Source organism: Loxodonta africana, chromosome 11, assembly GCF_030014295.1.
Source record: "Loxodonta africana isolate mLoxAfr1 chromosome 11, mLoxAfr1.hap2, whole genome shotgun sequence".
NCBI classification, from domain to species: domain Eukaryota; kingdom Metazoa; phylum Chordata; class Mammalia; order Proboscidea; family Elephantidae; genus Loxodonta; species Loxodonta africana.
This window is the reverse complement of record NC_087352.1, coordinates 8938580-9010668: the sequence shown is the minus strand read 5'-3', so window position 1 is coordinate 9010668 and position 72089 is coordinate 8938580. Positions and strand designations below refer to the sequence as shown.

At 40.5% G+C, this 72089-nt stretch overlaps 2 protein-coding genes and 1 pseudogene across 2 annotated transcripts; all 3 read left to right on the top strand.

Moving 5' to 3' along the window:
• The first annotated feature begins 7298 nt into the window (after positions 1-7298).
• LOC100676863 (vomeronasal type-1 receptor 4-like) lies at positions 7299-8334 on the top strand. Its single transcript, XM_003406410.2, has one exon. The coding sequence runs from the start codon at positions 7393-7395 to the stop codon at positions 8332-8334; it is 942 nt and encodes a 313-aa protein (XP_003406458.1). The 5' UTR covers positions 7299-7392.
• Positions 8335-19650: 11316 nt separating this feature from the next.
• LOC100676583 (vomeronasal type-1 receptor 4-like) lies at positions 19651-20433 on the top strand. Its single transcript, XM_010586411.3, has one exon. It carries the CDS (start codon positions 19651-19653, stop codon positions 20431-20433), a length of 783 nt encoding a protein of 260 aa, XP_010584713.2.
• Positions 20434-48584: 28151 nt separating this feature from the next.
• Positions 48585-65521, top strand: LOC100676300 (vomeronasal type-1 receptor 4-like; annotated as a pseudogene).
• Positions 65522-72089: the final 6568 nt, after the last annotated feature.

The following is a 72089-nucleotide window of genomic DNA, read 5'->3' as shown; positions in this document are numbered from 1 at the left end:
CAGAAGGTCTGGGGACGATGACCTCCGGGGTCCCTCTAGCCTCAGTCAGACCATTAAGTCTGGTCATTTTACGAGAATTTGAGGGTTTTTTTTTTGTTTTTAATTAATAGTTTATTTTGATATATTTTTGCTGAAGGTCTACTATCAGCAAAGATGTGTTCCTTGTTCATATTTTGGAGAAGTAGAATTCAAGCAGGTGTCACAAATGGTCTGATCTTGACTGCTAGCCTCAAGGTTTATGATTGGAACCCACCAAGTGGCGCCATGAAAGAACGGCCTGTCAAAATGCCTCCATAAGGATTACTACAAAGAAAGGGTGGAAGAAAAGGGGGTATCATGGCGAGGAAACCAAATATATTGATCTTTACCCAAAGGCAACAAGATTTTAGCAGAAGTACTTTCAGGATGCGGGTAGGGTTGAGGCTTGATATCTGTTGCCGTTGAGACAATTCCAACTCACAGCTACCCTATAGTACAGTGTAGAATTGCCCAATAGGTTTTTCTAGGCTGTAATCCTCATGGAAGCTGACTACCACATATTTAGCCCTTAGAGCGACTGGTGGGTTCAACCGCCAACCTTTTGGTTAACAGCCAAATGCCTACCCACTGAGCTACCAGGGATTCTTAAACATTCCCTAGGTACCTTTTATATGTTGCAGCATGGAAGAACGGTCCAGAAATCTGCTTTTATAAATATTATAGACAAGAAAACTCTATGGAACCCACTCTATAAAACATGAGTTTGCCATACATCTGAATTGACTTGACAGAAACAGATTTGGTTTTGGTTTGGTGCTAAGCACTGGGTTGATAGAGATAAAACATTCAAGAGATAAGACAAATCCTTAGCTATGGGACCAGAAGAACTGGATGGTGCTAGGCTATCATTACTGATCAAGGAATTGATAGAAAAAACTTGATCAAAAGGGGAAAAAGTATGAAATAGAACTTCAAATTCATACTGAATCCAGACTTATTGGACCTATTAAAACTGGAGGTACCCCTAAATGTATAGCTCTGAGAAAATCTTCAAACCATGAGCCAAAAGTATTCTCTGAAATCTTCTTTAAACTAAAAAACACTTTAGCTAAGTTAGTAAAGAATGTTCTCCATGAGCATTGTGCTCTTTTAAAGAATTACCTATATGAGATCAAATTGTTAACAGTAACTCTAAAGCATAGATGAGAAGTTTAAAGAGTAGTGAGTCTAAGTCAATAGTGGTGAAACAATATGATGGAGATAGCAAGAATGGCGATATAAGGTGAAGAATGTAACCAATATCAATAAACTGTACATGTAGAAACTGATGAATGAGTATATGTTCTGCTATGTATATTGTCATGAAAGTAAAAATTAAAAAAAAATAGAGAGGTAAGATACCTAAGAGTACCTGTCTGGTGAGGTCGCTTTAATGGCGGAGGAACAATTTGCAAAAAGAGGGTGAGAATGGTTGTACAACTCAAAGAACATAACCAGTGTCACTGAATTGTGCATATAGAAATTGTTGAATTGGACTATGAACTTCCGTGTATATTCTCGACAACAAAAACTATAATAAAATGAATTCTATTAAATTAAAAGAGTTGCTGCCCTAGTGAATCAGCCTTTTGCAGATACAGCAAGTCCATATCCACCCTGCAATCAATGACTTTCTTCAATCTCCTATTCAGTCCACCCAATCCACTCAAACCTCTCCTGTAATAGATAGCTTTGAAGAGGTCACCAGCGACGACACAAAGATGATGGCAATGTTGGGGATCAACAGAGGATGAGAGGCATTAGACCCCCTGATCACCACCCATAGCCACCCCATCACACTGCCCATTACCCAGCACAAAACAACCAGGGTCAGTCACAGTCATATTGCCAGGGCTGGCACGCCAGCATTTGTGATGTAGTTCATTCATGTTGGTACAACCACTGTAGGACCCTCTGATACAGGAACAGAGACACACAAGGAGAACTTCCCTCTAATATCAAAGGAGAGAAAACATTTAATTTAGTTGCTAATAGAAGTAAATATGCATCAAAGGCTAGATTCTCAGTGAGTAGCTGGTTGTCCAATATAATCTCTTATTTGACAGTCCACTTTCTCTCTATAAAAGCCCTACCAAGGTGCCATCTAGGCTCTGCTTAAACTTCTCCAAAGACAACGCACTCACTACCTACTAGGAAAGCCCTTTCCTCCTTAGAATCACACAGAACGTTAGAATGATCTTCCTCACTACCGTCATGTGCCTCAAATCGTCATGAGCCTAGCTCCTAAAAAAAAAGGTTGTCATCAGGTGGGCTCTGACTCATGGTGACCCAGTGTGTGTCAGAGTAGAATTGTGCTCTATACCAGGGTTTTCAGTGGCTGTTATCTTAATGGAGAAGGAGCTCTGGTGATGGCAGTGATTAAAACACTCAGCTGCTAACAGAATATTTAGACTTTGAAATCCACCAGTTGCTCCTTAGGAGAAAGATATGGTAGTTGGCTTCTGCAAAGATTACAGCCTTGGAAAACCTATGGGACAGTTCTACTCTGTCTCATAGGTTGCTATGAGTTGGATAGACTCATTGACAAGGGGTCTTTATGGAAGTAGATCAAAAGGCCTTTCTCCTGTAATTGTGCTGTGTTGCCTGGAACCACCAAACTTTCCATTATTAGTGTAGTCCAAACTGTTTGTGCCACCCAGGACCTTCACCATCAACAGACTCCCCTTATTAGGTTCCCTTTTTCTTCCCTCCATTTCCCTGTTGGTTTTCTGTCATCAAATCATTCAACAATTATCCTCTGATTCATTCTTAACTCTTGGTCATGACTTGTGCCCTTCCCCTACTACCTCCACATCTACCTCCGTGCTGCTCTTGGACACATATTCTGTAAAAGGAGGAGATAGTTCTACCTGACAAATAGCGATATGACTACTGTCTATCCACGTCATAATTTTGGATCAGGGAACACCACAGGCACTAGAACCTATGCGCTCTGCTGATGCACATTTTCTGTGTCCACCCCTCGAATATATAGGGCAAGATGCACTTGGGTCCACAGAACAGCTCACTCAGAACTGAGGGGAGAGAAAAAAGACACCAATTGTTGCTTTTCTTTTGATGCATTCAGTCATTTGTTCATTCATTTATGCACTAATCGATTGTGAGTTCCTTCATTTGTTTATTCCTTCATTCATTTCTTCCATCACTAGTTGCATGGACAACCACTGCTACCTGTTCTGTTGTTGCTGTCTGCTGTCAAGTGGATTCCAACTCATAGTATTCCCATCTGTTAAAGTGTATAACAGATCTTCTCTGACACAGATGGGGTCACCATGAGTTGGAGTTGGCTCAGTGGAGTTGACTCAATGGTAAAAATGCTTTTTGTTTGAGTGTCTGTTACAGGTAAGATCTCCCACCTCATGGGACTCAAAATTTATGTTTTCTTCCACAATATGTGTTAGAAAATAGATTATCCTAAGAATAGATACTGAGTGTTATGGATTGTATTGAGTCCCCCAAGAATATACCTTAACATTCTAACCCTTGTACCTGTGAGTATGACTTTGCTTGGAAGTAGGTTCTTTCTTTGAAGATATTATCAGCTAAGTTAGAGAGATCTTACTGGAGTAGGTTGAGTCCTAATCCAATCTGAGTGCTGTCCTTATAAAGAGGAGAACAGACATATGCAGAGACACAAGAGGAGGACTGTCATGTGAAGAGGTATCTACACACCAAGGAAGGCCAATAAACACCTAGGGCTACCAGACGCTGGGAGAGACAAGGAGATCTTCCCCTAGAGTGGACAAAGAGAGCATGGCCCTTTTGAAACCTTGAATTCAGACTTTTTGCATCCAGCACTATGAAGAAAATGAATTTGTGTTCTTTAAAGCCCCACTTTGTGTTATTTTGCTATGACATTCCTAGAAAACTAAAACAATGTGCGAGGAGCTCTGGTGGCACAATGGTTAAGCTTTTCTATGCTTATTGAAAGGTTGGAGGTTCAAACCCACCCCACAGATCCATGAATGAAAGATCTGGTGATCTGATCCAATAAAGATTACTGCCTAGAAAATTCTATGGGGCAGTTCTACTCTGTCACATGGGGTTGCCCAGTGTCATAAATTGACTTAATGAGTCACAATAACAGCAAGACAATAAGCATGAGTCAGGATATATTTAACTCATTGATGTGGGAACCAGAAGAAAGATGGTTCATTGAGTCCTTCAGGAAAATACACACTTACTCTCACACATTCTCCTTGTTGAGCTCCTCTTCACTGCCCCTGGTAAGCACTGATCATGGCACACTTGGCCCCTGGGGGGTCTCCAGGGTCTTATCTCTGCTGCCACATCTTGAGTGGGGCAGGGCAAGTGGGAAAGGGGAGGAGGAGAGACAAGGAGGCTGGACCATGGAGAGAGAGAAAAGGGGGAAAGAAGGGGGACCATATGGAGGCAGCATTTGCAGGGTCAGAGAGAGGCAGGAATAAGGAAGGGAGGAAATAGGAGAATGGAATAGGAAGAACAGAAGACAGAGCACAAAGAGGTTTAGGCACAGAAGGAGAAGGTGTGAGAGAGGAGAGAAAGGGGAGAGGAAAAGGGACTGTGGTAACCATTTGATGCTCTTGAGTTAAGTAAGTTACATTGAAGTACCTGATATTGTGTTGTTATTGTTGGATGCTGTACAGTACTTTCTGACTCCTAAGGACCACATGGAAACCCTGCTGGTGTAGTGGTTAAGTGCTATGGCTGCTGACCAAAAGGTCAGCAGTTCGAATCCTCCAGGCACTCCTTGGAAACTCTATGGGGCAGTTCTACTCTGTCCCATAGGGTTGCTAAGAGTCGGGATCGACTCAACAGCACTGGGTTTGGTTTTGGTTTTCGGTAAGGACCACATGTGACAGAGTAGAACTGCCCCATTGTATTTTTTTTTAGCTGTAATCTTTACAGAAGCAGATAGCCAGTTCTTTCTCCTGTGTAGACACTGAGTGGGTTCAAACAACTGATTTTTGGTTAGCAGTTGAGTGCCTAACAGTTGTGTCACAAGGAGTCCTTACCTGATAGTTAAAGTAATTATAGAATCTGCCTGTTTAGTCATCCAGTCCTGGAGCTTTTATTTGTGATGGGCTCATAAACTCTCTTTTAATGAATATTGTTCTCTTCAGGCCTCCTATCACTGCTGGAGGAGTCAATGATGATAAACTGTGTTTTCCTACAAAATGTCCATTTTCATTGGCACTGAGTTGTGTGAGTCCAGGGCCTTCTCATGTACACTACTGGCATCATGTTGTTACTCTACTTGTATCTCTCCTTAAGAATCCTTAGGTATTTTGTCTGATTCCATTTTTCAGTTCATAACTTCAGTCTCCAGGATTCTGGACAAGAAAGAGCCTCTCACAAACATTTCTATGGACACTTTGGAGATAATGACTAGAAACTTGTAATTGGTTTTGGTAATTAGCAACTGGGGAAACATTTTGCAGAGATATTTTCAGCTCCCCAAGCCTGCACTGTCAATGTCACTGGAGGTGAAATGATAATTTCAGTTCTAGGGGGAGGAGAGGACACAGACTAAAATACCAGGATCTCAGGTCCTGGCTGACTCCTGCAGGCTCTTGCCCTGGATGTCATGGCCGTTGCACTGAGTCCAATGTCCTGGCAGCGGGAAAGAGTCAGGTGAATATTCTCTATTTCAGTCTGAGGGGTAGAGTCTGAAAGAGAAGGAGGTGTACCAGGGTCTCGGTAAATGATCATACAAGAATGAGGAAATCTTCTGGGTTAGAAACTAAACCAGTCTTATACAAAAAAGCAGGACTAAATCCTGACCTTGAGCTGAATGAGAACAGAGATATGGGGCACGGAATCAACCCCCACACATGATGGTTTCTAGTTTCATCCTCAAGAATGGGGATTTTGGGGGTTTAATCCTGGTCATCATGAAACTTTATTTTGGAGGTATAACTTTTTATTAAAGGCGGTAGTTCTGAATCAATCTGATGTTCGGGCTACGTTACAAGAATCCTAAGCATTGTTAGTATCACTAGGGGGCTGCATGGAACACTTCCGTAATTCTAATACAGAGCCCGGTGAATCAGGGTGAATCAGTGTGAATCACTGAGTCCTGTGCAGAAATAATGTATCTGAATGATTGTTGCTAGAATAGAAATGCATTCTCTAATCCTGGTGTATGATGCATTAATGGAGATGGAATTGTGTCTCCCCTGCAAACATCCATGGTCTGTTTATTACAGGAAAACTATTTTCCTTCTACAAATTTGGGAAGTAGCATTTAGGAAAAGATAACTTGAGAAAAGTGGCTGTCAAGCTCAATTGTATCTTGTGCTTTTTTCTTTTGTTGATAAGTATTCTAATCTCAAACAAAATATCAAATATTTCAATTTGTAAAATGTGCAAGATGTCATGTGTTACAGTTTTCATTTTCCACATCTGTGTTATATGTCAATATCTTTCACAAATATCACCTCACTGCTAATATTTTTCTTAACTTCTGTATTCATTAACTGATGAGTATTTGATGTTAAGGTAGAAATGGTTTAGTTTGTGCTCTCCACCATTTTATCACTTATTTGTGTTTCAGTTTTCATAGTTTAGGGCATGATACCAGATTGTTCAATAGTTCCTGTGGTAGGTGCCATTGTTTTTTGTTCCTGGCATAAAAGGAATATTTTGTTGCCGTCCTAATCTTGAGCCAATTCTGGATTGATTAAATTCAACCTGCTCATGAGGCAGGTTCCTCTAGTATTCTACTTCAATCAGTGAATCTGTATTTTATTAACACGTCTAAAGCTTTATTCGTAATTGACATTGACCTATGCAATACATTTTTACACACCAGTGTGTAAAATTCTCTTCTTTACCAACCAAAATTTGTAAAATTAAATACTACCAATGTAATATAAAATGACAACTTGTCAACGCAAAACTAAATACAGAACTAGATTATTGGAAGAACATACCTGACTAGCTTGGCTAGTGGAGCATGGTGGTTAAATGTCTTTGCCACCAGCTCAGCCAGGTTCAAGTCCCCACTCTGATCTTAACCAGCATCTGAATTTAGACAAATAATTTAACTTCTGTGTGTCTAAGTTCTTTTTAACTCTATAATGAAAGTAATAGTAGTGCATGCCTCTTCGATTGGTGAGGAATAAAGAAATGACCACATGTACCATCTTCATAGCACCGCCTCCTACATAACAGGTGCTCTTTAATGGTTATCTATTCTACTCTTGGAAACCTCTTAATAGAAGAAAATTTGTATGTGGTTCTAAGTAAGAACTGAGGGTAGGTGGAGAATAGTGAGATTCAGTTGACATGATACATGTGGACCATGTCTGATCTTCCCATGCAGGACCCTCTTGCTCTGATGACAAATACTAGTTACTGGGAAATGATGGGATGGCCACCAGGGATTTAACAATAGGAATAATCTACGTTTCACAGACTATAGTTGGTATCCTGGGGAATTTCTCTCTTCTTTACCGTTATATCTTCCTGTACTTCACTGAGCGCAAGTTAAGGTCCACAGACTTGATTCTCAAGCACCTAACTGTCGTCAACTCCTTGGTCATTCTCTCTAAAGGAATTCCCCAGACAATAGCAGCTTTTGGGTTCAAAGATTTCCTCAACGATTTTGGATGCAAACTTGTTTTCTATGTTTACAGAGTGACCAGGGGTGTGTCCATTGGTAGCACCTGTCACTTGAGTATCTTCCAGACCATCACCATTTGCCCCAGGAACTCCAGGTGGGCAGAGCTTAAGGTGAAAGCTCCCAAGTACATTGTATTCACCATTTTTCTGTGCTGGATCCTGCACATGCTGTTAAATATCACTTTTCCTATGTTTCTGACTAGCAATTGGAGCAAAAACAACATCACAAACAAAAAAGACTATGGATACTGTTCTTCTGTGTATCATGACAAAACTGCAAACTCATTGTACACATTATTGTTAGCATTCCCTGATGTTGTGTGTGTGGGACTCATGTTCTGGGCCAGTAGCTCCATGGTTTTCATCCTTCACAGACACAAGCAACGGGTCCAAAACATTCATAGGAACAATGTCTCCCCGAAATCCTCCCCTGAGACCAGAGCCACCCAAACCATCCTTGTCCTTGTGAGCACATTTGTGTCTATTTACACCATCTCCTCCATCTTGAACATTTGTCAGTCTGTTTTTACTCATCCCAGTTGGTTGCTGGTGAACATGGCTGTGCTAACTGCTGCATGTTTTCCAACTGTCAGCCCCTTTGTCCTCATGAGCCGTGACTCCCGTGTCTCCAGACTGTGCTTTGCCTGGATGAGAAAGAAAAAATCCCCTGATCTTATCAGAAATACCTAATTGTGTGTTTTTGCACAAGGTTTAGTCGTTTGTTTATTCATCACACATAAACAAGTACACGTGAAGCAATCATATTACCAAAGAGCAGTGGTGCATACACACATGTGCGTATGTTTGTGTATGTACAAATGTGTGTGCATCTAGCAATAATAGTGGAAAATTACACAGCAAGAAATATAAAAATGATACTAATTACAACAATAATAATCTGCTTTAACCCTAAAGTTGATTTAATCTGATGTTTCCATTGCCATGCTAGTTGACGAGTTGGTTAAAATGACACAGGATGCAGTTTTTCTTTTCCTATTTTAAATCTTTCTGTTTTAGCTGTATTTCATTTCTTGAAAAATATACCCAATTGAATATACTCAAGCAATATTTGGTATTGAGAGGACTAGTTAGTATATTTATGCTGAATGTCATAATGTGTATATTTCTTTATTGGGTTTATCAACTTATTTTTGTGCTCTTTATGAGACCTGCTCTATTTATTATTATTTTTTCTATCTTCTTCTGAGTTATTTTTTAAATATCTCTACATGTTGCCCTTTTATGTGTAGGTGGAATATTAATTTTCTCTTAGATTTTATTACAGCATACTTTTAAAAACTGATGACAGTGTCAAGGTATTTAATGTATTTAACTTCCACCTTGACAATGTAAGGACAATATTATAACACTAACTTATTCAACTTCTCTTAATCTAAAAAAAAAAAAAAAAAAAACTCACATGTATTTAAAATATGTAAAACACACATTACATATTAATTAGAACCCATTACAAAACCATAATTGTACATAATTAAATATTAAAGATATATTAAATTTACCTACTTGTGCTCAATTATAGTCACTACTCTCAAGGGTAACCCCTATTATAATATCTAACAGCATAGATCATTTTCAATCCTTATGTATTTTATGCAAATGACATTATATGGTATGAATTCTTTATTCTTTATAGTTTTTTAAATTCTATACATTGTTTTGACTCTATCTGTATTTTTTGAGTGTTTTTTTTCTTTTTTTTATTGTGGTAAATATATGGGTAATAGAACATTGGGTGTTTCAGTCTTCTTCAGAGGTACAGTTCAGGGACATTAAATATGTTCAATGTGTTGTTCAACCATTACCATGAACCATTCCCCAATTTTTCCAACTCCCTTAACATTTCTGTTTCCCGTAAGCATTGTGTCTTCCTCCCTCCTCCCTCCTAACCACCCCTGGTAACCACTAATAAACTTTGTTTATCTTGGGGTCATACAATATGTGTCCTTTTGTGACTGAATTATTTCACTAGGCATAATGACCAACTGTTTTTTTTTATTATTTATATTTTATTTTCATAATAATATCATTTTGCTGAAGATCTACCATCAGCAAAGTTATGTTCCTTGTGTATACTGTGGGGTAGTGGACTTCAAAGTGGGTGGAGCAACTGCTTTGAGCTCCATGGTTAACCTGAATGTTGGTGGTTCTAATTCACTCAGTTGCACCACGGAAGAAATATCTGTCGACCTGCTTCAGTAAAGACTACTTCCAAGATGGGGTGGAAGGCATGGGAGTAGCAAGGTGAGAAAGGCCAAACATGTTGAGGTTTACTGAAAGGCAACAAGATTTTAGCAGAAGTACTTAGGGGGTATAAGTAGGGGTGAGGTATGGCACCCGTTAAGGTGAGTCAATTCTGATTCACTGAGATCCTATAGGACATAGTACAACTGCCCCATAGGGTTTCCAAGGCTGTAATATTTATGGAATCAGACTTCTGCACCTTTCTTTGGTGGAGCAGTTGATGGGTTCAAACTGGGGGCCTTTTTGTTAGTAGCTGAGCGTTTGACAATTGTGCCACCTGGGCTTTTTGATAAATGACAATAAAAATATGTCACATGTGTAGATGGATGGGTGGATGGATATATAAATAAATAAATATAAGGGAGCTTAGAGGTGGGGCCAAGATGCTAGAGTAGCCAGATGCTTCCCGTGGTCCCTCTTACAACTAAGCCCTGAAAAAAACAAGTGAATCAGTTATATATGAAAAGCTAGGAGCCCTGTACACAAAAGGCAAAGTTGATGAATCGAACTGAGTGGCAGGGGTAGGGAGAAATTGTTCAGAAGCCGTGAGGAGTTGCCTGGCCTGACCTTGCAGGAACCAGTACCCTGCAGGCTGATTCTGTTGCTGTGAGAGTGGTGAGACAAACAGAGGTGTCCAAATGCATTTTCCACATCCATAAAGAATAAGCAGCAGAGACCCTGCTCAACCATCCAGAACAAATGGCAAAAGATAAGTACCTGTGTTTAACCTACTGTGTGGATCCAAAAATACCCCTTTGGGAACAACATCTCTTCCACTTACCTGTTCTCTTCCCACTTTTCATGGGGTCCTGGTTGGCTGCATACCCTGGACTGGAAGAATGGTCCTGCACTCACCCTGAGCCATTCTCCTGGCCTTGGAGAAGGAACAAATTAACAAACAGGGAAAATACTCTTCCAACTCCCCTAAGCCAGGAACTCAGGGAAAAAACAGCTCATTTGCCTAGGCACAGGAAGAAGGGCTCCACAGAGTTTGAATGCCTTTCACCCCTGCATAGAGCTGCATGGGCCCACTTCAACAGTGCAGGCCCTCATTAGCACAGTACAACAGGGTATATACCTGAAGTCTAACATCAACAGTTTCAGCTACACCGTGGATTGGTAGGTTCATGAATTTTGACACCACTCTTCCCATTTCTTTTTCTTCCCATTAAGCAGGGCCCTCACCTACCCACATCTGGCGCCTAAGGATTGGTGGCTCAACCCATGACACTTAGCCACCCATGACAGGGGTCCAAGAATAAGTGGTACCTCCCAGTCCTTACAGCCAAAAGCGTTGGGTGCCCACAAAACCCACTGCGCCTACAGTCAGGCTGAAACACCCACCCACCTACACGCTCTGTGAAACAAAGACATGCTTTCCTCAAAGACACTCAGGGGTGGTTGTCAGCCCCTTGCCTTGCTTAGTGTGTGACCCCCTACTGCACCCAGATACCTATGTCTACACAAATCACCCCTGCTCATCTAGGACTGTAGGTGGTGTACCACACACTTGGTGACTGACTACCTGGACACCTGATCTGAATTCATACAAGAAAAGTGAATGGGCTCACATACTTAGTAACAGCTCTATCCACCTGGTGACAGGACGTTTGAGCTTCAAAGTCACCAATAATCAAACTTGCTCAGTAGAGCAGCCTCTTTGGGTGTATCAAAACAAAACGAAACAAAACAAGAAGCTAGGACACAGTAAGCAAACATAAAATAAATAAAATAACTTATTGATGGCTGGGAATCAACAGTCAATATCAAGTCAAATAAAAAGGCAGACCACAATGGCTTCAGCAAGCTCCCAAAAAAAAGAATCAAGAAACCTTCCAGATGAAGATAATTTCCTGGAATTACAGGAGAAAGAACACAAAAGATTAATACACAGAGCTCAAGAGATCAGGAAGGAGATCAGGTAAAATGCAGAAAAAAACAAGCAGCAAACAGACATAGTATTAGAGGAACTTAATCAGGTTAGGCAAGAGCATAATGACAAGTTTAATAGGATGCAAGAATCAAGAGAGAGGCAGCAAACAGAAATTCAGATTAGCAATAAAATTTCAGAATTAGACAATTCAATAGAAAGTCATAAGAGCAGAACTGAGGCAATGAAATTCAGACTTAGTGAGATTGAAGATAAAGCACTTGATACCAACATATTTGAGGAAAATCAGATAAAAGAATGTAAAAACATGAAGAAACCCTAAGAATTATGTGGGACTTTATCAAGAGGAATAACTTATGAGTGATTGGAGTACCAGAACACGGGGGGATAACAGAAAATATGGAGAGAATTGTTGAAGATTTGTTGGCAGAATGTTTTTCTGATATTGTGAATGATGAGAAGATAAGTGCTCATCAAACCCCACACAAGGTAGAGCCCAAAGAAAAGTCATCAAGACATATTATATTCAAACTTGCCAAAACCAAAAATAGAGAGAGAATTTTAAGAGCGGCTAGGGATAAATGAAAAATCACTTACAAAGGAGAGTCAAAAAGACTAAACTCAGACTATTCAGTAGAAAACCTGCAGGCAAGAAGGCAATGGGATGACACATGTAAAGCTTTGGAGGAAAAAAATTGCTAACCAAGAATTGTGTATCCAGAAATATTCTCTCTCAAATATGATGGAAAAATTAGGACATTTCCAGATAAACAGAAGTTTAGGGAATTTGCAAAAACCAAACAAAAATTACAAGAAATTGTGAAGGGAGTCCTCCAGTTAGAAAGTCAATAACATCACACAAGAACCCAAACATAGAACACAGGACAGAGCAAGAAAATATCAACTCTAATAGGGAAATCACAAAAATAAATCAAAGCTAAAATGCTTAAAACAGGAAAACGGAGATGTCATTATGTAAAAGATGACAGCATTAAAACAAAACAAAACAAAAAAACAGGGAATAAAAATTGTAGTCATAGATCATTCATATGAAGAGGAAGTCGAGGTGATATAAAGGAATAAAAGATTGGTTTAACTTAGAACAATAGGGGTAAATATTAAGGCAACAACAGAGGACACTAACAATCCTACACATCAAAATAAAAAACAAGAAAAACATAAAGACTCAGCCAATACAAAAGCAACAACAATGAAAAAGAGCAAAAGAAAATATATAAAGAAAAACTACTCTGCCACCTAAGATGCATTAATTGGCCTCAATCCATCTGGACCAAAGGAGAGTAAAGAACACCAAGGACACAAGGTAATTATGAGCCCAAGAGACAGAAAACCAGAGACTACATTAGCCTGAGACTGGAAGAACTAGATGGTGCCCAGCTACAACCTATGACCACCTTGACAGGAAACATAACAGAGAGCTCCTGAGGGAGCAGGAGACCAGCGGGATGCAGACCAAAAATTCTCATAAAAAGACCAGACTTAATGGTCTGACTGAGACTAAAAGGACCCTGGTGGTCGTGGTTCTCAGACCTTGTTTTAGTTCAGGTCAGGAACCATTCCCAAAGCCAACTCTTCAGACAGAGATTGGACTGGTCTATGGGATAGAAAATAATACTGGTGAAGAGTGAGCTTCTTGGATCAAGTAGACACATGGGACTACGTTGGCATCTCCTGTCTGGAGGGGAGATGAGAGGGTAGAGGGGGTCAGAAGGTGGCTGAATGGACAGGTAAAAGAGAGTGGAGGGAAGGAGTGTGCTGCCTTGTTAAGAAGACAGGAATTAGGAGTATATAGCAAGGTGTATATAAATTTTTTATGAGAGACTAACTTGATTTGTAAATGTTCACTTAAAGTGCAATAAAAATTAAAAAAAAATGATGTGCTTATTTGACTTACATCAGACCCGACTTAGGATGGAGTCGTTGGATGAAACTCCATTGTATTTGTGGACTACCTGTATTGTGTGTATGTACGTGTGTATATAAAAAAAAAAAGTATATATAAGTATATAAATATATATACCAAAAACCAAACCCATTGCTCTCGTGTTGATCGTGACTCATAGTGACCCTATATATATATGTTGTTGTTGTCATTAGGTGCAGTTGAGTTGGTTCCAACTCATAGTGTCACTATTAACAACAGAATGAAACACTGCCCAGTCCTGTGCCATCCGTCCAATCCTTGCTGTGCTTGAGCTCATTGTTGCAGCCACTGTGTCAATCCACCTCACCGAGGGTCTTCCTCTTTTCCACTGACCCTGTACTCTGCCAAGCATGATGTCCTTCTCCACGGACTGATCCATTCCGACAGCATGTCCGAAGTATGTTAGATGCAGTCTTGCCTACCTTGCTTCTAAGGAACATTCTGGTTGTACTTCTTCCAAGACAGATTTGTTCGTTCTTTTGGCTGGCCATGGTATATTCAATGTTCTTCACCAAGACCAGAATTCAAAGGCGTCAATTCTTCAGTCTTCCTTCGGCTTTCACGTGCATGTGATACGATTGAAATACCATGGCTTGGGTCAGGCGCACCTTAGTCTTCAAGGTGACATCCCTGCTTTTCAATGCTTTAAAGAGGTCCTCTGCAGCAGATTTGCCCAATGTAATGTGTTTTGATTTCTTGACTGCTGCTTCCAGGGGTGTTAATTGTGGATCCAAGAAAAACAAAATCGTTGACAACTTCAATCTTTTCTCGGTTTATCAAGACGTTGCTCTTTGGTCCAGTTGTGAGGATTTTTGTTTTCTTTATGTTGAGGTGCAATCCACACTGAAGGCTGTGGTCTTTGATCTTCGTTAGTAAGTGCTTCAAGTCTTTTTGCTTTCAGCAAGCAAGGTTGTGTCATTGCATAACACAGGTTTTTAATGGGTCTTCCTCCAATCCTGATGTGCTTTTCTTCTTCATATAGTCCAGCTTCTCGGAATATTTGCTCAGCATACAGATTGAATAGGTATGGTGAAAGAATATAACCCTGACGCACAGCTTTCCTGACTTTAAAGCAACCAATATCCCCTTGTTCTATGTAAAGGTTTCTCATGAGCACAATTAAGTTTTCCGGAATTCACATTTTTCGCAAAGTTATCCATAATTTGCTATGATCCACACAGTCGAATGCCTTTGCATAGGCAATAAAACACAGGTAAACATCCCCTGGTATTCTCTGCTTTCAGCCAGGATCCATCTAACATCAGCAATGATATCCCTGGTTCCACATCCTCTCCTGAAACCAGCCTGAATTTCTGGCAGTTCCCCGTGTATGTACTGCTGCAGCCGCTTTTGAATATATGCATATAAACTGTGTATACATATATACATAGTGAACGTACACATCTAAAAGAACCAAAATCCATTGCCTTTGTGTTGACTCCGACTCATGGTGCCTTACACATATAGTGTACAGAGATATATATAGTGTATAAAACCAAACCCTTTGCTGTCAAGTGGATTCCGACTCAAAGCAACTCTATAGGATAGAGTAGAACTGTCCCTACAGGCTTTCCAAGCCTATAAAACTTTATGGAAGCTGAGTACAACATCTTTCTCCCAAGTAGTGAGTGGTATGTTCAAACCATCAAACTTTTGTTTAGCAATTGAGAGCTTTAAGCACTCTATCAGCCGAGCTCCCTATACATAAAACCAAAAACTCACCCAGTGGCACCTAAGAAGGAAGTCCTCGTGGTCTGCTTCTGTACGTATCACAGCCAAGAAATCCCCGTGGAGCACAGCTTTACTCTGTAACCCTTTGGGTTACCATGTGTCACAATCGATTAGGCAGTGACAGGTTTCATTTTTTTTTTAAGAAGGGATATACATATATATGTTCTCTTATTTTCTTGTATTATGCTAAAACATAGGCTCAGAAACACCACTGTCTGAATCAGAAATCAGGATGGGTTTAAATGTGTAGGTGAGGCATAAACTTGGAGAATAAATTTATCGGTATAAAAATGAGACAATGTGAATGATGAGAATGGAGGGAAACTGAGAGAGAGCAGAGGGTGACGAGCAGGGTAAGACACTGTGTGAATTGGGGCGGGAGGGGAGGGAGCTGAGAGTCTTCATGGGCAGAGCAGCCTTGAAGAGGCTTTGGGAGAAGAACCATTACTCTAAGAGTTTATTGTTTTCTATGGCGTGCTGCCATCTCTTCCTATGTCATCTTAGAGTGTCTTTAACAAAGACCACGTGATTCAATGAGTAGTTTAATTTCTTAAACTGCCCTTTTTTTTTTTGAGGTAATGAAGGGGAGACTGAGTTCTATGACTGGGTGACGTGAGGCAGAGAAAGATTTCGCAGTGAAGTCTAAATTGAGTAAAATGGCATCCTGATAGTGTCAATACCTTGGAATTAGAAAAAGAGAATCTTCAGAAAACTTCAAACTTCCAAGGCCTTGGAAATTATGAGGGTCAGACCTGAGATTTCTAAGGAGGTGAGGATAGACACAGCTAGTCGTTGGGTTCTGCATGGAATATCATACCTGAAATAACTAGTTATTCCAAAGTATCTATAAGATGGGATGACATGTGGAGGTGGAAATAGAAAGGCCCAGTGAAGAGTGGAGGATAAAACTGGGTCAGGACAGGTGGTAGTACAGGTTAGATTAGAAGGTTCATCTCCTTTTTTTTTTTTTTTTTTTAATCCAGAGAGACTCAAGTCCCCTAAGTGTCAGACTTCAGCATTTCCTGCTCCCTCCATGGGAGACACTGTCTGTCTCCAGAACACTGGACAAGAAAGAGTCTCTTGTAAACGCTTCCCAGGTCTCTTTGGAGATACAAGAAACTTGTCATTGGTTTTGGTAATTAACAACTGGGGAAATATTTTCTGGAGAAGTTGTCAGCTCTCCAAGCCTTCCCTGTGAATGCCACTGGAGGTGAAGTGATAATTTCAGTTCTACTGGGAGGAGAGGACAAAGAATCAAATACCAGGAACTCAGGGTCTGGTTGCGTCCCTCAGACACTTGCCCTGGAAGTCATGATCATCACACTGAGCCCACTGTCCTGGCAGTGGGAAGGAGTCAGGTGAGCATTTTTTATATCAGGCTGAGAGGCAGAGTCTGTAAGGGAAAGAGACATATCAGGGCTTGGGTAAGTGATCATGTTGAAATGAGAAAATCTTCTGTGTTCAAAACTGATCCAATGTCACAGAGGAAGCAGGACTTAGTTCTGACCTTGATCTGAATGAGAACAGAGAGACGAAGATGCAGACTCTGACCCTGCCCCAATCCCTCATGGCTTCTAGTGTCATTTAGTGTCATCCTCAATAGTAGTAACTTTTGGTGTTTAATCCTAGTGATCATGAAACATGATTTTAAAGATGCTTAAAGGCTGTAGCTCTGAACCAATCTGCTGTTCAGCTTACTGTACAGAAATCATAAAAATTGCCAGGATTACTACAGGTGTGATTGTAACACCTCAATGATTGTAATACAGAACAGGATGAAACTATGTGAATCATAGAATCCTGTGCAGAAGTAGTGAATCTGAATTGTTGTTGCTTGAATAGAAATGTTTTCTCTAAATCTGGAGTATGACGCTTTAATGGAGACTGTAATTTTGTTTGGTGTAATTGTATCTCTCCTTGAGACATCCATGGTCTGGTTTGTATGGAGATGCTATATTTCCCATAGAAGCCATGGAAGCAGCATTTAAGGGAAAGCTAACTTGATTTAAAAAAAAAAAATTTTTTTTTAACTTGATAATAATGAGTTTCACACAGCTGCTGTCAAGCTCAAATGTATTGTGTGCTGTTTTCTCTGATTGAAAAGTACTCTAAAATCAAACAAAAAAAAATCAACCATTTCAATTTATAAAATGCACAAGGTATCATACCTTATAGGTTTCCTTTTCCACGTGTATCTTATGTATCAGTATCTTTCATGAATCTCACCTCACTGCTAATATTTTTTACTTATGTATTAATTAATTGATGAGTATATGAATTGAAATTAGTGATGGTTTAGTTTATGCTCTTCACTATTTTATCACTTATTAGCATTTCTTGTTCTACACTTTAGAGCACAATATGAGATGGCTCAAGAGTTCCTGTTATAGGTGTCATTGTATTTTGTTTCTGGCATAAAAACAAGTGTGTCACTTTTTTGCTGTTGCCCTCCTAATATAAAGCTAATCTTGGATTCCTTAAATACAACCTGCTCTTGAGGCTGGTTTCTGTAGTATTCTACTGCAACTAGTAAATCTATATTTCTTTAAAATCTTTAAAGCTTTTTTCATAATTGATATTGGCCTATAGAATAAATGTTTACACATCAATGGAAACTTGTTACAACCAACATTATAAAATAAAACATCAACAATATAAACTAAATTGACAGTTCTTAATTCAAAAGTAATACAGTATTGGATTATTGGAAAAACACAGCCAATAAGCTTAGGGAGGTACAATGAATTGATTTTTATGTAGTCTTTCTCATCACGGTTTTGTGGCTCACCAAGGTGATTGGAAAGCCTGCTACGAATGCAAATAAGGAGCTTGGAACCCTTGCGGGGGTGGCTAATGCAAAGAAGATGTATAGAACATTTGTAGGAAATTGGTCAGATTTACCATCCTACAAGGTTTAAAGGGAGCCAGTTCCAGAAGCTGGGGTGGGGAGACCTACTCCCTTCCTAGAAGAGCCTGGAGCACAGCGTGTCTTTTGGACATGCAGTCCCTGTGATGATAAACTCCTAGACCCAGAATACAAAGAGTTATAACACCAGAGACAGTGAGTAGCAGTGACAAGCCCAGCAGAATCCAGTGTCAGAGAAACAGCAGCAGCAGAACCAGAAGTTGGACATGAGTCAGCTGTGGTAGGCTTCCCAGCCTCCCAAGAAGGCAGCTACAGAGGGGGTGCTGACCCACAGAGTGAGATAGATGAGTAACTTTGAGCAGAAGGCTTACTGTCATAATGGGATGCTTCCAGATAGTTACAGGAAGAGGTGTGAGCTTTGCAACACTTGCTTGAGCTGGGCAGAAGCCAGGTTGAGGGCTGAGGGCCAAGGGCCAAGAGCCCAGAGAAGCCTGTCCAGATGAGGTTGAGAGGACCTTTCCTGAGGGGGCCAAGAGAAGCCCTACACAACCTAGAGAAACCAAGACAGCTGTTTTACACTGAAGAAGGGAAGCTTTTCCTAAATGCTTCCTGATCCTGATCCCAAGGTATAGCCTGTTACTTCTCTAACAAACCCCATAACTATCAGTATGGTCTGTGAGTTCCGTTAGGCCATTGCAACAAATTATCAAACACAATGGTGAAGTAGAGAGTGCTGTGAGAGGGACTGGTAGTGTCAGAACTGATAAAAAGTTTGGGGAGTGAGGGTATGTCTGAACCACACTTCACAGAAATCAGCCTTGGGCTGACGCTGATGGCGATTCTCCCCCTTGTGAAGTCAGAGGAGGTCATGTGCAACCACCAGCACACCATTTTTCACATTTGGTTAGTAGAACATGGTGGTTAAATGTGGTGTCTTTGCAACCAGTTTGGCCAGGTTCAAATCCCTACTCTACCCCTAACCAGCATGTGAATTTATACAAATCAGTTAATCTCTCGACACTTAAGTTCTTTTCTTTATAATGAAAGTAATAATAGTCCCTGCTTCATAGATTGGTGAAAAATAAAGAAGTTACCACATGTATGGTCTTCATAGCATACATTCCAAGTGCTCTTTAAAGATTTATGCATCCACCTCTTAGAAACCCCTTGAAAGAAAAATCTAAGTCCATGTTTCTAAGTGATAATTAATGATAGGTTTCAGTTGACATGATGCATGTGGCCCATGTCTTATCTTTCTGTGCAGAACCGTCTGGCTCTGAAGACAAATACCAGTCACTGGGAAATGATGGAATGGCCACCAGGGATTTTGCAGTAGCAATGGTCTTCTTATCACAGACTACAGTTGGTATTCTGGGGGATTTCTCTCTTCTTTACCATTATATCTTCCTTTACTTCACTGGATGCAAGTCAAGGTCCACAGATTTGCTTATCAAGCACCTGACTGTAGCCAACTCCTTGGTCATTGTCTTTAAAGGAATCCCAGAGACCATGGCATCTTTTGGGTGGAATGATTTCCTCAAAGATTTTGGATGCAAACTTGTTTTCTATGTTTATAGAGTGGGCCGGGGTGTGTCCTTTGTCAGCACCTGTCTCTTGAGTATCTTCCAGGCCATCACCATGAGCCCCATAAATTCCAGGTGGGCAAAGCTTAAGGTGAAAGCTCCCAAGTACGGTGGCTTCTCCAGTGTCCTCTGCTGGATTCTGCACATGCTGGTAAATATAATTTTTCCTATGTATCTGACTATCAATTGGAGCAATAAAACCATCACAAACAAAAAAGACTATGGATACTGTTCTCCTGTGGGTCATGACAAAACTGCAGACTCGCTGTATGTATTATTGTTAGCATTCCCTGATGTTGTGTGTGTGGGACTCATGCTCTGGGCCAGCGGCTCCATGGTTTTCATCCTGCAGAGACACAAGCAAAGAGTCCAACACATTCATAGGAACAATGTCTTCCTCAAATCATCCCCTGAGACCAGAGCCACACAAAACATCCTTGTCCTAGTGAGCACCTTTGTGTCTTTTTATACCCTGTCCTCCATTTTGAACCTTTTTTTTAAGAGTTTTTAACCAGCCCAGTTGGTGGTTATTGAACATAGGTCCACTAACTGCTGCATGTTTCCCAACCATCAACCCCTTGGTCCTCACTAGCCTTGACTCCAGGGTGTCCATACTCTGCTTTACCTGGATAAAGAAGACAAAACCCCCTCATCTTATCAGAAACACCTAATTGTATGTTTTTTTTTTTTTTTTCACAAGGTTCAGGTTGTTAATTCGTTACACAGAATTCAAGCATATATGGGACAATTGTATTACAAGAGGGGGTGATACACACACATGTGCACATTTGTATGTATGTAAATGTGTGTGTGTGTATGGGGGTGTGTATAAATATCAGCCAGATTATGTTTCTAATTCATCAATCAATAATATGGGAAAATTGCCCAGTTAAAAAAAAAAGTAAAAATGATACTAATTGCAATAATAAACTGCTTTACCACTAAAGTCTCTTTTACCTGACAATTATATCACCATGCTAGCTGATCAGTTGGTTAAAATTACGTACATGCATTTTTCATTTTTCTACATTATTCTTTCTGTTTTAACTGTATTGTATTGATTGAAAGACATATCCAATGGAGTATAGTCAAGCAATATTTGACATTGACAGGATCAAATAGCATATTTATGTTGAATGTTATGACAGATATGTTTTAGATTGGATTTATCAACTTATTTTGTGCTCTTCCTGATACCTATTTTATTATTTTTTCTATCTTCTGCTTTTTTCTACCCACTGCTTTTATATCTTCTTAATTATTTTAAATAATTCCACATGGAACCCTTTTATGTGGAGGTTGAATATTAATTTTCTTTTAGGTTTTAATCTAGAAATTACAGCATAAAACCAATCACAGTGTCAAAGAATTTAATACCTTTAACCACTACCTTGACAATATGAGGACAATATTATAACACTAATCAATTCACCTTCTCCCAACTTGAGAGAATTCTGGTGTGTTTTTAAAATATTTAAACATGTTTATTAAATATTAAAGATACAATAATGTAATATTAAAGATACCTTAACTTTGCCTCCTGTATCCCATTCCAGTTACTACAGTCAGGCCAACCATTATTCTGATGTCTAACAGCATAGATCATTTTACTTTTTATGTATTTATATAAAGGAAATTATACATTATGAACTCCACTTGTTTTTTAAAATTCCATGTATTGTTTTGACTTTATTTGTATTTTTTTTTTCTTTCTTTTTTTGTTGTGGTAAATATATGGGTAAGAAAACATTGGCCATTTCAGCCATCTTCACGTGTTCAGTTATGTGACAGTAAATATGTCAGCATGTTGTTCAACCACCACCATGAACCATTTCCAATATTTTTCATCTTCCTTAATGTCCAGTGTCCCCTACACATTGTGACTTCCTTCCTCTCTTCCTGCCCTCCAGCCTTGTAATCACTAACAACCTTTGGTCTCTATATGCTTGCCTATTCTGGATAGTTCATATAATTGGTATTATACAATATGTGTCCTTTTGTGAGTGAATTATTTCACTCAACATAATGGGCAACTGTTTTTTTGTTTTATGATTAATAGTTTATTTTGGTAATGTTATCTTTTTGCTGAAGATCTACCATCAGTGAAGTTGTGTTCCTTGGATTCACTGTGGAGAAGTAGAATTCTGCTGGGAAGCTCAAATGGTTTGAGCTCGACTGCTAACCTAAAGGTTAATAGTTCAAACCCACACAGTGGCGCCATGGAAGAAAGTCCTGTCGGTCTGTTTCCGTAAAGATTACTGCCAAGAAAGGGTGAAATGGGTGGGGCAGCAACAAAGGAAGGACAAACCTGTTGAAGTATACCCAAAGGCAACAAGATATTAGGAGAAAAATGTATAGGGTGTGGTAGGGCTGAGGCATTGTACCCATTGCTGACGAGCTGACTCAATGTCACAGTGACCCTACAGGACAGAGTAGAACTGTGCCATTGGGTTTCCTAAGCTGTAATCTTTAGAGCAGCTGACTGCCACATCTTGCTACTGTGCAGAAGCAGATAGATTTAAAATGCTGACTTCTGGGTTAACAGCCAAGAGCTTTACCACTGTGCACCAGGGGGCTCTTTTGAGGCATGGTAGGAAAATAATAATGCAAAGGTAGAGGAAGGTTTAGGTCATGAAAGAGCTTACTAGGCAACTGGTTTTTAAAAGAAGATGCACTAGCAATATGACAAAAAAAATGTAGGACAAGAAATTACATGCAAATTGCAAAGTCATTTTATTTGCTGCATACCATTGAAATGTCCTTCCAGGGTCTGGGTCTCCTTCATTTTTATTGACTTCAGCTCAATTCCAGAAAACTCCATGTGTTGGTGTCCATCTGGACAGAAAGGAAAGGAAGAATTGTGGAAAATGTAACCAATATCACAGAATAATATGAGTAGAAATTGTTAAGTGGGCACTGAATTTGCTGTGTAAACTTTCACCTTAAACACAATAAATTACTATTAAAAAAAGAAGAAGAAGAAAGAAAGACAGACACCAGACTCAAAGAGATAAACCAAGTTATTTGTCCCACACATCCATTTACAGAGGCAAAGAACTTTAGCTCAGGGAGGTTAGAGATCTCACCCCAATCACAGAGTATACACATATTGACAACTGGCTTTGGTTAGCTTGAGTTATTGAAGCAATTGCAAAGAGTAGAGAAGGAACAAAAGTGAGGCCAATCTCTTTAATTCTGTTCTGGTTGTTCCATTTCCAGTGTTCTAGTTTCTTTATCCCCTTACCTTCTTATCTTTGCTTTAGAGTAAATTTTGACCATTTATTCCCATATACATAATTTATTAAAGGAAGTCATTACTCACAGGCGACTTTCTTTATGTTATGAGCCAACCTTTTATTCAGCTAAAAGATGATCTTGAGTGACAATTTTGGTTCAGGAAAGCAGGGGTGCTGACTAATGCAGTCATGTATATTCATGCATTGACAGATCATAGCTATGCTTTAAGGCCACAATCATGCATTTCAGCTGATGTCCCATTGACTAGGTCACCCTGGATGTTGGAGTACTCTCTTTGTGGCTTCAAGGATTGCCGAGAACATCCATGCACGGGAGAATGAGTGGCACGTTCCTGAGGACAATTGAAGCCTCTTCCCAGGACCACTTCCAGGCCTTGCCTGATGCTTACGTCCAATTGCATTCTTTCTGGTTATAATAAATGGGTACCCATAAGTCTGGGTAACAGTTTTCATGGATTTTGTGAGCCATTATAGAGAATGAACAAATCCACTGAAGCAGTGAGCCTACTGGGGCTGGCAAGACAGAGTCGATGTGTGTAAACTCAGCTCTGGGTGGCTAGTGGTCAGGGAAAGCCTGCACAGGTACTTAATTAAGAGGGATAGAGTCATAGAAACTTCCCAGTGAGGTCAGCTTTTAGCTAAAGAACACACTGGTACACAAAATAAAGAACATCACCTGTGAGGACTGTGTTCCTTTAAAAAATTATCTGTTTGACACCAAAGAGTCAACAATTAGTGTAAAACAAAGTGAAAGGGAAGGGGGCATTGAATCATTTCTGACTCATATTGGACAGAATAGAACCGCCGCCTAGGGTTTCCTAAGCTGTCATCTTTACAGAGGCAGATCACAAGGTCTTTCTCCAACCTTTGGTTTATCAACCAAGTTTTCTTAATATGGCCCTTCTAGCGAGAATCTTTGTGACCCACACACATTGACTGAGTGGGACTATTCTAATAAAGTATATGCCATCTCAGTAGGTTTAAAGACGGACACTGAGAAAGAAAGAGCAAGAGTTGCAACACAGAAGACAGAGAGGGAGGTCTATAACAAGAGAGATAGCAAGAAGCAGTGGCATAGATATGGCGGCAGCAGAATCAGGAGAATAGCAAGAGATAGTGCTTGGCCCACCAAGCAAGAAAGGTGAGCACCTTCAGGCAAGAGGCTTGCTGGTAGAGTAGGGTGTTTCCGGGCACTAGGTGGAGCTAGGCTTGGCGACTCATGGAGCTAGAACTGAGCACCATAAGGCCAAGGTATACTGGAGAAGTGAGGTGTCTCTGGGCCCTTATTTACAGAGTTAAAGGAGCTTTGTAACACTTGCCCTAGCAAGGAAGAGGCCAGACTGAGGGGTAGAGGCCTGCACACTTGGCTGAAAAGAGGCTGTCCTGATTGAAGAGCTGTATACTGAGATTTTCTGAACATGAATTGTAACTGGTTACTTTCCTAATAACCCCCGTAATAGTGAGTATTTTGTTTATGAGTTAAGTGTGGCCATTGCAACAACATATCAAACTCAGCAGAGAAGTAGAGGGGACTGTGGGAAGGATGATTTGTGTCAGCACTGATAAAAAGGGATGGTGAGAAGAGGTATGTCTGACTTCTCCCTCATAGGAATTAGCCTTGGGCTGTTGATCTTGATTCTCCTTCCCCCTTGTGAAGTTAGAGGAGGTCAGACATCTCTACCATGCTGTTTTTACACAAGAGCTTAACTGCTGTGCCACCAGAGCTGCTTTACCACTGAAAGGGTTAATTATTGAAGGAGTGTGTGAGGAGAAGAGCAATGCATTAGTGTTCGGTACTATGGGATTGGAGCCCTGGTGGCACAATGGTTAAGAGCTCAGCTGCTAACTAGAAGTTCAGTAGTTGGAATCTACCAGCTGCTCCTTGGAAACTCCATGAGGCCATTGTACTAGGTCCTATAGGATTGCAACACACCTGAACTGACTTCACAGTGCATAACAACAACTACAACTATGGGATTGGGAGCTCTGGTGGTATAGTGGTTAAGCACTAGGCTGCCAACTAAAAGGTCAGTGGTTCAAACTCACCCAGTGGCTCTGAGGGAGAAAAGACCTGCCAATCTGCTCTCCAAATATTACAACATAGACAACTCTATGGGGCAGTTCTCCTCCATCACATGGGGTCACTTTGAGTAGGAATCAGCTCCATGGCACACAGCAACAACTAGGGGACCAAGGAAAAACAGGACAGAGGAATCCTGGGGAAAGCCTGACTTAGGAACAATGTGAATGGGGCTGAAAGAAGAGGTTTGATTGGCACTTAGAAGTCAGAATACCTGGAACAGGTGAGTGATTGGGGCAAGAAAAGAACAAAAGGTCTACATGGCCATGATGCCAAGGAATAGGCTCCATGTTCTTAAGAGAAGGCCAGGTGGGAAGGGCAGGGAACAATTATCCCCTGGGTGAAGGACTGCAGGTTGCTTTGCTAGGAAACGAGTCATTGATATGTAGAAACTTGACAGCCAGGCTTCTCACCTTGCTGATGAGCTGGCCCTCTTCCATGCTGCCTCCCCCAGCGCCAAATCCTGATCTTCTCAGACATATGCTCAGGTAGACTCTCAAACTTTGGGCACCCTTCCAGAATGTTGTGTCTACCTTCCCTCAGTGGTAGCCCAGCAAGCTATAAGGGTGCAGTGTAAGGGCAATCAACCCACCTTTTCTGTGGACTCCTTGGGCTCACCTATATTACCTTCAATAAATACTGAGCACCTACTGTGTTCTGTGGCGGCAGTGGTGGTTCAGTGATAGAATTCTTACCTTTTATGCTGGAAACCTGTTTTCAATTCCTAGGCAATGTACCTCATGTGTTGCCACCAGCGACCTGTCATTGGAGGCTTGTGAGTTGCTATGATGCTGAACTGGTTTCTGTGAAAGTTTCAGACTAAGATGGACTAGGAGGAAAAGCCTGGTGATCTACTACCGAAAATCAGCTGATAAAAGTCTATGCCCTGAAACTATTGGTCTGAGATGATCTTTAAACCTTAAACCAAAATATCTCTGGAAGTCTTCTTAAAACCAAATAGTTTAGCTTAACTACTAAAGAATGTCTGACTTAAATATTTTGCTCTTTAAAAGATCAAACTGACAACTGCAAGTTAAAAGGTTATGTTTGAAACATAGGGGAAAGTGAATTTATGTTAATGGAGGACGAATAACTAAGAGCAGGAGGGTGAGAATGTTTGCAAAACTCAAATAGTATATCAGTGTCACTAAATTGTACATGTAGAAACGGTTGAATTGGAGAAGCCCTGGTGTCACAGTGGTTAAGCGCTCAGCTGCTAAACAAAAGGTTTCCAGTTTGAACCCACCAGCTGCTCTGGGAGAAAGAGATGGCAGTTTTCTTTTGTAAAGATTACAGCCTTGGAAACCCTTTGGGGCAGTTGTAGTATTTCTTATAGAGTCAATATGAGTGAAAATCAGATCAACAGCAATGGATTTTTTGTTGTGTATATTCTCAACACCAACAGCAACAAAATAAAAATTAAACAAACAAACAAAAAGCTCTAAATATCAGGGTGGTCCTATCCCTTACCAATCATAGGTATGCACAGGACCCAGTGTTTGGTTCTGCTGTGCATGGTGAACTGGTCTCAGCAGAGTTCTCAGTTAAAACAGACAAGGAAGAGAGGCCTGGTGATTTACTTTCAAGAATAAGCCAACCAAAACCCTGTAGATTGCAATGGTCTGATCCTATTGTGCACAGGGTCACCATGAATCAGGGGCTGACTCCAGGGCAGCTAAAAACAATATGAACAATACATTTTATAACATTTACTATATGACAGATATTGTTCTATGTGCCTTTGCATATAGTAACCCATACAACCCTATGAACACTACTGTTGTTGCAGTTATTGTTGTTGGATGCTGTTGAGAGTATTCAAACTCATAGCAACCCCACATGACAGAGTAGAACCGCCGCATAGGGTTTCCTATGCTGTAGGAATGTTTACGGGAGCCGATCATCAGGTCTTTCTCCAGAACAGTATCCTGGTAGGTTTGAACCAATGACCTTTCTGTTAGCGTCTGAGGACTTAAGATTTGCACCACCAGGGCTGCTTCAAACCATTATTAGTCCCATTTCATAGATGAGGAAACTGAGACACAGAAAGATAAGGTCACCACAAAGTCAAACAGCTAGTCAATAGCAGACAAGAATCCTACCACTGAACCAATTAGCTATTAACAACAGTAAAACCTTAGAAAGCCAAAACCTGTGTTATGCAGAAAGCTGTCAGAGAAAAAAACTCAAATATTTTCCATTATTAGAGAACAATAGAAAAGTGTTAAGATTGCACCCTCTCAAAGACTGAAATCTTGCAAGACCCGGAAAAGCAAGGCAGTTCCATCCAGGTCTGGCAGTCACGGGCTACACTGTGTTGTTGTTGTTAGGTGCTGTTGAGTTGGTTATGGGTCAGAGCAACCCTACATACAAGAGAATGAAACACTGCCCAGTCCACCTCCAACATCCTCACAATCGTTTTGGCTTGAGCCCATTTAAGCAGCCACTGTGGCCTTCCTTTTTTTTTTTTGCTGGTCCTCTAATTTACTAAGCATGATGTCCTCCAGGGACTGATCTCTCCTGATAACATGTCCAAAGTATGTAAGATGCAGCTCACCATTCTTGTTTCTAAGGAGCATTCTGGTTACACTTCTTGTAAGATAGATTTGTTTGTTTTTTTTTGGCAGTTCGTGGTATATTTGATATTCTTTGCCAACACCACATTTCAAATGGGTCAATTCTTCTGTCTTCCTTATTCCTTGTTCAGCTTTCCCATGCATATGAGGTGGTTGAAAACACTTTCAGCAAGCAAAGTTGAGTCATATGCATAGCACAGGTTGTTTATAAGTCTTCCTCCAATCCTTATTCCCCATTCTTCTTCATATAGTAGAGCTTCTTAGATTATTTGTTCAGTATACAGATTGAATAAGTATGGTGAAAGGATACAAACTTGACATATCTTTCCTGACTTTAAGCCACGAAGTATCCCATTGTTCTGTTGGAATGACTACCTCTTGATCCCCGTACAGGTTCCTCTTGGGCACAATTAAATGTTTTGGAATTCCCATTCTTCACAATTTTATTCATAATTTATGTTGATCCGCACAGTCGAATGCCTTAGCATAGTCAATAAAGCACAGGTAAACATCTTTCTGGTATTCTCTGCTTTCAGCCAGGATCCATCTGACATCAGCAGTGATATTCCTGGTTTCACATCCTCTTCTGAATTCAGCTTGAATTTCTGGCAGTTCCCTGTCGATATACTGCTACAGACACTTTAGAATGATCTTCAGCAAAAGTTTGCTTGCATGTGATATTGATATTGTCCTATAATTCCCACATTCAGTTGAATTACCTTTCTCAGGAATAGACATAAATATGGACCTCCTCCTGTCATTTGGCCAGGTAACTCTCTTCCAAATTTCTTGGCAGAGACAAGTGAACACTTCCAGTGCAGCATCCAGTTGTTAAACATCTCAACGGGTATTCCATCAATTCCTGAAGCCTTGTTTTTTTTTTTCCAATTTCTTCAGTGCAGCTTGAACTTCTCTCATCAGTAACATCGGTTGCTAATCATATGCTGCCTCCTGCAATGGTTGAAAGTCGACCAACTCTCTTTGGTATAGTGACTCTGTATATTCCTTTCATCTTCCATTAATGCTTCTTGTGTCATTGAATATTTTCCCCTTTAGAATCCTTCAATATTGCAACCCAAGGATTGCTTTTTTTTCTTCAGTTCTTTCATCTTGAGAAATGCCAAGCATGTTCTTCACTTTTGGCTTTCTACCTCCAGGTCTTTGCACATGTCATTATAATACTTTGCTTTGTCTTCTCAAAGGGTCTTTCGAAATATTCTATTCAGCTCTTTCACTTTGTCATTTCTTTCTTTTGCTTTAGCTACTCGACATTCGTCAGTTTCAGAGTCCCTTCTGACATCCAGTTTAGTCTTTTCTTTCTTTCCTGTCTTTTTAATGATCTCTTGCTTTCTTCATGTATTATGTCCTTGATGTCATGCCACAACTCATCTTGTCTTTTGTCATAAGTGTTCAAAGGGTCAACTTTGTTCTTGGTGTAGTCTCTGAATTCATGTGGGATATGTTCAAGTTCGTACTTTGGCTCTTGTAGACTTGTTCTAATTTTTCTCGATTTCAACATGAACTTGCATATGAGCAAGTGGCGGTCTGTTCCACAGTCATCCCTGGCCTTGTTCTGACTGATGATATTGAGCTTTTCCATCGTCTCTTTCCACATATGTAGTCAATTTGATTCCTGTGTATTCCATCTAGTGAGTTATATGTGTATAGTCACCACAGATGTTAGTGAAAAAGGGTATTTACAATGAAAAAGTCATTGGTCTTGCAAAATTATATCATGAGATCTCTGGCATCGTTTCTATCGCCAAGGCCGTATTTCCCAACTACCAATCCTTACAACTGGACCAACAAGCAACATCATGATAAATGAAGAAAAGATTGAAGTTGTCAAGGATTTCATCTTACCTGGATCCACAATCAACACCCATGGAAGCAGCAGTCAAGAAAGCAAAAGACATGTTGAATCGGGCAAATCTGCTGTAAAGTACCTCTTTAAAGAGTAGAAAAGCAAAGATGTCACCTTGAAGGTGCACCTGACCCAAGCCATGGTATTTTCAATTGCCTTATATGTATGGGCAAGCTGGACAACGAATAAGGAAGACTGAAGAAGAATTGATGACTTTGAATTGTGGTGTTGGTGAAGATTATTGAATATACCAAGGACTGCCAAAAGAACGAACAAATCTGTCTTGGTAGAAGTACAACCAGAATGCTCCTTAGAAGCAACGATGGCGAGACTGCTTCTTACATACTTTAGACAAGTTGTCAGGAGGGATCAGTCCCTGGAGATCATGCTTGGGAAAGTACAGAGTCAGAGGAAAACCCTCAATGAGATGGATTGACACAGTGGCTACAACGACGGGTTCAAGCATACCAATGATTGTAAGGATGGCTCAGGACCAGGCAGTGTTTTGTTCTATGGTACAAAAGGTGCTGTTGACTCGACAGCACCTAACAACAACAACAATAACAACAACAACAGCAATATTCTTCACTGGGGACAGGAGACCCCAATTGATCCTCCACCCAGGAGAGGTATGAGCTTAACCATAGCACTTAAGAGTTTGCATGACCTAGGGTCTCCTAGAACCACCATATTGTTGTGATTGTCAGGTTTTCAACTCATAGTGACCCCAGGTAACAGATTAGAACTGCCCCATAGGGTTTAATATGATACAATACTTAAAGAAGCAAATCAGCAGTTCTTTTTTTCCCCTGAGGCACTGGGTGGTTTTGAGCCATCGACTTTTAAGTTAGGAGGCAAGTACTTAACCATTGTACCACTGAAGCTCCTTAGAACTATCATATGACTCAGCAATTTCACTACTATGTATAAACTCTAAAGCATTAAAAGCAATGACTTAGACAATCACATGTTCACTAATGTTCCTTGCAGCACTTTGCACAATAGCCAAAATGTGTAAACAACTCTAGCGTCCACCAATGGATGATTGGATAAACACGATATGGTCAATCCATACAATGGGATATTATTCCGCCATGAAGAGAAATGAAGCCTTATACATGCTATCACATGGGTGAACCTTGAAAACATCATGCAGAGAGAAATAAGTCAGACACAAAAGGACTAATAGTGTATGATTCCACTTTTATGAAATATCTAGACTAGGTAAATCCATAAAGACAAAAGAATTGTGCTTAGGAGTTGCTGGGGGAGTGTAGAAAGGGTGAAAAATAATCATAGTGTCCACTTAAAACTGGGGAGTTGTATTTTATGTGAGTTATCCCTAAGTTACTTTATTTTGTTTCTTAGGTGCTCATCTCTACACAGTGGAATTATGAGTGACTTCCACAATCTCCAATATTCTTCAATCTTTTTCTGCATGTTCTAATTTTATTACATATACTTATGATAATATAATAATTATATTTATTATATATCACGGTATATAATATATAATTATGTTAATATACTGTGTATAATAATATATTTAAACCCGTTGTGGTCTAGTTGGGTTCGGCTCCTGGCGACCCCTGGACAGAGTAGAACTGCCCCATAGTGTTTCCTGGGCTATAATATTTACAGAAGCAGATCACCATGCCTTTCTCCTGTGGAAACACTGGGTGGGTTCGAACTGCCAACTTTTCGGTTAGCAGCCAAGCACTTAGCCACTATGCCAGCATGGCTCTTTATTATATATATGTATAGTCATGCACTACAAAAAGTATGTGCAGGCTATATCCAATGGTATATAAGTCTGTGGCCCAAGAAATTCAGAAATCCCCATGGGAGAATGGGACGTAGCAGTGGTAGTGGTGGAAGGGAACAAAACAGCTTCTCACACACTGCAAGGTGTTCTCATGTCTCTTGTATACAAAGCAGTTGCACTGCCATGCGCCCATTCCTTATTATAAACCATTGTATGTACCTCATATTTTTCATATAATAGGATTTACAGGGGTTAGTTCATAACTTCAGTTTGTACCTAAATTAAACATTCATTACCGTGGACCGCATGTAAATAATATAGTGCTCACACAACATCCAAATCACATGACATCCTATTTCACAGAAGGTATCATGGATGTTAAGTGACTCATGACTGTAAAATAATATTTAATATGTTAATAGTAATAATATAATACCTAGTATTTTTTACACATTGTATATATATATAATATCACTAAACCAGAAACCAAACCTGTTGCTGTTGAGTCGATTCAGACTCATAGTGACCCTATGGGTCAGGGTAGAGCTGCCCCGTAGAGTTTCCAAGGAGTGCCTGGTGGATTTGAACTGCCAATCCCTTAGTTAGGAACCATAGCACTTAACCACTATGCCACCAGAGTTTCCGTAATATCAATACTATATATTATATATGTACTATATATAATACGTATATTTAATATATTACATATATAATATTATATTACATATATAACGTTATATATGCATATATAAATATATATACATATATAATATATTACATATAAAATAACACATACATTGCATATATAATATCATATTAACAGGCAGTAAAGTGTTTATAAATAACCATGAAACCAAAATCAGCCACCCTTGAGGTGGAGAAATGAGAAATCATGTTTTGCAGATCCTCAGAGTTAACTTTTGATTCCGTTTTAGCATCTCACCCGGCAGAAACTGAGCCACAAGCTCTGGGGCTCATTAAACCTGGCTAACAGCCCTCCGCTGGACTCAAAACAGATGGCACCTGCACGTTCATCTCCCCTAGCAGCTGTGTAATTAGAACCGATTATCCCATCATCTCGGGGCAGGCCAGAAGAATAGCTTCCTCTCTGGGGAAAAGATGGAAAAAGGAAATTTACTTCCGGCCACTGGGGAGAGAAGTTTAGGGAGACATAAACTTTTAATACATTAGAGGCAATTAAAACTTTGAAATGGCAAGAGGGGAGTTAGATGGGGCTATAATGAGGCAGTCTCCACCTGTGAATGATGAGGTTTTTTTTTTTTTTTTTTTTGTCTGATGAAGCCATGGAGGCCGTCTCCACCTGTGAATGATGAGGTTTTTTTTTTTCTTTTTTTTTTTTTTGTCTGATGAAGCCATGGCAGGAGGTGCTGGAGTGGTTTCTCATTCTTAGTGGCACTGAGAAACCCCTCCCCCTGCCCAGGCTGCCCTTCTGCCCCCTGTCAACTCTTCGTTTCCCTTATCCCCTCCCCATGTTCTCATCTCCCTTGTTCACACTAAGGGTCAATATTTACAACCTTCCGGTTATAGATTAGATACAACCGTGTGTACTTTTTCACTCTCTAAATATTCATTAAAAAGCTCCTTTTCAGTTTGATAGGTACCTTAAGGGGCAGTGAGTTTATGTTAATGGGGGAGAAACAACTCAGAAAAGAATGAGTATGGTTGCCCAACTTGAAGAATGTAATCAATGTCACTGAATTGTACCTGTAGAAACTGTTGAATGGGTTATGTTTTGCTGTGTGTATTCTCAACAACATCAATAAAATTAATGATAATTAAAAAAAACTTGTGAATCAACAGAACAACCAGAACGGAAATATTGAGAATGTTTACAGATTGTGAAGAATGGAACAATGTCCCTGAAAATTTTGTGTAGAAATTCTTGAATGGGAATCCAAATTGCTGTGTAAACCTTTACTGAAAACACAATAAAACATAATTTATTCAAAAAAATTATTTCTCAGCACAGCACTCTTACGGAGAAATATCTATATGAGTTTAAACTGACAAAAACTAATCCTAAAGCACTGATGAGAACTTTTAAGTGGCAGAGAGCCTCGGTTAATGGTGACAAAACAGTAGGGGTGGAGACAGTGAGGACGGGGACACAATGTGAAGTGTGTAACCAGTGTTATTGAACTGTTATGTAGAAATTGTGAAAGGCTGTACGTTTGGTTTTATATGCTGACACCAAAAATAAATGGATTTTTTTTTTCTTTTCTTTTCAAGCTCTTTCTAAGGCCTCTTGGATCATTTTTTTTTTTTTTTGTTCTGGGATTGTTTTGCTTTTGTTTGATTATTTCAAAAATCATTCCCCATACTTACTAATGATTAGATTTGTCTAGGAAAGTTGTTAGGATGGAAGTTTCCCAGGCTCCTTACCTAGAAGTTCTGTGTGACGTCCCCATGAGTTGGGGCAACGCTCTGCAGCAGCTCACAACAAATGCGAGTCAAGTACTGTTCAAAATGCTTTTAATCTATTAACTCAGTGATTCCTTACCATGAAGATGGAAGTAAGCACTATTATCACACTATATATGAGGACACAGAGGCACAGAGAGGGTGATTAAATGCACAGGGTCACACAGCAGTGTGGTAAAACTGGTAGTTCTAATCCAGAAGAACAGGACTGGAGCCCATGCCATTAACCACTACTCAACACTGCCTGGCACAGTAGGGCCCTGGGGATGTGGTGTGTTTAGTCTCCTGGCTGCTCCTGCTGCATATCCAACTACATATGAGTTGATTCTGATTCATAGCAACTCTATAGGACAGAGTAGAACTACCCCTCAGGGTTTCCAAGGCTGTAGTCTCACAGGAGCAAACCGCCACATCTTTCTCCCATGAAGCGCTTATAGGTTATATATAGAAAATATATGTATATAAATATTATATTGGACATACTATCGGGGGGGGTCAGTCCCTGCAGATTGTCATCATGCTTGGTAAAGTAGAGGGTCTGTGAAAAAGAGGAAGACCCTCAACCAGATGGATTGACTCAGTGGCTGCAGGAATGGCTGAAGCATAATAACAATTATGAGGATGACACAAGACCAGGCAGTGTTTCATCCTGTTGTACATGGGGTAGCTATCAGTTGGAACCAACTCAACAGCACCGAACAACGACAAAAAAAACATGATATAGACAGATAGATAGATAGACAGACAGACAGACAGACAGACAGACAGGTAGATAGACAGACAGACATAGGTATAGGTATAGATACAGGTAAAGATACAGATGTAGATACAGATACAGATATATATGCCATTGCCCTCTAGTCAATTCCAACTCACAGAGACCCTATAGGACAGAGTGGAAATGCATCATATGGTTTCCAAGGAGTAGCTGGTGCATTTGAACTGCCGACCTTTTGGTTAGCTGCTGAGCTCTTAACCACTGGGCCACCAGGGCTCCCGTGTACACATATATGTATACATATATGTGTGAATGTTGTTGTTATTAGGTGCCGTGGAGCCAGCTCTGACTCACAGAAACCCTATTTAAAACAGAATGAAACACTGCCTTATCCTGTGCCATCCTCACAATCATTGCAATGCTTGAGGCCATCCTTGCAGCCACTGTGTGAATCCATCACATTGAGGGTCTCCCCTCACCCCGCATCTGTCAGTTCGTCTTACTGCGGTAACTTGCATGTTCCAGTGATGTTGGAAGCTATGCTGTTGGCATTTGAAATATCAGCATGGTCACCCATGGTTGAACAGATTATAGCTGAACTTCCTGACTAAGACAGACTAGGAAGAAGGACCTGGTGATCTACTTCTGAAAAATTAGCCACTGAAAATCTTTATCATATAAGTGTACATATATACATATATATGCTGTTCGTTGACATTCAGTGGATTCCAAACTCATAGGGTCTTAAAGACTCTGACCTTTCAGAAGAAGATCACCAGCTTTGTCTTCTGAGGTACCTCTGATTGGGTTTGAGCCACCAAACTTTTGGCTAGTACTTGAGTGCTTAACAGATTGCACCACAAAGGGGCACTTCTATGTATGTATGTGTATATATAAACATTATTGTTGCTTTTAAGTGCTAGCAGGTAGATTCCAACTCATAAGATCCCTATACAATGGAGTAGAACTCCCTGTAGGAATTTTCTAGGCTATAATATTTTATTTTTAATATTTAGGGAAATCCTGGTTGCATAGTGGTTAACTGCAATGGCTGCTAACCAAAAGGTCAGCAGTTTGAATCCACTAGGTGCTCCTTGGAAACTCTATGGGGCAGTTCTCCTTTGAACTATAGGGTTGCTAAGAGTCGGAATTGACTCTACTGCAATGCTTTCTTTTTTTTTTTTTGGTATGGGAAAGGAGCGCTGGTGACATGACAATTAAAGTGTCTGGTTGCTAACCGAAAGGTTGACAGTTCAAACCCACCAAGCGATGCCTAGGAAAAAATGCGTGCTGATATGCTTCCTGCTCTGCACACAGGGGTCGTCGTGGATCAGAATGGACTAAACAAAAACAGGTTTGTTTTCGTGGGAGATAAAAGTATACATACATATGTATGTATATTCTCTTACTCATATGGATTATGCTAAAGGAAAGGCTCAGCCACTCTCCAAATCAGGATGGGTTTCGCTGTGCAGGTGAGGCATAAACTTGGAGAGCAAATTGATCAGTATAAAAATGGGAGAGAATGTGAAATGTTGGGGCAGGGAGCAGAGAGCTATTGGAGGGGCGGAGCATGGCCTGATTGGGGAGAAGGGAGAGAGTCGAAAGTACTTATGGGAGAGCAGCCTAGAAGGAGGTTTGGGAGAACTATTGCTTTAAGAATTTATTATTTTCAATGGGTGTCCTGCTATGTCTCTCCTGTGTCATCTATGGTGTCTTTAACAAAGGTCATGTGTCTCACTGATGGTTCTTTATTTCTTAAACCAGATTCTTTGGAAGATAACGAAGGGAAGACTGAGTTATATGATTGGGTTGATATGAGGCAGAGGCAGATTTTATAGGGAAGTGTAAACTGAGAAAAACGGCGTCCTGAGAGTGTCAATCCCGAGGATTTAGAAGAAATTCCTGGGAAAACTTCAAACTACCAAGACCTTGGATTGTATGAGGGTCAGACTCGAGGTTCCTAAGGAGGTGAAGATGGACACATTGATATTTGGGTTATGTGTCAAATGACATGATTGGAAAAACTAGCTATTCCAAAGTATATTTAAGATGGGATGAGAGGATGGAGATGGAAACAGAGAGGTCTAGGGAATGGTAGATGATCAAGGTTGATAAGGATGGTGGTACTATCGGTTAGACCAGAAGGTACAAGAGGGGCAATAGGCTTATCTCCCTCTTGTTTCCTCTCCCATCTTTAAGAAGACTTTGTGTCCATCAATACATGAATGGATAAACAAAATATGGTGGTTGTTATTACTGTTAGGTGCCGTGTAGTGGGTTCCGACTCATAGCGACCCTATGTACAACAGACGAAAACACTGCCTGGTCCTGCACCCTCCTCACTATTGTTGCTATGCCTGAGCCAGTTCCAGCCACTGTATCAGCCCATCAGTTGAGAGTCTTCCTCTTTTTCGCTGATCCTCTAGTTTACCAAGCACGATGTCCTTCTCCAGGGACTGATCCCTCCTGATAACATGTCCAAACTACGTGAGACATAGTCTCCCCATCCTTGCTTCTAAGGAGCTTTTTGGTTGTATTTCTTCCAAGAGAGATTTGCTCATTCTTTTGGCAGTCCGTGGTATTTCAATATTCTTCACCAACACCACAGGTCGAAGGCGTCAATGTTTCTTTGGTCTTCCTTATTCATTGTCCAGCTTTCCCATACATATGAGGCAATTGAAAATACCGTGGCTTGGGTCAGATGCATCTCAGTCCTGAGATGAAATCTTTGTTTTTCAACACTTTAAAGCAGTCTCTTGCAGTAGACTTGCCCAATGCAGTATGTCTTTTGATTTCCTGACTGCTGCTTCCATGGGTGTTGACTGTGGATCCAAGTAAAATGAAATCCTTGAAAACCTCAATCTGTTCTTCATTTACCTTGGTGTTGCTTGTTAGTCCAGTTGAGAGGATTTTTGTTTTCTTTCCGTTGAGGTGTAATCCATACTGAAGACTGTGATCTTTAATCTTCATCAGTAAGTGCTTCAAGTCCTCTTCACTTTCAGCAATCAAGGTTGTGTCATCTGCATAACGCAGGTTGTTAATGAGTAGTTTTCCAATCCTGATGCCCTGTTCTTCACATAGTCCAGTTTCTCAGATTATTCACTTAGCATACAGATTGAATAGGTATGGTGAAAGGATAAAACCCGGACACTCACCTTTCCTGACTTTAAACCTTACATTATCCCCTTGTTCTGTTTAAATGACTGCCTCTTGATCCATACACAGATTCCCCATGAGCACAACTAAGTGTTCTGAAACTCTCATTCTTCTGCAATGTTACCCATAATTTGTTATGGTGCACACAGTTGAATGCCTTAGCACAGTCAATAAGACACAGATAAACATCTTTCTGGTATTCTCTGCTTTTAGCCAGGATCAATGTGGTATCAGCAATGATATCCCTGGTTCCACATCTTCTTCTAAATCTGGCTTGAATTTCTGGCAGTTGCAGCCTCTCTTGAATGATTTTCAGCAAAATTTTGCTTGCATGTGGTATTAGTGATATTGATAGATAATTTCTGAATTTGGTTGAGCACCTTTCCTGGAAATAGGCATAAATATGGATCTCTTCCAGTCCAGGTAGCTGTCTTACAAATTTCTTGGCATAGAAGAACGAGCACTTCCAGCACTGCATCTGTTTGTTGAAATATCTGAATTGGCATTAATCAATTCCTGGAGCCTTGTTTTTCACCAATGCCTTCATTGCAGCTTGGATTTCTTCCTTCAGTATGATGAGTTCCTGGTCGTATGTTACCTTCTGAAACAGTTGAATGTCAACCAATTCATTTTGGTATAGTGACTGTGTATTTTTTTCTTTTTTGGGCTTTTTGTGAAAGTTTACAGTTCAAGTCAGTTTCCATACAAAAACCTATACACACATTGTTATGTGGCCCTAGTTCCTTTCCCTATAATTTGACAGCACTCTCCTCCTCTCCACCCTATATATCCCGTGTCCATTCAACCAGCTACTGTCCCCCTCTACCTTCTCATCTTGCCTCCAGGAAAGAGCTGCCCACATAGTGTCATGTGTCTACTTGAGCTAAGAAGTGCACTCTTCACCAGTATCACTTTATGTCTTAGAGTCCAGTCTAATTTTGTCTGAAGAGTTGGGTTCGAGAATGGTTTTTGTTTTGGGCTAATGGAGAGTCTGGGGACCATGAACTGTGGGGTTTCTCAAGTCTCAGTCAGACCACTAAGTCTGGTCTTTTTACTAGAATTTGAGGTCTACATCCCACTTTTCTCCTGCTCCATTAGTGATTCTCTGTTGTGCTCCTTATCAGGGCAGTCATTGGCGGTAGCTGGGCACTATCTAGTTCTTCTGGTCTCAGGCTGATGGAGTCCCTATTTCATGTGGCCCTTTGGTTCCTTTGGGCTCATTTTTTCCTTGTGTCTTTGGTATTCTTCATTCTCCTTTCTTCCAGGTAGGTTGAACAAAATTGAGGCATCTTAGATGGCTGCTTCCTAGCTTTTAACACTCCAGACACCACTCAGCAAAGTGGGATGCAGAACGTTTTATTAATACACTTTGTTATGCCAGTAGACCTAGAAGTCTTCCCAAACCATGGTCCCCAGACCCCTGCCCCTGCTACTCTGTCCCTTGAAGTGTTTCCCTGTACTCAGAAAACTTCTTACCTTTTGGATTTGTCCAGTTGTGTTGACTTCCCCTGTATTGTATGTTATCCTTCCCTTCACCTAAAATAATAATTCTTTACTATCTAATTAGTGAATACCCCTCTGCCTCCCTCCCCACCCTCATAACCATCACAGAATGTTTTCTTCTGTTGTTTAAACCTTTTCTTGCGTTCTTGTAATAGTTGTCTCATTGAGTATTTGTCCTTTTGTGACTGACTAATTTCATGTAGCATAATGCCTTCCAGATTCCTCCATGTTATGAGATGTTTCATCAGTTCATTATTGTTCCTCATCATTGTGTAGTATTCCATCATGTGAACACACCATAATTTGTTTATCCATTCATCCACTGATGGGTCCCTTGGGTGTTTCCATCTTTTTGCTATAGTAAACAGTGCTGCAATGAAAATGGGTGTGCATATATCTGCTCAAGTGAGGGCTCTTATTTCTCTAGGATATATTTCAACGAGTGGACTTCCTGGATCCTACGGTACTTCTAATTCTAGCTTTTTAAGGAAGAGCCAAATCGATTTCCAAAGTGGTTGTGCCATTTTACATTCCCATCAGGGGTGTATAACTATTCTAGTCTCTCCACCATCTCTTCAACATTTATTATTTTGTGTTTTTTCGATTAATGCCAGCCTTGTTGGGGTGAGATGGTATCTCATTTTAGTTTTGATTTGCATTTCTCTAATGATCCACGAGCAAGATATGTTCTTCCACTTACGTGGGTCTCTTTTGGTTTCTTGCAGTAGTGTCTTGCAGTTTTCTTTGTATAGGTTTTTTATGTCTCTGGTTAGATTTATTCCCAAGTATTTTATCTTCTTGGGGGCTATTGTAAATGGCATTGATTTGGTGATTTCCTCTTTGACATTCTTTTTGTTGGTGTAGAGGAATCCAACTGATTTTTTTATGTTTATCGTGTATCCTGATACTCTGCTGAACTCTTCTATTAGTTTCAGTAGTTTTCTGAAGATTCTTTAGGGTTTTCTGTGTATTAAATCATATCATCTGCAGATAGAGATACTTTTACTTCTTCCTTACAAATTTGGATGCCCTTTATTACTTTTTGTACCCTAATTGCTCTGGCTAGGATCTCCAGCACAAGGTTGAATAAGAGTGGTGGTAAAGAGGATTCTTGGCTGGTTCGGGGAATGCTTTCAAACTCTCTCCATTTAGGATGATGTTGGCTGTTGGCATTGAATAAATGCCTTTTATTATGTTGAGGAATTTCCCTTCTATTTCTCTTTTGCTGAGAGTTTTTATCATGCATGAGTTTTGGACTTTGTCAAATGCCTTTTTTGCGTCAATTGATAAGATCATGTGGCTCTTGTCTTTTGTTTTATTTATGTGGTAGATTACATTGGTTGTTTTTCTACTGTTAAGCCGTCCCTTCATACATGGTATGAATCCCACTTGGTCATTATGAATTTTTAAAAAAAATCTTTTGGCTAGAATTTTGTTAAGGATTTTCCCATCTAAGTTCATGAGGGGTATTGATCTATAATTTTCTTTTTTTGTGGTGTCCTTACCTGTTTTGGTATCAGGGTTAAGCTGACTTCCTGGAATGAGTCTGAGAATATTCCATCCTTTTCTGTGCTCTGAACTACCTTTAGTAGTAGTTGTGTTAACTCTTCTCTGAAAGTTTAGAATCCTCCAGTGAAGTCATCAGGGCCAGGGCTTTTTTTGGTTGGGAGTTTTTAAATTACCTTTCCAGTCTCTTCTTTTTATAGGTTTATTTAGTTGTTCTATCTCTGTTTTCGTTTGGGATCTCTGTTTTTGTTTAGTTTTAGGTAGGCAGTGTGTTTCTAGAAATTCATCCATTTTCTCTAGACTTTTTAATTTGTTAGAGTACAAATATTCACAGTATTCTGTTATGATTCTTTTAATTTCAGTTGGGTCTGTTGTGATATCACCCACCTAATTTCTTATTCAGCTTATTTGCTTCTTCTTGTTTTCTTTTGTCACTTTGGCCAATGGTTGATCAATTTTATTGAAGTTTTCAAAGAACAAGCTTTTGGAAGTGTTAACTCTTTCAATTGTTTTTCTATTCTATATTTCCTTTAATTCGGCTCTAATTTTTATTATTGGCTTTCTTCTGGTACCCTATGGTTTCTGTTGCTGTTTTCTTTCTATTTGTTCAGATCATAGGGTTAATTCTTTGATTTTGGCTCTTTCTTCTTTGTGGATGTGTGCATTTATTGCTATAAATTGACCTCTGAGCACTGCTTTTGCTGTGTCCCAAAGGTTCTGGTAGGAAGTGTTTTCTTTCTCATTTGATTCTATGAATTTATTTATTCTGTCCTTAATTTCTTCTATAACCCAACAGTTTTTGAGCAAGGTGTTGTGCAGTTACCACGTACACATGTTTGATTTTTCTTCCTTGTTTTTTGTATTATTGATTTCTACTTTTATGGCTTTTTGGTCAGAAAAGATGTTTTGTAATATTTTAATCTTTTGGATTCTATTAAGGGTTGCTTTATGCCCTAATATGTGGTCTGTTTTGGGTAATGTTCCATGTACATTAGAAAGGAAAGTACACTTGGCTGCTGTTGGGTGGAGTGTTCTGTATATGTCTATGAGGTCAACTTGTTTGTGGCATTTAGATCTTCCACGTCTTTACTGAGCTTCTTCCTGGATGTTCTGTCTTTCACCATAAGTGATGTGTTGAGGTCTCCTACTATTAATGTGGAGCTGTCGATCTCTCTTTTCAATGTTGTTAGAGTTTCTCTTGTGCATTTTGGAGCCCTGTCATTGGGTGCATAAATATTTACTACAGTTATGTCCTCCTGGTGCATTGACCCTTTAATCATTATACAGTGTCTTTCCTTATCCTTTGTGGTAGATTTTACTTTAAGTCTAGTTTGTCAGAAGTTGATATCTCCACTCTTGCTCTTTTTTGATTGTTGTTGCTTGAAACATTTTTTTCCATCCTGTGAGATATTGTTTGCTTGTGTCTTTAAGTCAAAAGTATGTCTCTTTTAGGCAACAATTAGACGGATCATTTTGTTGTTGTCGTTATACATTCTGCCACTCTTTCTGTTTATTGGTGCATTTAGCCCATTTACATTGAATGTAATTATTGTTAGGTATGAGTTTAGTGTCGTCATTTGGATGTCTTTGTGTGTGTGTGTGTGTGCTGTTGACAGTTTCTTTGTTACACTTAATTTTCTGTGCTGAGTCTTTTTCTTTATATACTTTCTTTTTCTCTTTTTCAGTGTTGTTGATTTTGCATTTGCTGAGTATGTTTCTCTTGTTTCTGATTTTGATGTGTAGGATTGTTTGTTTACCTTGTGGTTACCTTAATATTTATCTCTTTTGTCTATGTTTAAACAAAACTTTTATTTCTTTATATCACCTTGACTTCCTCTTCATATGAAAGATTTATGGCTACATTTTTTAGTCCCTCTTTTTTGTTTTAATGTAGTCATCTTTTACATAATGACATCTTTGTTTCCCTGTTTGGAGCATTTTAGCTTTGAGTTATTTTTGTGACTTCCCTATCTGGGTTGATATCTGGTTGTTCTGTCCTGTGTTCTAGTTTTGGATTTTTATGTGACCTTATTGACTTTCTAACTGGAAGACTCCCTTTAGTATTTCTTATACTTTTCCTTTAGCTTTTGCAGATTTTGTAAACTTTTGTTTTTCTGGAAATGTCCTAATTTTGCCATCATGCTTTAGTCGGTTTTGCTGGATATACAATTCTTGGCTGGCAATATTTTTTTCCTTTAAAGCTTTATATATGTCATTCCATTGCCTTCTTGTTTGCATGCTTTTTGCTGGGTTGTCTGAGCTTAGTCTTATTGACTCTCTCTTTGGGTAACTTTTCGTTAATCCCTAGTTGCTCTTAAAATTCTTTATCTTTGGTTTTGGCAACTTTGTTTGTAATATGTCTTGGTGACTTTCTTTTGGGATCTACTTTGTGTAGGGTTTGATGAGCATCTTGGATAGATATCTTCTCATCTTTCATGGTACCACAGAAATTTTCTGCCAAAAAATCTTCAACAATCCTCTCTGTATTTTCTGTTATCCCTCACTGTTCTGGTACTCCAATAAGTCATAGGTAATTCTTCTTGACAGAGTCCCTCATAATTCTAAGGGAGTCTTCATTTTTTAAAATTCTTTTATCTGATTTTTCTTCAAATATGTTGGTGTCAAGTGCTTTATCTTCAATCTCATTAATCCTGACTTCCATTGCTTCAATTCTGTTATTTTTACTTTCTATTGGGTTGTCTAAATCTGAAACTTCATTGTTAATCTTCTGAATTTCTGTTTGTTGTCTTTCTCTGAATTCTAACAGCCTATTAAAATTGTCATTGTGCTCTTGTCTAATCAGCTTAAGCTCCTGTAATGCTTTGTCTGTGTGTTTCTTGGCTTGTTCTGCATTTTTATGATCTCCGTCCTAATCTCTCGAAGAGTTCTGTACATTAATCTTCTGTGTTCTACCTCTGGTAATTCCAGGAAGTTCTCTTCATCTGGAAGGTTTCTTGATTCTTTGTTTTGAGAGCTTGTTGAAGCCATTGTGGTCTGCCTCTTTATGTGATATGCTGTTGACTATTGTCTCTTAGCCATCAATAAGTTATTGTATTCATTTATTTTATATTTGCTTACTGTGTCCTAGCTTCTTTTTTTGTTTCATTCTGATATGCCTACATAGGCTGCTGGAGGGAACTAACTTGATTATTGGTGCCTTTGAAGCTCTAATGTCCTGTCACCAGATGGTTAGAGCTGTTACTATGTATGCGAGCCCAGGACTCCTTTCATTGTTTTTGTATGGATTCAGCTCAGCTGTCCAAATAGTCAGTCATCAAATATGTGATGCAGGCTATCACCTAAAGTCCTAGACAAGCAGGGGTGATTGGTGTAGGCACAGGTATCTGGCTGCAGTAGGGGATCATGAGCTGAGCAAGGTAGGGGGCTGACAACCACCCCTAAGTGTCCATGAGGAAAGAGTGTCCCTGTTCCCTAGATAGCATAGGTATGTGAGCTTTGCAGCTGGACTATGGGTACCCAATACTGTTGGCTGTAAGGACTGGAAGGCACCACTTATTCCTGGACCCCTGTCACTGGTAGCTAGGTAGAATGGGTGGAGCAACCAGTCACCAGGCCCCTGATGTGGGTAGGTGAGGACCCTGGATAATAGGCAGAGTGGTGTCAAACGTCATGAACTTGCCTCTCTACTATGTAGCTGAAACACTTCGAAGTTAGTTGTACTGCTATAATGAGGGCCTACGCTGTTGAAAAGAGTCCACACAGGTCTATGCTGGTGTGAAAGATATTCAGAGTCTGTGGACCTCTTATGCATGTGCCTAGGCAAAGGAGCTTTTTCTGACCTGAGTTCCCAGCTTAGGGGAATTGGCAAGTTATTTTTCCCTGTTTGTTAATTCGTTCCCTCTCGAAGGCCAGGAGAATGGCTCAGAGCAAGTGCAGGGTCTTTCTTTCAGGTCAGGGGATGTAGCCTGTTGGGACCTAGTGCACAGTGGAAAGGGAGCAGGTAAGTGGGTGAGAGGTTTTTCCTGAAAGGGTATTTTTGGATCACTGTAGGTTAGATGCAGGTACTTATCCTTTGCTGATTGTGGGCCACTTCTCGCTTGTTCTGTAGAGTTGAGCAGACTCTCCACTGTTCAGTCTCCCCCAATGCGTAAAGTGCCTCCCAAGCTCCTTTGCTTGCCTCACCACACTCACAGCAGTGGAATCAGCCCTTGGGGTCTGGTCTGGCAACTCATCTCTGCTTCTGAACCATTTCTCACTCCCCTTCCCACTCAGTCTGATTCCTCAGCTTTGCTTTTGATGTTCAGGACTCCTAGTTTGTCATATATAATTGATTTGTTTGTTTTATCTGGTATTTGTTGTAAGAGGGACCACAAGAAGCGTCTGACTAATCTTCCGTCTTGGCCTCTCCTGTCTTCCATTTTCTTATGATGTTTTCTGAGTTGTTTAATATTTTGCCAGTAGAAACCTTCGGTACTGCGACTCAAGACTTGAATTTTTCTTTGGTTCTTTCATCTTGAGAAATGCCAGTAGTATTCTTCACTTTTGGTTTTCTATCTCCTGGTCTTTGGACATGTTGTCATAATACTTTACTTTGTCTTGTCAAACTGTCCTTTGAAATCTTCTGTTCAACTCTTTTACTTCATCATTTTTTTTTTTCTTTTGATTTAGCTGCTCGACATTCATGGGCACATTTCAGTCTCTTCTGATATCTAGTTTGGTCTTTTCTTTCTCACCTGTCTTTTAAAGACATCTTGATTTCTTCATGTGTGATGTCTTTGATGTCATTCCACAACTTGTCTAGTCTTTGGTCATTAGTGTTCAAAGGGCCAAATCTATTCTTGAGATGGTCTTTAAATTCAGGTGGGATATACTCAAGTTCATACATTGGCTTTTGTGGACCTGTTCTAATTTTCTTCACTTTCAACTTGAACTTGCATATGAGCAATTGATGGTCTGATCCACAGTAGTCCCTTGGCCTTGTTCTGACTGTGGACCCTTTATGCCTGAGATTTTCCATCGTCTCTTTTCACAGACTTAGTCAATTTGATTCCAGTGTATTCCATCAGGTGATGTCCATGTGTAGAGTTGCCGTTTATGTTGGTGAAAAAAAGGTATTCCCAGTGAAGAAGTCGTTGGTCTTGCAAAACTTAATTATGTGATTTCTGGTATTGTTTCTATCACACAATGGAATGTTACTCAGCCATAAAGAGAAATGAAGTCTTGATGAATGTCACAATATGGATGAACCTTGAAAACATTATGCTCAGATAAATGTCAGTTATGAAGGGCAAATACTGTATGATATAACTTATATGAAATAACCTAGTATGTAGTAACCAAAGATTATTAGCGGTTACCAGTGCTGGAAAGATGGGGAAAAGAGGAATTTTTGCTCAGGGGTCACTGAGTTCATTATGATAAAGTTGGAAGGATTTAGAAAATGATACTGAGAAAGATTTCACAGTATCAAGAACAGAATCAATTTTACTCAATTGTACAAGTGGAAATTTTTGAGATGGCATATGTTTTGTTACCTATAGTTTAACCACAGTAAAGTTAAATAAACTAGGAACTAGTCTTCTTACTCGCAATTCAGCATATATATTGAGTATATATACTTGTAGAGGACTGTAGTAACCATGTGATGCCCTTGAATTAGGTAAGTAACACTGGATTACCTAGCATTGTTTAGTTGTTGTTGGGTGCTGTCCAGATGACTCTGAGAGATGGTGAAATGACATGACAGAGTAGACCGGCCCCATAGAGTTTATTAGCTGTAATGCTCACAGAAGCAATCATTCGGTCTGTCTCCCACAGAACCGCTGAGTGGGTTTGAACCATCAAACTTTTAGTTAACAACTAACTGTTTAAACATTGTGATACCAGGAGTCCATACTTGACATTTAAAGCAAATGTAGGCTCTGCCAGTTTAAGCATCCAATCCTGGAGATTTTACTTGTAAAGGGCCTATGAACATTCTTTCATGGATACTGTTCAAATTAAACCTCCTAACACTGCAGGAGGAGTCAATAATGGCAAAGCATATTTTCTTACAAAACATACATTTTCATTGGCTTTGACTTGTGTGAATGAATTCATTGATTCTCATGCAAATTACAGGCATCACGTTCTTCTTTTGCTTGTATCTCCTTAAAAATCGTTAAGTATTTTGTTTGATTCCATTTTCCATTCATAACTTATATGATAATGCAGCTCATGGGCTGAAGATGAGAAAAGATTTGGGGTAGAAGAACTTCTCAGGGGAGCAGAGAATCCAGACAGACTCACGTGCCCCACGTGTCAGACTTCAGCATTTCCTGCTCCCTTCATGGGAGACCCTGTCTGTCTCCAGGATCCTGGACAAGAAAGAGCCTCTCCCAGTCACTTCTGTGGTCTCTTTGGAGATATTTACTAGAAAACGTTAATTTCTTTTGTTAATTAGCAACTGGGGAAACATTTTCCAGAGACGTAGTCAACTCTCTAAGGCTGCATCATTAATGCCACCATAGGTGAAACGTTAATTTCAGTTCTGTGAGGAGGAGAGGACACAGAATCAAATACCAGGACCTCAGGGTCTGGCTGCCTCCCTCAGACACTTTCCCTGGATGTTGTGAACATCACACTGAGCCTACAGTCTTGGCAGCAGGAAGGAGTCAGATCAATATTTTCTATTTCAGTCTGAGATGCAGAGTCTATGAGGGAAGGAGGCGTATCAGGGTGTGGGTAAGTGATTTTATTGAAATAAGGAAATATTCTGTGTGCAAAACTGGTTCATGTCACAGAGGAAGCAGGACTAAGTCCTGACCTTGATTTGAATGAGAACAGAGAGATGGGGCCATGGGCCCTGCCCCAATCCCTGAAGGCTCCTGGTGTCATTTATGTCATCCTCAAGAATAGTGATTTTTGGTGTTTAATCCTAATCATCATGAAACGGGTTTTGAAAGTGCTTAAAGCCTGTAGTTCTGAATCAGTCTGACATTCAGCTTACTATACAGGAATCATAAACACTTTCAGGATTACTAGAGGTGTGCCTGTAAAACCTATAAACTTGTAATACACAGACAGTATCATGAATCTGTGTGAATCATTGAATCCTTTGCAGAAATAGAGTATCTGAATTAATTTTTCTATAATAGAGATGTTTTCCCTAATTCTGGTGTATGATGCATTGATGGAGATAGTAATTATGTCTCTCCTGGAAACATCCATCATCTGTTGATTATGGGGAGACAATTTTCTCTCCGGAAGTCAGGAAAGCAGCATTTAAGGAAAAGAGAACTTGATAATAATGCTTTTCTCACAGCAACTGCCAAGCTCAAGTGTATCTTTTGCATTTTTCTCTGGTTGAAAAATATTCTAATATCAAACAAAAATTAAGTATTTAAATGTATACAATGCATAAAGTGGCATGCTTTATAGATTTCATTTTCTACATGTCTTATTTGTCAATATCTTTCACCATTCTTGCCTCACTGCTAATACTTTTTACTTTATTTGTCTTCATTAATTGATGAATATATGAAGTGAATGATTTGTTTTCCACTCAGCCCTATTTTATCACTTATTAATGTTTCATGTTCAATAGTTTAGGGCATGATATAAGATAGTTCAATAATTCTGCCATAGGTGCCAATGTATGTTGTTCCTAGCATGAAAGGAAATGTGTCACTCTGTGGCCATCCTAATACCGTGGCAATCTTGGATTCACTAAATCCAACCTGTTCATGAGGTGAGTTCCTGTAGTATTCTTCTTCTGTCAGTGAATCTGTACTTTATTAACATATTGAAAGCTTTACTTGTGATTGATATTGGCCTGTGGGCTAGGGCCCTCATGGTGCAGTGGTTAAGAGCTCTGCTACTAACCAAAAGGTTGCCAGTTTGAATCCAGCAGCTGCTTCTTAGAAACTCTCTGGGGGCAGTTCTACTCTGTCCTATAGGGTCACTATGAGTTAGAATCAACTCAATGGCAACAGGCTTATTGGCCCATGGAATACATTTTTACACAGCAATAAATATTTGCTACAACCAACATTATAAGATAAAATATCACCAATGTAACATAAAATGACAAGGTGTCAATCCAAAACTAAATACAGAGCAGGATTATTGGAAGAACACAGCTAAGTAGTTTGGTGAGGTGCAATGAATTACTTTTATATGGCCTTTGTCACCATGGTCTTGTAACTCCCACAGTGATTGGGTGGGACTATGTAAATAAAATGTGACCCCCAAAGGGATTGGACAGCCTGTTGCTAGTGCAAATAAGGTTCATAAACCCTTGTGGGGTGGCTAACAAAAATAAGTTTTATGGAACCCTCATAGAGGATTGGCCCATTTTGCCACCAGGCTAGGTTTAAAGGAATCCATTTCCACAGGCTGTGGGGGACCTCACTACCATCTAAGAAGATGAACCAAAAGCAGGGCATGCCTTTTGGACCTGGAGTCCTACTGCTGAGAAACTCTTCTACCCCTGATACAAAGAGAACTGTAACAGTGGAGATCGGGAGAAGCACAGCCATCACAGCAGAATTCGGTGGCAGAGAAAATAATAGGAGCAAACCCAGCAGACTGATACAAGATGCTGCTGTGGGCTCCCTGGCCTACCAAGTTAGGTGGCTACAGAGGATGTTACAGCCCAAGAGTGAGAAAGTTGGGCATCCTCTGGCAGGAAGTTTGTTGACCTGGTTGGGTGCCTGCAGGCACTTATCAGCAGAGAGAAAAGAGCTTTGTAACACTTGCTTGAATAGGGCAAAGGCCAAGTCAGAGGCTTAGGGCCCAAAAGAGCCTGTTCTGAGGGGGCAGAGCAGAGTTGAAGGAGAAGTGCTGCATTGAAGAAGGGAGGCTTTGCCTACACGCTCCATGATCCTGATCCTCAGTTTCAATCCTGTAGCTTCCCTAATAAACCCCATAATAGTGAGTATTTCTGAGTGGTCATTGCAACAAATTATAGAACCTAATAGAGAAGTATAGACTGCTCTGGGAGGGATGGCAGGTGTCAGTATTGGTAAAAAGGTTGTAGAGAGATGGTATGTCTGATGTACTCCTCATAAGAATCAGCCTTGGGCTGATGCTGGTGGTGATTCTCCCCTTCTCGAGGTTAGAGGAGGTTAGATGCCTTCACCACCATGCCATTTTCCCTGCTTGGTTGGTACAGAATGCTAGTCATATGTGCTATCTTTGCAACCAGCTCAGCCAGATTCAAGTCCCCAATCTTCCCCAAACCAGTATGTGAATTTAGACAGATTACTTAACCTCTTTATGCTTAAGTTCTCTTTTTCTTTATAACGAATGTGATGGTAGTGCCTGCCTCATTGTCTGTTGTAGAATAAAGAAATTGCCACAGGTATGGTCTTCATAGCATACATTCAAAGTGCTTTTTAAAGATTTCCTCTTAAGGAAAGAAAAAACACTAAGTCAATGTTCCTAAGTGGAAATTAATGGTGGGTGGAGAATAGTGGATTTCAGTTGACATGATACACGTGGCTCATGTCTTATCTTCTCATGCAGGATCCTCTGGTTCTGAAGACAAACATCAGTCACTGGGAACTGAGAAAATGTCCTCCAGGGATTTGACAATAGGGATGATTTTCTTATCACAGACTCTAATTGGTATCTTGGGGAATTTCTCTCTGCTTTACCATTACATCGTTCTTTACTTCACTGGGTGCAGGTTAAGGTCCACAGACTTGATTCTCAGGCACCTGACTGTTGCCAACTCCATGGTCATTCTGTCTAGAGGAATCCCAGGGACCATGGTTGCTTTCGGTTGGAAAGGTTTCCTCAATGATTCCGGATGCAAGCTTGTTTTCTATGTTCACAGAGTGGGCAGGGGAGTGTCCATTAGCAGCACCTGTCTCTTGAGTATCTTTCAGGCCATCACCATCAGCCCCAGGAACTCCAGGTGGGCAGAGCTTAAGATGAAAGCTCCCAAATCCATGGAAGGCTCCATATTCCTGTGCTGGATTCTGCACATGCTGGTAAATATCACTGTTCCTATGAATATCATTAGCAAACGGAGCAACAAAAACATCACAAAGAAAAAAGATTCGTATATTGTTCTGCTGTATTTTTTGGTAAAAACACAGGCTCACTGCACGCAGCATTGTTGTTATTCCCTGATATTGTGTCTTTGGGACTCATCCTCTGGTCCAGTGGCTCCATGGTTTTCATCCTGTAGAGACATAAGCAACGGGTCCAACACATTCATAGGAACAAGATCTACCCCAGATCCTCCCCTGAGACCAGAGCCACCCAAACCATTGTTGTCCTGGTAAGCACCTTTGTATCTTTTTATACGCTCTCCTCCATTTTTCAAGTGTTTGCATCTGTTTTTTATGATCATACCAGTTGGTGGCTGGTCAACACAGGTGCACTAACTGCTGCCTGTTTCCCAATTGTCAGCCCTTTTATCCTCATGAGCCGTGATTCCAGTGTTTTCAGGCTCTGCTTTGCCTGGGTAAGGAAGACAAAACTCTCTCGTCTAATCAGAAATACCTAATTGTATGTTTCTGCATAAGGTTTGGTTGTATGTTTATTCACCACACAGAATCCAAGCACATATGAAACAACAGTATTACAAAAGAGAGATTGTACACACACACATGCACATATTTATGTATTTGTAAATGTGTGTATGTAGGTGCGTGGGTTCTATATGTATTGGCCAGATTATGCTTCTCATTCATCAATCAACAATATTGGAAAATTGCACAGTGAAAAAATGTAAAAACTCCACTGATTACAACAATAATAAACTGCTTTATCCCTAAAGTTCGTTTTATCTGGCTTTTATATCGCCACGCTAGCTGTCTTAATTATCTAATACTGCTAAAATAGAAATACCACAAGTGGTTGGCTTTAACAAAAGAATTTATTCTCTCACACTTTAGGAGGCTAGACGTCCAAATTCAGTGTGCCAGCTCCAAAGGAAGGCTTTCTCTCTCCATGCTCTGTGGGGGTGTCCTCATTATTCACCAGGTCTAGAAGCTTCTTGGTGCAGCGACCCCGGACATTTCTCCCGGCAATATTTTCTTGGTGGTATGAGGTCCCCATGTCTCCCTACTCAATTCTCTCTTTTATATCCCCAGATTGTTTTAAGACACAAACTACTCTTGTAGGTCAAATCTTGCCTCTTCAATGTAAGTGTCACTAATTCCACCTCATTAACCTCATGAAAGTAGGATTTACATCACATAGGAAAATCATATCAGATGCCAAAATGGTGGAAAATCACACGATACTGGGAATCGTGGACTAGCCAAGTTTACACATATTTTTGGGGGACACGACTCAATCCATGATGCAATCTGATCAGTTGGTTAAAATGTACAGGATAAATTTTTCATTTTTCTAGTTTAATCTTTCCTATTTAGCTATATTGTATTGCTTGAAAAATGTATCCAATTGAATATAGTCAAGCAGTATTTGAGTTTGAAAGTTCACTTAGTATATTTATGTTGAATGTTATAAAGGTTATATTTGGGATTGGATTTATCGACTTAGTTTTGTGATCTTCAGAGTATTTGCTTTATTTTATTATTATTTTTTTCTATCTCCCTCTGGGATATTTTAAAAATAGTTCTACTTTTTATCCTTTTCTAAGGAGGTTGAATATTAATTTTCTCTTGGATTTTAACCTAGAAATTACAGCATACTTTAAAAACTGATCACAGTGTCAAGGTATTTAATACCTTTAACTACCTTGAGAATGTAAGGACAATATTATAAAGTTATTCAACTTTGCTTCACCTAAAAAAAAAAAAATTCTGGTATGCATTTAGAATGTTCAAATATGTATTAAATATATATTTTAAAATATTAAAGATACATTAAATTTTCATCCTTTTAGCCCATCCCAGTCAATACTCTCTAGGATAACCACTATTCTCAAGCTTACAATTTAGATCATTTTCAACTCTTATGTATTTTATATAAAATAAATTATACTGTATGAACTTTAATTTGAATTTTTAAAAAGTCCATATATTATATTGACTTTATCTGTATTTTTTTGAGTAGCTTTTTTTTTGTTATTGTGCTAAATTGATGGGTAACAAAACATTGGCCATTTCAGCCATCTTCACACGTACAGTTGAGTGACATTACATACATTCATCATGTTGTTCAAACATCACCATGGACCACACGCATATTTTTCCAGCTCCTTTAACAGAAGTTCAGCGTCCCCTAAGCAGTGTGTCTTTCTTCCCCCATTCCTATTAACCACCGCTGGTTACCACCAATATATTCTGATCTCTATAGTCTTACATATTCTAGACAGTTCATATAATTGAGATCATACAATGTGCACCCTTTTGTGACTGACTTATTTCACTCAGCGTAATGGACAACTGTGTGTGTATGTGTTTATGTGTGTTTTGTTTTCTTTTTGATTAATAGTTTATTTTGATACTGAAAAATAAATACATATACATTTTTGGCTTTAACAAAGGAAATTTATCCTCTGACAGTCTAGGAGGCTAGAAGTCTGAATTCAGAGTGCCAGCTCCAGGGGAAGGCTTTCTCTTTCTGTTAGCTCTAGGGGAAGGTCCTTGTCATCAAACTACCCTGGTCAAATAGCTTGTCTGCACAGGAACACCAGGTCCAAGGAATGCCCTATTCTCCTGGTTCTAGTTTTTCAGTGGTGTGAGGTCCCCATGTGTCTCTGCTCACTTCTTTCTTTTATATCTCAAAAGAGATTGGCTTAAGACACAACCTATCTTGTAAATTGAGTCCTGCCTCATCACCATAACTACCATAACTACCACTAATCCTGATATCTTTTTGCTAAAGATATACCCTCAGCAAAGATGTATTCCTTGTGCATACTGTGGGGAAGTACAATTCAAGCGGGTGCTGCAAATGGTTTGAGCTCAACTGGTAACCTAAATGTTGGTGGTTTGAACCCACCAATGGGTGCCATGGAAGAAACTTCTGTCATTCTGCTTCCATAAAGACTACTGCCAAAAGAAGATGGAAGGGGTGGGGTAACATGATGAGGAAGACCAAACATATTGATGCTTACCCAAAAGCAACAAGATTTTAGCAGAAGTACTAACAAGATGTGGGTAGGGTTGAGACTTGATACCTGTTGCCACAATATCATTAATATTACATGCAAGCAAAATTTTGCTGAAGACCATTCAAAAATGGCTGAAGCAGTATATCAGCAGGGAACTGCCAGAAATTCAGGCCAGTTTCAGAAGAGGACCTGGAACCAGGGGTGTCATTGCTGATGTCAGATATATCCTGGCTGAAAGCAGAGAACACCTGTGTCTTATTGAATATGCAAAGGCATTCGACTATGTGGATCATAACAAATTATGGATAACATTGCAAAGAATGGGAATTCCAGAACACTTAATCTGCTCATGAGGAACCTTTACACAGATCAAGAGGCAGCTGTTCGGCCAGAACAAGGGGATACTGACTGGCTTAAAGTCAGGAAAGGTGTGCATCGGGGTTGTATTCTTTCACCATACTTATTCAATCTGTATGCTGAGCAAATAATCCAAAAAGCTAGACTATGTGAAGAAGAATGGGGCATCAGGATTGGAGGAAGACTCATTAACAACCTGTGTTATGCAGATGACACAACCTTGCTTGCTGAAAGTGAAAAGGACTTGAAGCACTTACTAATGAAAATCAAAGACCACAGCCTTTAGTATGGCTTGCACCTCAACATAAAGGAAACAAAAATCCTCAGAACTGGACCAATGAGCAACATCATGATAAATGGAGAAAAGATTGAAGTTGTCAAGGATTTCATTTTACTTGGATCCACAATCAACAGCCATGCAAGCAACAGTCAAGAAACCAAAAGATGCGTTGCATTGGGTAAATCTGCTGCAAAGGACATCTTTAAAGTGTCAAAGAGCAAAGATGTCACCTTGAAGACTAAGGTGCGCCTGACCCAAGCCATGGTATTTTCAATTGCATCATATGTATGTGAAAGCTGGACAATGAATAAGAAAGACCCAAGAAGAACTGACGCCTTTGAATTGTGGTGTTGGCGAACAATATTGAATATACCATGGACTGCCAAAAGAATGAACAGATGTGTCTTGGAGGAAGTACAACCAGAATGTTCCTTGGAAGCAAGGATGGCAAGACTGCGTCTTCCATACTTTGGACATATTGTCAGGAGGGATCAGTCCCTGGAGAAGGGCATCATGTTTGGCAGAGCACAGGGTCAGCGGAAAAGATGAAGACCTTCAACGAGGTGGGTTGACACAGTAGCTGGAGCAATGAGCTCAAGCATAACAACAATTGTAAGGATGGCGCAAGACCGGGCAGTGTTTCGTTCTGTTGTGTATAGGGTCACAATGAGATGGAACTGACTCGATGGCACCTAACAACAATCTGTTGCCACTGAGACAATTCTGACTCACACCTACCCTATAGTAGAGAGGAGAATTGCCCCAAAGATTATTCTAGACTATAATCCTTATAGAAGTAGAATGCCACATATTTCTCACTCAGAGCAGCTGGTAAATTTGACCGCTGACCTTTTGGTTAGCAGCCAAGGGGTTAATCACTGAGCTACCAAGGCTTCTTAAGCATTCTCTAGGTACCTTTTATATGTCTCACCGTGGAAGAAAGGCCCAGAAATATGCTTCTGTAAAGATTATACCCAAGAAAACACTATGGAACTTATTGTACTCTATACTACATGAGGCCGCCATATACCGGAATTGAATTGACAGCAACAGGTTTGGTTTTGGTTTGGTGCTGGGCACTGAATTGATAGAGATAAAACATTTAAGAGATAAGACGCATCATTAGCCATGAGACCAGAAGAACTGGATGGTGCCAGGCTACCAATACTGAGCATTTTTATCAAGGAATTCATAGATGAATCTTGATCAAAAGGGGAAAAAGTATGGAACAGAACTTCAAATTCATATTAAATCTAGACATATTCAACCTATTAAAACTGGAGGTACCCCTAAATCTATCGCTCTGAGAAAATCTTCAAACCATGAACCAAAAACATCGCCTGAAGTCATCTTTAAAGTAAACAACTCTTCAGCTAAATTAGTAAAGAGTGTACTCCATGAGCATTGCTCTGTCTTAAAGATTATCTATATGAGATCAAACTGTCAACAGTAACTCTAAAGCATAATGAGAAGTTTAGGGGGTAGTGAATCTAAGTCAATAGTGGTGAAACAATATGATAGATATGGAAGAATGATGACGTAACTTGAAGAATGTAACAAATATCAATAACCTGTACATGTAGAAATTGAAGAATGGGTGTATATTATGCGGTGTATATTTTCATGAAAATAAAAATTAAGAAAAAAAGAGAGAGGTAAGACACATAAGAGTACCTGTCCAGTGAGGTCACTTTTTTGGGGGGGACAACTTGGCAAAGGAGGGTGACAATTGTTGTATGACTCAAAGAACCTGACCAATGTCACTGAATTGCACACACAGAAATAATTGCATTGGTGTATGTACTCTGTGTATAAAATAAATTCCATTAAATTGAAAGAAGAGTTGCTATCCTAATCAGCCTTTCGCTTAGACAGCAATCCATATCTACTCTGCAATCAATGACTTTCTTCAAACGTCTCATCCGTTCATCTGATCCACCCAAACCTCTCCTCTAATAGAGAGCTTTGAAGAGGTTCCCGGTGATGACACAAAGATGATGACAGTGTTGGGGATCAATAGAGACTGAAAGGCATCAGACCCTGTGATCACCACCCATGGCCACCCCATCACCCTTTCCATTACTTTACCCAGCACAAAACACCCAGCAGCAGTCACAGTCATACTGCCAGTATTGGCACACCAGCATTTGTGATGTAATTCCTTCATTTTGGTACAATCACTGTATAGGACACCCTGGTACAGGAGCAGGGACACAGAAGGAGAGCTTCCCTCTAATATCAAGGGAGAGAAAACATTTAATTTAGTGGCTGTTGGAAATAAGTATGCATCAAAGTCTAGATTCTCAGTGAGAAGCTGGTTTTCCAATATAATCTCTTATTTGACAGTCCAATTTCCCTCTATAATGGCCCTGCCAAGATGCCGTCTAGATGCTGCAAAAACTTCTCTAAGGACAAGGCACTCAGTAGCCACCAGGAAAGCCCCTTCCTCCTTAGAGTCACACAGAATGTTAGAAAGATGTTCCTCACTATCAGCATGTGCCTAGCTCCTCAAAAATAAACAAACAAATAAATAAATAAAAGATTGCCATCAGGTGGACTCTGACTCATGGTGACCCAATGTGTGTCAGAGTAGAACTGTGCTCCATAGGGTTTTTCAATTGCTGTACAATTCAGTAAAATTGATTATATTCTTGTGTCTCCCTATCCTTTTCCAAAGCATTGCTACCACCATTAACATAAACTTAATGCCGCCTGAGCAAAAATTCAACTTTCTCCCTCACTTCCACGCCTGGTAACCAATAATAATCTTTATTGTCTAGGTGTTCCCTTATTTCATTTAAGTGAGATCATACAGTATTGCCCTTTGTGATTGACTTATTTTGCTCAGCATAATATTTTCAAGTGTCATCCATGTGTGGCATGCATCAGGACTTCATTTCTCTTTATGGTTGAGTATTCTGTTGAGAGTAAGGACCACAATCTGTTAATCCATTCATGTACTGATGGACACAAAGGCTTCTTAAGGTTGGGAGAAGAAATAAAAAGGAGAATGACCCACGGCCCCTCCTGTACCTTCTGGTCTAACTGATAGTACCACACATCCTGGCCCTGCTTGATCTTCCATTCCTCTCTGGGCCTCTCTATTTCCACCTCCATCCTCTCATCCCATCTTAAATATATTTTGGAATTAACTAGTTATTCTAAGTATGTTGTTCCACACATAACCCACTTATAAGCTGTGTCTGTCCTTACCTTCTTAGAAACCTCAGATCTGACCCCCATAATTTTCAAGGCCTTGAAAGTTTGACATTTTCCCAGGATCTTCTTCTAACTCTCAGGAATCAACATGCTCAGGACCCCATTTTACTCAATGTAGACATCCCTGCAAAATCTATCTCTGCCTCATACTAACCCAATCATAGAACTCAGTCTTCCCTTTGTTATGTCACAAAGAATCCAGTTTAAGAAATAAAAACCCTCGGTGTACCGTGTGGCCTTTGTTAAAGACACTGTAAGTTGACACAGGTGAGAGATGGGACATCCACAGAAAATAATAAACTCTTAGAGTAATGTTTCTTTCCCAAATTTCCTTCTAGGTTGCTCTGCCCATGAGGCCTCTCACCTCTCTCACCTCCTCGCATACAGTGTCTCACCCCACTGGTCACTCTCTGCTCTCTCCCAGGTAACCTCCCTGCTCCAACATCTCACATTCTTTCCATTTTTATTTGGTCAGTTTGCTCTTCAAATCTATGCCTCACATGTATATGTAAACCCATCCGGATCTGGATACTGAGAGAGCCTTCTCAGACTTTCCTTTAGTGCAATCCAAACAAATAAGAGAATATTTGATATTTATGGAAGCAGATCCCTAGGCCTTTCTTCTGAGGTGCCACTGGGTGAGTTTGAACCACAAACCTTTAGGTTAGTAGTTAAGCACAAACTGTTTGCACCATCTTGGAATATATGTGTGTGTGTGTATACACACATATTGTTGTTGCTAGGTGTCCTTGAGTTGGTTTTGACCCATAGCTACCCTATGTATGACAGAATGAAACAGTGTCCCATTCTGCAGCACCCTCACAATTGCTGCAGCCACTGTATCAATCCATCTCATTGATACACACATACACATATATATACATACCTGTATTGTATACACATACATATATATATATCTGTTCTATATATACATATACTTTATATACCTATATACACATGCATTTTATATACATATAAATTTTAAAATGTTGCCGTCGAGTTTATTCCGACTCATAGGGACCCTATAGAACACAGCGGAACTGCACCACGGGGTTTCCAAGGAGCAGCTGGTGGTTTCGAATTGCCGACATTTGATCAATAGCCGAGCTCTTAACCACAGTGCTACCAGGGCTCATACATATATATAAGCAGTTCATATATATATTAGCAGTTCAAATCCACCAGCCACTCCCTGTAAACCCCGTGGGAGAGTATAGGGTCGCTATGAGTCAGAGTCAACTCAGTGGCAGCAAGTTTGGGTTGTACATATACACACATGATACAGGTAGTCCCCTACTTACTCTTGGTTCTTTTTGACGACCATCATAAGCCAGTTCTGACTTAAGTGAAATATCTCATTTTTTTTTGAGTTTTCATTATTATTGACATAGCCTGCTATATGTCAGTGTTTTGAACAGCGGATGATAACATCTAACATCTGTGAGTGAAACATCTGAGAAAGATAATATCAGTGAATAACACACTTCAGTGGGTTTTTAGTCTGCCTTTCCAGACCTTGTCCACTTAACCACCAACCCTCATCTCTTCCGTGATGAACAGCAGTGGTTGTTTCTAGAGTGATCATGCTGACCTTTCCCCCAACAGGTGCCACCCTTCTCTCCCTCTCAGGCCCATGTTGCAGCCTTCATGGACTCACCAGCCGACACTCCAGCCCCCATGGAGATCCCGTCCCCCCAGCAGGTTCTGGGGGCCAGCTAGTAAAGCAGGAGTATCTGACAACTAGGAAGGGCTTGGCCCTGGACTCTCCATGGTGCCAATTCCACCTGAGCAATACCCCCACTCCCTGGAGGCACAGAGCCTGCTTGCACCCTGTGTTGCTCCTGGCTGTGCCTCAAGGTACTCACCAAAGAAAGATGCTGGAGCTGCAGGTGATGGAGTAGTTCCTGAGCACCCTGCCCTCTGCCACCCAGGCTTGAGTGTGACCAGTAGCCTTGGAGCAGGGTGCAGGCCATGGACATGTTGTAAGTCCTATGGGTGAGCCTGGTGGGGGAGCCCTCTGTGCCCCAGCACCCACTCCTCCACCACCCCAACAGGGTCAGACACTGTCTGTCCTTGGAAATTTCATGGTCTGCTCTCAAAGGAGGGAGAAATGCCATCCACATTCAAACGAGCACATTTGTGGATGTTAGTTGCCATCCTCTCGATTCCCACTAGTGGCGTTCCCATGTGGGACAGAGTGGAACTGCTTTCCATAGGGTTTTCAATGGCTAGTTTTTTTGGAAGTAGATAGGCATGTCTGCCGAGGCACTTCTGGGTGGGTTTGCACTGCCCACCCCTAGGTTAGTAGTCAAGAGTTTAACAATTTGTGCCACCTGTTAACTAGAGAAAATCCTGTCTTAGAGTTACCATCCATACTCTGCTTAATGTAAAATTGAGAGATTTATTTAAAGTACAGGGACAGCTAGAACCAGAGATAGACTGAATTTCATGAGGTGCAACCAAGTAATCCAATATAGAGACTCAGCAGAGACATTTTATAAAGGAGAAACAGCGGACATGAAGTACAGTACTTGATTTGGTATTTACAATCTTAGATCATTGGAAGACATTACTCGATTGGTAATTGCAGGTTTAGATCATTGAAAGACATTACAGGTGTATCTTAGAGATACTGGTGGGTTTGGGTCCAGACCACCACAATAAAGGAGGTCGCAGACTTATTTTTGGTTTACCAGTGCATGTAAAGATTATGTTTATTCTATACTGAAGTATATTAAGTGTGCAATAGCGTTATGTCTAAAAAACAATGTGCATACTTTAATTAAAAAAAACTTTATTGCTATAAAATTCTAATTATCATCTGAGCCTTCAGCAAGTCATAATATTTGTGCTGGTGTAAGGTCTTGCCTGGATGTCGATGGCTGCTGACTGATCAGTGTGGTGATTGATGAAGTTTGGGTTGGCTGTGACAATTTCTTAAAATAAGAGAACAATGACGTTGGCTGCATCAATTGACTCTTCCTTTCACGAAAGATTTTGCTGTAGCATTCAATGTTGTTTGATAACATGTTACCCACAGCAGAACTTCTTTCAAAGTTGGACTGAATCTTCTCAAACCTTGAAACTGCTTTATCAACTAAGTTTATGTAATATTCTAAAATTCTTTGTTGTCATTTCAACAATGTTCACAGTATATTCACTAGGAGTAGATTTCATCTCAATAAACCACTTTATTTGCTTATCCACAAGAAGCAACTCCTTATCTATTAAAATTTTGTCATGAGATTGCAGCAATTCAGTCACCTCTTCAGGCTTCACTTCTAATTCTAGTTCTCTTGCTATTTCCACCACATCTGCAGTTACTAACGCCACTGAAGTCTTGACCGCCTCAAACTCATCTATGACAGTTGGAATCAACTTCTTCTAAACTCCTGTTAATGTTGATATTTTCACCTCCTCTCATGAATCACAAGTGTTCTTAATGATACCTAGAACAGCAAACCATTTCCAGAAGGTTTTCAATTTACTTTGCCCAGATCTATCACAGGAATCACCATCAACAGCAGCTATAGTCTTACAAAATGCAATTCTTAAATAATAATAAGACTTGAAAATCAAAATTACTCCTTGATCCATGGGCTGCAGAATGGATGTTGTGTTAGCAGGAATGAAAATAACATTAATCTCCTTGTACATCTCCTTCAAAGCTCTTGGGTGATCAGGTGCATTGTCAATGAGCACTAATATTTTGAAATGAATCTTTTTGTCTGAATAGTGGGCCTCGATGGTGAGCTTTTAAATATTCAGTAATACATGGTGTAAACAGATGTGCTGTCACTCAGGCTTTGTTGTTCTATTTATAGAACACAAGAAGAGTATATTTAGCGTCATTCTTCAGGGCCCTAGAATTTATGAAATGGTAAATGACCATTGGCTATGACTTAAAGTCACCAGCTGCATTAGTCCCTAAAAAGATAGTCAGGGAGGCAGGGCCAAGATGGCAGAGTAGTCAGAGGCTTCCAGTAATCCTTCTTACAACAAAGATCTGAAAAAAACCCCAAGAGAATCTATGATATATATGACAAGCTAGGAGCCCTGAACATCAAAGGCAAAGTTAAGAAATCAGACTGACTGGAAGGGGGAGGGAGAGATGGTTCAGAATTAGCGAGGAGTTGCCAGGCCTGACTCAGTGGGAACCAGCGCCCCTCAGGCACGGTCCCCTGGCGTGACTGCAGCAGGGCAGGCAGTAGTGTTCTGGATGCAGTTTCCTCAGGAAGACAGAGTAAGCCACACAGAGTCTACTCAGGACTCTGGAATAAGCAAAGAACAGTGCTCTCGGCAAAAGATAAGTGCTTGGGTCTAAATTACCACACAGATCAAGTAGCACCCCTTGCACAAGAACTCTCATTTATCTGATCCCCCCTCCCTCTTCCCTAGCCACTAAGCTGTCTTCAGTGGCTGTCTATTTCCCTGGGCCTGAGATAGGTCCTGTTGCATGCCTTGAGCCGTTCTTCCAGGCTTGAAGAAGGAACAAATTAACAAATGGGGGAAAAATAACCTGCCAGCTCCCCTAAGCTGGGAACTCAGGGCAGAAAAGAGGCTCCTGTCCAGGTACTAAATGGTCCATGGACTTTGAATACCCTTCACCCCTGCATGGACCTGTGTGGTCCTGTTTTAGAAGCTTAGGCCCTTGTTGGCAGACTGCAAAGGTGTATGTGCCTAAGATCTGAACCATTTCAGCTGTGCAGCGGAGAGGCTGGTTTTCGTTTTTTGCACTACTCTGCCTATTAAGCAGGGTTCTCACCTATCCACACCAGCGGCCTGAGGACTGGTGGCTCCACCAACACAACCTAGCTACCCATGACAGGGACACAGGGATAAGTGGTATTTCCCAGTCCTTACAGCCAAAAGCACTGGGTGCTCATAGTCCAGCTGCAGAACACACCCACCTGTGGACTCTAGGGAACAGGGACATGCTTTCCTCACAGACACTCAGGGAACAGTTTTCAGTCCCCTGCCTTACTCAGACCATGATCCCCTGCTTCAACCAGATACCTGTGCCTATACAAATCACCCCTGCTCCTCTAAGACTGTAGGTGAGAGCCTGCACCACACACATGGTGACCGACTACTTGAACACCTGAGCTAAATCCATACAAGAAAAGCCAATGGGCTCCCAGGCTCTAGACATCTGGTGACAGGACTTTAGAGCTTCAAAGGCAATAATAATCAAGCTAGCTCACTTGAGCAGCCTATTTGGGCATATCAAAACAAAACAAAGCAAGAAGCTAGGACACAGTAAGAAAACATAAAACAAATTAATGCAATAACTTACAAATGGCTCGGAGACAACAAACAATATTAAATCACATAAAAAAGCAGACCATGATTGCTTCATCAAGCTCCCAAAACAAAGAGTCAAGGAATATTCCGGGTGAAGATATCTTCCTGGAATTACCAGATGCAGAATACAAAAGATTAATATACAGAACTCTTCAAGAGATCAGGAAGGAGAACAAGCAAAACACGGAATCAGCCAAGGAACACACAGATTGTGGAAATTAAGGTGATTCAAGACCATGTTGACAAATTTAATAGGCTCAAGAATCCATAGAGAGACATCAATCAGAATTTCAGAATATTAACAATAAAATTTCAAAATTAGACAACTCAATAGAAAGACAGAAGAGCAGAATTTAGGAAACATAAGGTTAAATGCTATGGCTGCTAACCAAGAGGTCGGCAGTTCATATCCACCAGGTACTCCTTGGAAACTCTATGGGGCAGTTCTACTCTGTCCTATAGGGTCGCTATGAGTCGGAATTGACTCGACGGCAGTAGGTTTGGTTTTTTTGGTTTAAGTCAGAACTAGTGATATTGAAGATAAAACACTTGGTACCAATATATTCCAAAAAAATCAGGTAGAAGAATTTTAAAAAATGAGGAAAGCCTAAGAATCATGTGGGACTCTATTGAGAAAAATAACCTAAAAATGATTGGAATACCAGAACAGGGAGGGAGAACAGAAAATACAGAGAGAATTGTTGAAGATTTTTTGGCAGAAAACTTCCCAGATATTGTTAAAGGCAAGAAGATATCTATACAAGACACTCATTGAACCCCACATAAGGCAGATCCCAAGAGAAAGTTACAAGACGTATTATAATCAAAGTTGCCAGGGCCCTGTTTAGGCATGGTAGGAAGATAATAATGCAGAGGTAGGGAAGGGTTAGATCATGAAGGAACTTACTGGACATCTGGCTTTTAAAAGAAGATTCAGTAGTAATAACGATGAACATAGATGCAAAAATCCTCAACAAAATTCTAGCCTATATATATATATATATCTCCTCTATCTATCTATCTCCATTATATATCTCCACTACATATATCCACTACCTACCTATACGTATCCACTTCCACTATCTATATATATCCACTGTCTATACATATCCACTGTATATACATATCTACTGTATCTACATATCCACTATATATACATAGCCACTATATATATATATACCCAAACATAGCCACTATATATATGCAGTATATATACTGAGCTCTGGATGGCACAGTAATTAAAGCTCTCAGTTGCTAGCCAAAAGTTCTGTGGTTGGACCCACCAGCCACTCCTTGGGAGAAAAATGTAGTACTCTGCTTCCGTAAAGATTTATAGCCTTGGAAACCCTATAGGCAGTTCTACTCTGTCCTATATCATTGCTTTGAGTCAGAATTGACTTAATAACAATGGGTTTGGTTTAGTTTGGTTTTCTACAGTATGTATATGTATATGTTTGTGTGTATATATTTCTGTACACTGTGTATATCGCTATGAGTCAGAATCGACTTGAAGGCAATGGGTTTTGGTTTGGTTATGTACGTATTCACACTATGGATATATGTACACACACACATACATATACGGAAACACTGGTGGTACAGTGGTTAAAAGCTATGGCTGCTAACCAAGAGGTCAGCCACTTGAATCCTCCAGGCACTCCTTGGAAACTCTATGGGGCAGTTCTACTGTGTCCTATAGGGTTGGGATCAACTCGATGGCAGTGGGGTTTTGGGATATATATATATATATATATATATATATACACACACATATATATAGGGGGTCACTATGAGTTGGAATCAACTCAAGAGCAATGAGTTTGATTTTTGGTTTGTGTGTATATATACACTCATATGTACACACACAACACAGGTACATGCACTCACATAGCTGCACACATAACACAGGTATCCCCAACTTACGATGGATTTCCATTCTGATGGCTCCATCCTAAGTTGATTCTGATGTAAGTCGAATACATACTTTTTTTTTTTTTAGTTTTCATTGTTATTGCCATAGCCTGCCATATGGCAGTGTTTTGAATGTTAAATCATAACATTGAATACCTGTAAGTGAACACCTGAGGATTTTACTACCAGTGTTTTTGTTTTTTTTTTTTAAGCTACTAGCTGCCACATGTTTTTAGTCTGGCTCCAGACCCTGAAACTTAACTACCACCTCCTTCTCTCTTCCACAGCGAGTAGCAGTGGTGTTTCTAGAATGACCACACTGACCTTTCCCCCCACAGATGCCATACCTCTGCAAATCCATGTTCCACCCTGCTTGGACTCTCAGGCCAACATGCCAGCCCCCATGGAGATTTCATCCCCCCCAGCAGGTCCTGATTCCTACCCCGTGATGCAGGAAGAACTGGCTACCACTGAGAGCCTGGCACTGGAATCCCCTTGGTTTTGCTTTGACCTGGTCGATGTGCCCGGCCCCTGGGAGGCACTGGGCATAATGCACACTCTGTGCTGTCCCCGGCTGCACCCCAAGGAGCAGACGCTGGAGCTGCTGGTGCTGGAAAGTTTCTTGTGTGTCCTGCTCGTTGCCACCCAGGCTTGGATGTGTGGCCAGTGGCCCTGAAGCAGGGAGAAGGTCATGGCCTTCTGGAAGAGCTGTGGGTGAGCATGGTGGGGGTGGGTGGGGTTGGGGTAGGCACACCAGCACTCACTCATCAGCCACTCCCACGGGGTAAGATACAGTCTACCCTTGGCAGTTTCACTGTCTTCTCTCAGAGAGGAGAGTATGCAGTCTACATGCAAACAAGAATATTTGTGGTTGCTCATTGCTGTCCAGTCTATCCCCATTCATGGCAGCCTCATGTTTGGCAGAGTAGAACTGTGCTCTATAGGGTTTTCAAAGGCTGTGACCTTTCAGAAGGAGGTCACCAGGCCTTTCTTTCAAAGCTCCTCTGGGTGGGTTCGACCTCCAACCTTTTCTTTAGTAGTTGAGTGCTTGACCATTTGCAGCACCCACGGACCTTTTGGGACTGGATCCAGAAACAAAAGAAAACAAAACTCCGTTGCTGTGGAGTTGATTCTGACTCATAGTCACTGTATAGGACAGAGTAGAACTGCCTCATAGGGTGTCCAAGGCTTTAATCTTTATGGAAGCAGGCTACTACATCATTTTCCTGTGGAGTGGCTGATGGGTTTGAATCGTTTACCTTTCTGTTAGCAGGTGAGCGCTTAACTGAAGTGACACAAGAACTTCTTTTTAGGGTTGGGTAAGGCAAGAGAAGTCCATCAGAGGACTTCTGTTGTCATGGAGGGAGTGATGGTGGTGGCCTGGACTGGTTGGTGGCTCTGGAGACATGAGACATGGACAGATTGCATGGGCTCCTGTGGCAGTCAGTAGGATTTGGTGTGTCCTTGAGGGTGGTGGGAAGAGAGGAGGAGATAAATAGCTGCTGTCGCTCAGGTTTCTCAATCTAGAATGTGGTCTATCTTGTTTCAGGTAACCATAAGCTCCCCAGATCTATCATCAGAGATGGGGGCACTTTGGGATGTGATGGAAGGCTCTGTGCTTTTGCTTTGCGTGGGTAAAGAATGTAGTGGGGTTATTTCCCTAGGTCAGCAGGTAGCTCTCTCTCCTACACCACACACATTCTCCTCAGCATCTGGGGCCACATTGTCCCATGGCCCCAGGGGGAGGTCACCTCCTGCACACCACGCATCTGCTCTGTGAAAATCTTGTTGCTTCTGCTGTGTGCAAAGCCCTGTGCTGGGCACCAGGACTGGAGGTAAATCAGGCATCCTGTGCCCTTGAGGTGCTCACGGCTTCAGGATTAGACTTAGGACAGCAGCTAAGCTGCTGGGCAGGAATGAGCCATGAGTATCAGCAATTGGTGTCCACAAGTGCTGTCCTGCCAGCTAGTTAAGTGACCACAACAACTCTTTGAGATATATGGCATTGTCACCTGCATGTTATAAAGGAAGAAACTGAGGCACAGACAAGTGAAACAACCTGCCCAAGATCAAGTGGGAGCAGAGCCAGGATTTAAACCAGGCAATCTGACGTGGAGCCTCTACCCTCTCATACTCAGCTATCATCCAGCTTCCTGCAAACACACAAATGTCTCAGGGCTGGAGCTCATTGGCTCTTAAATGAGTCAAATGCTACTCCCAATGCAATCACTATTGGCCAGGAGTGCAGGGCTTTGATTGGCTGGATCTGGCACGTAGACACAACCTGGGAGCTGGAAGTAGGATTGACTCCATTCAAACCATACGACTAGGGTGAGGAAGAAGAAATCAGGCAGCCCACATTAAAAGACAGGGGAATTACTGAAACTTCTTAAAAAGTCAGAGAAAAGGAAATATTTTTATGACAACTCACTTGTAGTGTTGAAGTGTGCTTTAAATGGTAAGATAAAACGAAGAAATTTAGCTGAACTGTAATAATTGTGTTCCAAGTGTTATGATTGATACATTTTATTGAAAATAGCGCCCTGGGTTTCTCAAAATTAAGGACGAAATCTAAATAAAACATTAAATAACCCCCCAAAATACAGAGGGTCAAGAGAGATGCCAGGTGTGTCAAATGGTTAAGTGCTCAACTACTAACAACAACAACATTAACAAAAGGATGGCAGTTTGAACCCACCCAGAGGCACCTCAGAAGAAAGGCCTGGCAATCCTCCTAAAGGTCACGGCCTTGAAAACTCTTTTGAGCACTTCTGCTCTACACATATAGAGTCACCATGAGTCAGAATCAACTAGACATCAACAGGTTGCTGTGAAACGTATTTGAAAAAATGGGAGCAGACAACGAATAGCAAAAACCAAAGATGCCCACCAGAGAAAGATTATTCTGGTAGCCTTGTATGGAACCCAAAGCCTGGGAGACCAGGTGCAGTCTCTCAGGCAGGAGCGGGGGAAGCTTAGCTGGCTTCCTAGATGTTGCAAGACATCAACAGACGTTATCAACTGTTTTGCTATTTATTTACTTTTTGATGTTGAGAATAAACACAGCAAACATACACCAATTAAACAATTCTTGTATGTACAATTCAGTGACACTGATTTCATTCTTCAAGTTGTGCAACCATTCTCACCCTCCTTTTTCTGAATTGTTCCTCCCCAGTAACATAAACTCACCACCCCCTAATTTTCCTAACCTTTTGAGTTGCTGTTGTCAGTTTGATCCCATACAGATAGATCTTTAAACTAACACAATGCTCAAGGCACATAGTCTTTACCAGTTAAACTACGGTTTGGTTTAAAGGAGTCTTTAAGGAATTTTTTGCTTTAAGGTTTAAAGTTTTAAAGATGATCTCATGGCAATAGCTTCAGGGATTCATCCAGCTTCACTGATTCCAGAGAGTCTGGATTTCATGAGAACTTGAAATTTTGTTCTGCATTTTTCTTCTTTTGATCAGGATTCTATTCTTCTATAGGATATTTTATCAAAATGTTCTGTAATGTTAGCCAGGCACCATCCAGATCTTTATGTTATTTTTATTATACATATTGAAACAGAAAGGAGCCGTGGTGGCACAGTGCTCGGCTGCTAACCAAAAGTTTGGTAGTTTGAACACACTCAGCAGCCCTATGGGATAAAGATGTGGAAGTGTGCTTCCATAAATATTTACAGCCTTGGAAACCCTGTGGGGTAGTTCTACTCTGTCCTATAGGGTCACTCAATGGGAGTAGGATTTTTTTTTTTTAATCCATATGGAAGCAGACTGCCACATCTTTCTCTTGCACAGTGGCTGATGGGTTCAAACCACCTAACCTTCTGTTAGCAGACAAGTGCTTAACTATTGCACCACCAGGACTCCTTTTTGGGCTATGTACAAAAATAAAAACAAAACAAACAAACAAAGAGAAAAAAAACAAACCTGTTGCCATCAAGTTGATTACGACTTATACTGACCCTATTTGGCAGAGTAGAAGTGCCCCATAGTGTTTCCGTGGAGTGGCTGGTAGATTCTAACTGTGACCTTTAGGTTAGCAGCCAAGTTCTGAACCACTGTGCCACTTGGTAAGGCAAGAGAAATCTGTCAGGGGGCTGTTTTGGTCATGGAGGGAGAGATGGTGGTGGCCTGGACTAGGTGGTAGTTCTGGAGGTGGGAGAAGTATAGAGATTGCAGGGGTTCCAGAGGCAGACAATTGAATTTCGTGATTGTTTGAAGGTAGTGGAAGAGAGAGGAAGAGAAATAGTGGCTTTCGCTCATGTTTCTCAATCTATAATGTGGTCTTTCATGTTTCAAAGATCCAAGTGCTGCCCACATCAGTCTTCAGAGACTGGAGCACCTCAAGATGGGATGGAAGGCTTCAGGCTTTGCAGGGGTAAAGAAAGAAGTAGGATTATTCCCCTAGGTGAGCAGCTGGCACCATGTCCCACACTGCCCTCACTCTTCCCAGAGTTGGGAGCTTCCTCATTCCCCAGTCCCAAGGGGAGGTCACCTACTGCCTGCCATTCAACTGCTATGTGAAAGTCTTGGGGCTCCTGCTGTGTGCCAGGTGCCACACTGGGCACCAGGACTGGCGGTCAGTCAGATATCTCCTGCCCTCGAGGTGCTCAGGGCATCAGGGTCAGAATTAGGACAGCAGCTAAGCCACTGGCCAGTGAATGAGCCTTGAGTATCAGCAATCAATATGTGCAGGTGCCGTTCTGCCAGCTAGTAAAACATCCACAACAATACTTTGAGATCTATGGCATTGTTGTCTGCATGTTATAAAAGCAGAAACTGAGGCACAGACAAGAGAAATATCTGCCCACAATCAAGTGCGAACAGACCCGGGATCTAAACTGGATAGTCTGACCCCAGAGTCTCTGCATTCTGATATTGAGCTATCATCCAGCCTCCTGCAACCACACAAAGGACCGAGGGCTGCAGCTCATTGGCTTTGAATGGATCACATGCTACTCCAAATCTAATCATTGTTGGCCAGGAGTGCAGGGCTCTGATTGGCTTGGTGTGGCACACAGACTTACTCCAGGAGCTGGAGGTGGGGTTGTCTCCATTCAAACCACAAAAACTAGGGTGATGAAGAGTAAATCAGGTTGTCCTCATTAAAAGACAGAACTATTAGTTAAAAAAAGAGTCAGGGAAAAGGAAATCTTTTTATGACAACCCACTTATAATTCTGAAGTATGCTATAAATGGTAAAATCACAGAAAGTAATTTTGCTGAAATGTAATAATTGGTTCCAAGTGTTATGATTGATACATTTTATTGAAAATAGCACCCTGAAATTTCACCTAATTAACAATGAAATCTAAATAAAATCTTAAATAACCCACCCCCCCAAAAAAAAGAGGAAAAAGGGAGTTCCCAGTGTCACAAATGGTTAAGTACTCATCTACTAACAACAGCAACAACAAAAATTGATGGTTTGAACCCACCCAGAGCACCTCAGAAGAAAGGGCTGGCAATCTTCTTCCTAAAGGTCACAGCCCTGAAAACTCTATGGAACAATTCTACTCTGCACGTGTGGAATCACCATGAGTCAAAATCAAAGAGATGGCAAGTGGTCACTGACCCTGAAAACTTTTATTTTAATTTTTTTAAAAAGGGGGCTGACGATGAACAGCAAAAACCAAAGATGACCACCAGAGGCAGGAAGATTATTCTGGTAGCCAGAGTGGAACCCAAAGCCTGGGAGACCAGGTGCAGTTTCTCAAGCAGGAGAGTGGGAAGCTGAGCGGGCTTTCTGGGTGCCAGGAACGTGGCAAGACATCAACAGGTATTATCTTCTGTGTTGTTATTTATTTATTTTTAATTAATTTATTTATGTTGTTGTTGAGCACTTACACAGCAGAACATATACTAATTCAAGAATTTCTACATGTATGCTTTCCTGACATTGATTACATTCTTTGAGTTGTACAACCATTCTTACCCACATTTTCAAATTGTTCCTCTCCCATTAAAGTAAACTGACCGCCCCCAAAGTTTCCTATCTAACCTTTTGAGTTGTTGTTATCAATTTGATCCCATATAGATACTTCTTTAAAAGAGCACAATGCTCAAGGCAGACATTCCTTATGAATTAAGCTAAACTATTGTTTGTTCTAAAGGAAAATTCAGAGGATTTTTCTTTAAGATTAAAGATTGAAAGATAATTTCAGGGCAATAGTTTCAGGAATTCATCCAGCCTCACTTGCTCCAGAGAGTCTGCATTCCATGATAATTTGAACATCTGCTCTGCATTCCTGCTCCCATTTGGTCAGAATTCTTCTACAGAATCTTTTATCAAAATGTTCAGTAATGGAAGGTGGGCACCATTCAGTTCTTTGTGTAATTTTTATTATCCTATTGATACAGAAGGATCCCTAGTGTTGCAGCAGTTGAGAGTTCAGGCTGCTAACCCAAAGGTCAGCAATTTGAATCAGCTGATCCTTAGAAACCCTCTAGGCTGTTCTATTTTGCCCTGTAGTGTCGATATCAGGTCAACAGCAATGAGCTTTTTTTTTTTTTTTTCATAGAGAAAAGAGCCCTGGTGGCTCAGTCCTTGGCTGCTAATGGAAGGTTCCTGGTAAAAATTCACCAGTCGCTCCGTGGGAAAAAGATGTGATAGTCTGCTCTCGTAAGGATTACAGCCTTGGAAACCCTATGGGACACTTCTGTACTATAGTTTGTGATGAGTCAGATGAAACTCGATGGACACATATATTTTCTTTTTGTTGTTGCTGTTGCTTTGGTTTATTGGTACAGAGGCCGTGAGACTAGTTGGGAGAGGGGTGCATGGGTAGAGTATCAGTTAACTATTGCAGGGTTTACCCCAAAATTTAGATGCTTAAGACAGTAAATATTTATTGAATTATGAAAACACATCACCCCAAAATCTAGGAGTTTAAACAATAAACATTTATTATCTCTCACAGTCTCTGTGGGTCAGGAGTTTAGAAGCAGCTTAGCTGGGTAGTTCTGGCCTGGGGTTGTTCATGAGATTGCAATGAAAATGCTGGCCAAGGCTGTAGTCATCTTAGGGGTTGACTAGGGCTGCAGGGTTTCCTACCAAGGTTTCTCACTTGCATGACCATCAAGCTGTTGGTGGGAGCCCTCAAGGCTGCTTGAATGTCTTCACAACATGGCTGCTGGTTTCGCTGGACAGAGTGATCCAAGAGAGCAAGATGAAGCTGCCATGCCTTTCTTTCTTCCTTCCTTCCTTTTTTTAAAAAATAATATTTTATTGTGTTT

Excerpts from the sequence above, each read along its gene's own strand:
- LOC100676583 (XM_010586411.3), top strand. The coding sequence starts at position 19,651 with ATGGCCACCAGGGATTTTGCAGTAGCAATGGTCTTCTTATCACAGACT.
- LOC100676863 (XM_003406410.2), top strand. The coding sequence starts at position 7,393 with ATGGCCACCAGGGATTTAACAATAGGAATAATCTACGTTTCACAGACT.